Source organism: Tyto alba, unplaced genomic scaffold (assembly GCF_018691265.1).
Source record: "Tyto alba isolate M040663 unplaced genomic scaffold, T.alba_DEE_v4.0 Super-Scaffold_2, whole genome shotgun sequence".
NCBI classification, from domain to species: Eukaryota; Metazoa; Chordata; class Aves; order Strigiformes; family Tytonidae; genus Tyto; species Tyto alba.
The window spans coordinates 47,392,690-47,453,637 of record NW_024881282.1 but is presented as its reverse complement, the minus strand read 5'-3'; the positions used below and the strand labels follow the sequence as shown (position 1 = coordinate 47,453,637).

The 60,948-nt window shown below is 39.0% G+C and overlaps 2 long non-coding RNA genes across 2 annotated transcripts; both read right to left on the bottom strand.

Moving 5' to 3' along the window:
* Nucleotides 1-1,992: 1,992 nt before the first annotated feature.
* Nucleotides 1,993-8,577, bottom strand: LOC116963369. Its single transcript, XR_004408123.2, has 4 exons — nt 8,482-8,577; nt 7,678-7,731; nt 3,455-3,613; nt 1,993-2,891 (listed from the first exon to the last, which is right to left on the bottom strand). It is a non-coding gene; the product is annotated as an uncharacterized LOC116963369 (long non-coding RNA).
* A 2,274-nt stretch (nt 8,578-10,851) lies between these two features.
* On the bottom strand, nt 10,852-41,612 carry LOC116963370. The gene is made up of 5 exons (XR_004408124.2): nt 41,346-41,612; nt 40,752-40,930; nt 33,009-33,156; nt 15,078-15,124; nt 10,852-11,028 (listed from the first exon to the last, which is right to left on the bottom strand). It is a non-coding gene; the product is annotated as an uncharacterized LOC116963370 (long non-coding RNA).
* Between the last annotated feature and the right edge of the window lie 19,336 nt (nt 41,613-60,948).

The following is a 60,948-nucleotide window of genomic DNA, read 5'->3' as shown; positions in this document are numbered from 1 at the left end:
AAGTCAGCTCCACTTCTGTTTGGGAAATTGAGCCAATCGGCTGCACCTCTGCGATAACGTATTTAAGAAGGGACGTGGTGATGGGCAGTCGGACTTGTGAGGAGGAGTTGCTGCAGCTGCGTGAACACCAAGGTCAGTGGAGGAACGGAGGAAGAAAGGAGGGGGGAGGTGTGCCGGAGCAGAGACCCCCCTGTATCCTGTGGTGAGACGGCAGGGTGGCCCCCCCCTGCCACCCATGGAGATCTACGGTGGAGCAGACATTGATTTGTGGCCTGTTGCTCCTGCGCGGATGATCAAGGTTCTTTGCCCGAAGAAGGCCGGGGTCTCGTGGGAAAAGGTAGCCCCGCTGCTGTAATTCAGTGCTGGGAGGATTGCAGCATGCAGGGGAGTCCCACGCCAGAGCAGCTCGGGAAGGGCTGCAGCCGTGGGAGGGAATCCAGTCGGAGAAAGTTGGTGACCCATGACGGAGTAGTGTGGGGAACGCTGTGGCCCATGGGAGGAACTCATGTTGGAGAAAGTTTGTGGAGGACTGTCTCCTGTGAGAGGGGGACCACGATGGAGCAGGAGGAACAAGTTTCAGACACTCCCCTCACCGAAGATGAAGGAAGTGGCAGCGCTGACTGCACCCCCCATTCCCTACCCCTGTGCCACTGGGGGAGGAGGTAGAGATACCGGGAGCAGAGCTGAGCCCAGGAAGAAGGGAGGGGTGGGGGGAAGGTGTTCTCAAGATGTGGCAATGCTTCTCACTGTCCTACTCTGTTATGTGTTGTTAGTGTCTGTAATAAATGTATGTTTTTTTCCTTCCCCTAACGAGTCTGCCTTTTGCTCATGATCATAAAGGGGAATTTTTCCCCATCCGAGTCCTATCTCGAACCCCAAGCCTGGCTCTCTGTCCCTTCTCATTGCTGGAGGGGAAGGGAGAGAGAGCTGCTGCATTGTGGTTGGCTGCCAACCAGGTCTAAGTCACTGATTTCCAGCTTGAAAAGTTTTCAGAAACTAAACTGATTCCTTTTCTGAGCTCTGCAGAAGGAGATTTCTTTCCTTAGATATTTTTAGGAAAGTAAGGCCATACATACTTTTTCACTAAAATCAATTATTCTGCTTCAAGCTACGTGAAGTGTTCACTTCTAGAAATTTAGTATGAGTATACATCTATATGTTTAAGCATTTAAAAAATTGACTTTTTTTCTCTAGCATTAGGCCAATATTTCATTTACATTTCTAGTCAGTAATTCTTTTTTTTTCTCTAAGATTCCCTCAATCTCTAAGGATATGTCTAGAAATATCAGCCAATTTTTACCTATTGAATGCATTTTGTAATATCATATCATAGGAAAGACAAAAATATAAAATAAAACCCCATACAACCCTAAAATAGAACGGCCAGATCCTGAGTATCCTTACAGGGGATAAATTTTTGCTCTTAAAGGAAGGAAAAATTTCCTGTCTTACTTCTGGAAATTGTGGTACATTTTCACCTTACATTTGATCTAGTTCTAGTACCTTATAGCAGTAGGTCCTAATCCATGTACAAAATGGGAAGAGGAAGAAAGTCTGGTAAGGAACAGACTTGGTGAAGTATGTTAAGAAACGTTTTGAAGTTCCCCTGGATAAAGAATTACTCTGAGTACTCTGAGTTTTCAAATCATTTGGATTCTATTTCCAATTTCAACTATGGCACAGTTGGAAAAAGATTTTGTATTTCTTGTATTCTTTCAGGCAGTCTAAAATGTCCCTAGGAGGATTAAATCTCTATTTCAGATGTAATTCACCAAGATAGATAAATTTCCATTTATTTATTTATTTATTTATTTATTTATTTATTTATTTATTTATTTATTTATTTCCTAGATCACTCAAATCTGTGTGGACATAAATGCTTTGAAATCATGCTTGAATGATAACCATAATAATTAACATGCTGTATTATCTAGCTGCAACAGTGGGATTATAACAAAAAACACTGATAAATGATGTTAGGGCAGACTTTATTATTGGAAGAACCAGGAATAGAATAATTAATGGCTGTTTTTAATAATGATAATAATAAAAAAATTATCCTTTCAAAGTTCTGTTAATAATGATAATAATAAAAGATCATCCCCTCAGAAGTTCTATGCTACTTTCTTTGGTGTCAGTGTGCTTATCAAGTATCAACCCATAGATGACTTTCAAAGTGTGCTTTGTGTATGGAAACATAGACCAATTTGTCTGCTAAATGTTTTGTGCAGCAATTTGCCTTCCATTTAGATGCTATAAATTCTGAAATTGCTCACAAAAGTTTACACAGTGACAATTCATCAGCTGTTTGAGAGATAGGCCATGCATATACTCAGAAATATCCTGGGTTGCATGTTAGAGTCTAGTGACTGATGACGACCTGCACTAGTTCTGCTTCCAATATACACACTTGGGCACATGAGGGTTTGATCAACAAACAAATGAAGATCACACACACTTATCAAAAGGCAAACATCATTTGGAGCCATCAGAGCAAATTCTATCATGGTTAGGTTTTCTCTTATCTTCCTGATTCTAGCCTTTTATCAGACCATCCCAGTGTAAAAATAATGCTTCTGGTCTTTCAGGCTTTATTATTTAGCAAAGGTTTAAGAGGAAATCAGAATCTCACCTAGTTAGTGCCCCTTCAAAAGCATTTTGTCTCAGTATTTAGGAGATTTACATTAGTCAATATACAGACAAATGAAAAAACAGGTGATTTCAATAACTTTTCCCTGACCTTCAAAAACAGATGGGTTCTTCTGTAAGGCTTTAGAATATCCAGTTGTCGCCAAGAAGTCACATGAAGGCTCAGGTCAAATTCCAACATAACTGCAAGTATATATGTCAAGACCAAACCGCTGTTGGCTCAGTGATACAAATATTAAAGCCTATGTGAAAGAAAAATCTGTGTTAAAAAAAAAAAAAAAAAAAGTGTTCAGAAAAAGTTTTGGGCTGATAAAATTATAAAATTCCTCTACAGCCAACTGAATCCTTAACTATTGATTTTTCCAGAGCCAAAAATTTCCAAAGATTATGTTTCCTTTAGATCATTACAAGCATATATCTGCCTTTCAGCCCTTTTTGAAAGACTTGTGAGCTATAAAGCAGCTTCCCTAGTGAGAGACTGTCTTCTCTCACTCTCCAGGACCTCTGCCTAATGGAGGTATTTGTCTTCCTCCGAGGAGAGAATACCATCACTCTGTTAGAAGTGAAGTCAAACAATTGATACAGTCTTGGCATTTTAGAGTGTGAGTAATGCTTATGACAAAGGTTGCACATTTAGGCTGTTACTAACATTTCCTGAGGCAGTAACCCTACTGGATATGGGAAATTCTCCAGAAGTATGTTCTCCCCCTTTAATTGTAAAACAAACATTGAATTAAACTGTTCCATGCTGCGTACTGAAATTGTGGGAACTGTACTGTTAAGTCATAAAAATCTTAAATCTTACTTTCAGCAGGGAACAGGGTGCAGTTGTATGCTGCTGAAGAGCTGAATTGCTGGCAGATGAGGCTGCTGATGGGTTCCAGGAGCTGGACTCACAGGAGATCTGCCTTAAGGTTTCGTTCTGAAGTGTGTGGGCATTGGCAGCACTTTGCTGGACCTCCTTCTGTAACGACAATTTTAAAGTGACATCAGGGATGAATAAACAAGTAGACCTAACAGAGTGAAGTCTTGTCATTACTTTATTTAACAAGAAAGTCTGCATGTGAACTACCTGCATATGTCTAACCAGGAAATCTTTTTCTCCTTCTCATCAGAAGGAAACTCAGCTCTAGAGCAGAGGAAGCAATGCAAGTTGTGGCACCCAACCCCTATTTGTTTCCTCTTCCCTTTTTTTCTTTTTTTTTTTTTTTTTTCTCTTCAGGCCAAAGAATGGATAAATGGATGTACCTTAAACACAGCACATTTATAGAACAGTGACCTTAAGAGTTTTAAATGACTACATTGTTTAATGTGAAGGAAACGAATACCACAGATCAGTGGAAATGTCAGCAGTATTTTTAATGAATCAAGTTTGTTTTAATCGATATTCAAGTCTTCTTTTCATTGCCCTGAGACTCTTGTGCTTTGCAGAGAGATAATAGTAAATGTCATGCTCTGAAAAAGTGGTGGCTTTGTTGCTATAAATCAATGGAAGCTTTGTTCTACTAGATGTGACACATGAATGACAGAAATGCTCTTTCCAAGAAATCACTATTTCTATATCCCATTTAGAAATGGGTACTGGGGAGTATTGCTTAGACCCTCAGCACTCTGCTCTCAGATAGACTCTGCAAAGGCTGAGAAAAACATAGGAAAACACATGCAGGACCCCCAAGACTGAATCAGAGTGGAGAACTACTTGAACCACTCCAGCAGATGTACAGTTCTTTTTGTTTGTAGCTCTGTACTGTGAGTTTTGCAGTCCAGCTGAGAGTTTAGCTCACACAACAGTTGAGAAAAAAGCTCACTCCTTTTCTACAGTTAGGTGAAATCTGAAACTGCAGAACCTTATCACAGGGTTTTCCTGTATAAAAAGTTGAAGATTATCTCTAAGAGAAAGTCTCTGCATTTCCAGGTTTTCTTTTTTTTTTCTTTTTTTTTTTTCTCCCTAGCCTTTACAAGAATGGCTATAACTAGTTTGTTTGTTTGTTTGTTCTATACATCATCCTGTTGTGCTTTTCTGGGGTATAGTTAGGAGTAAGAGGCTGTAAATTTAATAGCCGAGCATAAAGATGTCTGACTTCATGAATTCAATATAGCTCTGACCCTGCCACTGAAGTAGGTGACAGAAGTCAACTGTCACCTAGTTCAACACAACATTAAGTAACAAGAATTCATTACTTTAGTACCCAAAGCAGGTATAAATATACTAAAGTATAAACTAAAATATATTCCATTTGTTCTGGACCTTGAGATTCAAGCAGTTTTGATTTTGCATTTCCTTTCTCAATTTCTTCTTTATACCTCTGCGATTTATGCAGTAGTGTGCAATTTGAATGGGCAGTGCATGTCTAGGTTTGCTCTCTGGAAGGTTTATCAGCTTTATGAGCCCTCAGTGTGAGCTCTTCTCAATGTCATAACCATGTCCTTTGATTAACACCCTACAGGCAAGTTGCTGTGTACCACTGGACTGTCCAGGAGGTAAGAAACTGGTTGCCGTTGGCTGCCACTCTCTGCTTCCACTAATTGTAACAGCTCTTCTTCCACTTTCTCCTTGTGCTCAGGACACTGCCCCAGCAGAATTACCCCTTACCCACCTCTCTCTTGTCCGAGGCCTTTCTAAGAACCCTTTACCTTTACTGTCATATATTTGTGAAACCAACATCCTCTCTGCTTGGTAACTCAACTCTTTGTCCCTGAATTTACACCAATGCTATTCATGCAAAAAAAAAAAAAAAAATTCCATCAGAAGTCAAAACTTACAGATGGATGGAAAAGTCTAGAGCACAGTAATGGAAACTAGTATCTGTATGACCTGGACGGTTGCTATTCCCTAAGAAACAGGCCTGTTGTTTGAACTTCTTGACAACTTCTTCAAATTTCTCTGCCTATGCCTGTGTTTATCTGTAATGGTCTGTACTGACACCGATACCAAAAGTCCCAGAGTAGGGGAGAGGCTGGGACAGAGAGGTCAGCTGCGAGTCAGCTTCTTGTCTGTTGTACCAAGATCTGTAGTGTTAGCTTTTAAATTTAGATCTATTAGAACAGAATTTTCTGTCTTTTTCATCTTTTGAAGATAGCTTCTGTTCTACTGCAGCAGAAGAATAATAAGGACCCCAGGCAATGCATCTCTTGCTGACCTATTTCTTTAAGTGTAGGACTGGGATCAATTCCGGGATGGGATGGGAAAACATTCCTTTAAAATTCTTCTGAAAACATCCAGGCTCCACTACAGACTGTACAGACTGCATGTTTTGCATCTTTCTTTGCGAAGAGAGAGATACTACTGAAATGGTTGGTACCTATCAAAAGAAAGCACTGAAAATGTAGTTTTCTGATTTGTAAGCATTGTAATAAATAGCATGAGTTTGGGGAGCTTATTACATGGATGAATTTCTAAGACTCTAAAAGGAATAAAAAAAAGCAGAATCATATGACTATATTGTGAGATTGAAAAACTTAATACCTACATCTTATTCAGAGACTACAGAATTTGAAGAGACAAAACTTCAGTAGTTTGAATCTCACTGGAAAATGTACAGAATCTCTTGACTGAATGAATAGAGCTTTCCTATTTGATCTTGCATTATGAAGGCTGTTAAGCTAAGAGGCATCTTTGAGCTATGAGGATAACTCTACCTGACCTCTCCTTCTGCATTGCTTTGAATGTTCTGATTGAACAAGCACTCTGGTGTGGTACCTAAGGCTTGGTTCTCTGAGGGAGTGGAGGTGAAGCATTCCTGTTCATACACCTTCTTGGTCTCCATAACCCCAAAGTGGCTTATAGACATATTTTCCTGCCAGCTCCATCACTCGGGAGAGCCAGGCTTGTGCTGTCATACTTCATTTCAGGTGTGGCTGAATTCCACTGTATTCCTGCAGAGTTCTTGTTCTGATGCATCCTAACGCCATGCGTCCAGGGTAATTGCTAATAAAGAATTTAAAACTTCTTTGAATAACTTGTTCCAGTCATGAAAGAAAAATACATTTATGGTAGAACAAGCATGACTGGCCTGCATTTTATTGTGTAAGTAAAGTATAAGTACTACCTTGTGTGTCTGTAAGTTGAATCCCTTTTTCTGGTGCACCCATACATAGGCTCTGATAATGACTGAAATGAAGGATTTTAGGAAAGGCTATGTCTAATATTTTTTACATTTAATATGAATTATATATGCCACATAATAAAAATTTGTCTTGTCCTTTCACACTTGCAAAGAACTGTTAAACTACTGAAGTAGAAAAAACAGATTACTAGCACTCCATGAAAGGATAAACATGCTGAGGTGCCCTCTGTGATATAATTCCTTTTGGATGTGTTAGATGTTTTGCTGCATGCATTTGCTCTGAGCATGCCCTCTGAATAGCTTTTCTGTCAGCAAGTGCCATCATGTTTATAGGAAGCTCTATTAAGGGTTCTGGGAAACCAAAGAAATGTATTTGCTTCAAGCATAATGCAGGGGGCCTTGTTAAAGCAAAGTAATTCCCATGCTACTGCAGTATACAGAACTGGACCACAAGTTTACAATTGGGTTAACATTCTGAAATTAAATAGTTGACAGAGGAAGAGAAAAATTCAGCTTTTTGGACATTAGTAAATTAGCAATTGTAGTGAAAGATAGGAGGGGCATGTAGCATTCAGAGTCAACTTGTTAGGAAGGGGGCTATTTTTCTCAGGCAGTTATGTACTCATCTATGTCAGTGCCTTGCTATCCAGCCCTAGATGATCAGTTCAGTCTTAGATCAGGAAAAATAATGATTTGCTAGATATTAAGCACTATATAACAAGGAGTTTTCTAGGATGCTTTCCAGCTGACCACCAAGAGCTAAATGATGTTTCTGGAGGAGATGGGCTGCTGTTACCAGTCCACAGGGAAACCTGGCAAAGCATCATCAGTAACCTTGACTCAGTTTCCCCTAATTTAGACAACCATGATGACTCATTCTGTGATCAGCAGTTTTTATAGTTTGTCCTAATCATTTGTGACCAAGCCTTGTGCTCTTCACCTAGCTACAGAAGCTCCTTACCTCCTTCTTGCAACTGTTTCATACAAGCTTCACAGGATTATTCACAAAGTAGCTCTGTGTTAAGAGAAGGGAAGGAATATGCTGAAATAGAGTCTGGTTTAACAAGGCATGAAAATCCTTTATCAATCCCCCCTCCACCCAGAAAAAAAAAAAAAAAAAAAAATCTAACCAAACCTCCCCACTCTTAAGAATATTTGTGTGCTTGTAAACTTGCAGATACATACCGATTCTCAAGGAAGTAGGGTAGGAAAGGCAGAATACCCACAGAGGCAAGGTTAGCATTGCATCTGGCTTCAATACATGGCTTCTACTGATTTACAATCAGTAAAGAAAAAAATCACTGACATTGGAATTGTGATGTCTGAACAACGCAGGACTGCAGAAGAGGTGTTTTGCCTATACACCAATGTGGATACAGCTCCTGGCAACAGTTATAAGGGGAAACCGTGCCAGTGGAACTCTTTAATGTTGTTAATATTGCTTAAAACCATTGGAAGAATTGGCTTTTACTGCTGTTTGGATTCTTTTATACCCTTGGATTGTGACTGTGTCACTGGGTATGCTCACAAGAATGTAGGATGCAATCATACAGTGGATGGTATTGAAATAAAGGACCCTTTACATGGAGCAGATATAATAAACTGCAAAACCATATGCAGAGATATTTAGGAATATAGTCATCTTTACATCATGCAAATTCTATAGAATAATACTAGAGTTTGGCACGACATAAATTTGAAAATGTTCTTGAGGCAAGCTTCTAGTTTGATCTCACGATGTCATTATTTTTCATCTCTGTATTACCATGTGTCTCAGCTGCTGTAGACTTCATATGCAGGTCAATTAAATGTGCCCAGAAACATTCGCGGGCCCAGAGGCACTGGCACAGCATGCCCATCCCCAGACCTGGGAAAAGAAATTTCTGTGAGCCTGCAGCCTGTGGGACCATTCTCTGGAGCACATGTTATCTAAGCCAGGCTTGGGAATTGCTAGGGATAGTGCTAATTGATACACATCAAAATAGTGCAAGAAAGCATTATAGCAGTTTATTAATGTAACCAACCAAATTTCTGCATATTCCTGAATACTTCTGATCTACTAGTATACCTTCTGCTGTGTTTTACTGTGAGGCTTAACTTTGCTTTTCACACATCATAAAGATAGTTGATAATCTTTAGCTCTTTAGCAGAGGCAGTTGGATACTGTATATGAATACACCACTCACTTCTTCACATTAATTCAGCAATTCACCTCAAATTTAGAGATAATTTCTTGAATTTGCCAGACTCATTATCATGTTTATTACCTTTTCAGTTATATGTCATGTTTAATGATAGAAAAAATTAAGAATCAAATGTTTCTTATGTTTTCTTCTCCACTACTCCTCTTCAATACAGAAAAATCTGTGTTGCCTCAAAAAGAGCTTGTCTGTCCCTTATCTGGTAGAGAGATTGAAGTTTACATGTACACAAATATACCTATATCACTCTGCCGAATAAAATACTAAGCTATTTACAATAATCACATGTAGGATTTTGAAGTAGGACCAACAGGGATAAAACCAGCCAGTTAATCCTCTTAGCTGGTGCAGTGACACCAGATCATGATATATTTGCCCAAGTTCATTATCTCACTGATGGTAACCTAACGAAGAATCTCATATTCATTTTCCTGTTTGGCAAATGGCTAATCACAAAAATTTTATGAGATACAGACTACATTGTTGTGATGGCTCTCAAAATAATTATATGATTTTTTATGCTGCATGGGGTGGAGGGAAAGCAAAGAAAAATTATTATTTTGTTAGAAGAGACAACAGGAGAGCAGTCCTGCTCATGTCAGAACTAGCTGGCTGCTTTGCTTCCAGCAGTGCTCCAACGGCTGCCTGCCCTTGGAGACCTTGCAGGGACCTTTGTTGTGCTTCAGCCTCAGTGTGAGCAGTGTTGATAGTATCCTCTGCAAAACTGAGGATGTATTTGCTTATATTTTTCAAGAATAAAGCATCTACGTTTTTATTATATATAAATACATATTAAGCACTCAATCAGAAGTGCAAAGTTGCTCCAAAATTGTGAATAGAAGAGATTCTGTCTGTCCATTTTCTTGCCAGAGGTGTTGTCATCTTTATTGTACCTGGGGCTTAGAGGACTGAATCTTTGCAGACAGTAAGGAATCCAGTAAGATGCACACCTCCTTCCCTTCTGTTATACTATGAAATCTAGGAAGAAAAAAAATCCCCACCAAATAATCAAACCAAGAACTTTCACAACATGGGGATATCCTGATACAAGCATAAGCCCATCCCTTTCCAAACATAATTGCTACGTTAAATGTGTTGTATGCCAAATACACTACACTTAGTAATTAGTACTATAGCACTCAGGAATAGACAGGGTGATATATGCTGAAAATGTATCATATTTTCATTGGTCACAGAACCATAATTCTACATTAAACAGAACCTGATCTCTGGTGTAGATTTACATAATTCTATAGCACTAAGGTATATGTTAATTAAATATCCAGTACAGTATTTGTACTTATAGAAAGATTAATTTTGTTGAGAGCAGAATCTACTATATTTCTGACATTTTACCCTTCATAAGAGTGCCTTTGAAAGAATTAATAAGCACCATCTCTCTAAAAATTAAATACATCGAAATGCAGCAGGGTGTTTTCCAAGTAACCTAAATACTACAGCAATATAATCAAATTTATAAAACACATGATCCATAATGATGGGCAACACCTGTTTTGAGGAGAATCACCGACTCTGGCAACTCTAGAAGAGTCAGAAATTGAAATCCCTTTATTGCCAATACAAGTGCGTTTATAAATCTTCCTAGTAACTGATCACACATAAACAAAAGTCTTGATTGGTTACATGCATTCTTCACACACCGTTCACACGCCTAAGACTAACATTTGATTGGTTATTACCTCCTGTCCATAATACACCAGACAATTCATTGGCTACAAGTTAGTTACTGCTCTCCTAATGCCTATTGGTTAATTAAATCTTACAAGCACAAACACAACGTTCTATACACTTTTAGCTCAAGGTAGAAAACTTTCCACTGTTTAAGAAGCAACCAGATGTTTCCCATCAACTGTAGCCTGGCTTGTTTTCTTCAGGCAGATCTCAGCATCCTTATCTTGTTTTTCTACATTCCCACTTGCTACTTCCAAGGCTTCTGGCCGATGAAGGTCAAGATGTTCTCAGCATTCACCAGCTGTATAGCGCTCCCAGTTCTTCCTCCTCTTTTCACATCCCTTCTGCGATGCAGCCAAAGTCTTGCTTTTGTCTAACGTGGCCATTGTCCTCCAAAAACGATCCCACACTGTTTCATGCTGTCATGGCAACGGGAAATCTTAGTGTTGAAAATCCATAATTTAAAAATATTATCTTGAGAGTGCAAAGGGTTATTATACCACAGCTGCATCTGTAGTATTCACAGTTGCTGGCTACTTCACAACCTGTATATATATTTTTTTTTAAGTTTGTCCTGCTTTTCATGGTTTTTTAAGCATCATTCATGTGTGATGTTCTTTTCTTTAAGGATTTATTTGTCTTTCATTTCACTGTGAATTTTTTATTAATCTGATTTCATGCTAGTTTATTATATGCTTTTATGAGATGTCTGGGGGTGTGGCCAGCTATTTATTTTGTAATAACAAATTCAACTCTTCTTAAAAGTATGTTGTTTTGTGTCAAGGCGATTTTTTGGGTTTAATGTTATCACTGCGTATTATCTTAGAATGATGGGTATCTAGACACTGTTCCCTTGAGTGAAATATCCTTTACCCCAAGCACTGTTGATAGCTATATAACTACGGGTGATTTTCTTTTTTTCTTAATCCCCAAAGCCTGGTAAAAAGTAAGCAAGGAAAAACAAGAAGTAAGAAGGAGTAGAGAGGTTTTCATGTTTTTTTTTCTCTAACAATTACCCCTGTGATTTCAGAAGGCTTGACTTTTCTAGTGTTTGTCTTTATTTAATGTTGAGTAGCCACAGCATTAGCCATGCAACACGTGGATTGTAATACATAAAAATACAGTTGCCTTTTACTGGGATCAGTGACGAAATTCCTATAACTTTCTGGGGAGCCAAGATTTTAAAGTAAAAGGATGTTCTGTTCTGAGCAAAGGAGGCATGAACAAATTATGTAATGTTCTCTCTTGATCTAAGATGCAAGATTGCTCTGCTAGTCACATAGAAGAGAATGTCTTCCCATCCTAAATTTATCCTTAGATAGCAATCATGGAGGAGGAACATTGTCTGAGTAGATGTGTCTTGTTAACACGTTTCATAAGACTGAAGGGAACTCCTGGATACATGCCATCACCAGAAATTGTGTCATAAAGTTAATAAAGCTTTATCTTAAAGCTACACAAGTTCTTTGCTTCTTCATTACTCATACTGAAAGGCTAATCCTGTAAATATTCTTCCAACTTCCAGCTTAAACTGAGTCATACCACATACTCATTTGTTCTTGTGTTAGTGTTGTTCTTCAGTTTTAATAGGTCTTCTCTCTTCCTGCTGTCACCCTTTAATGTATTTAGAAAGAAAAATTATATCTTCTTTCAACCTCCACGTTGAGAGCTAAGCTCCTAGTCTCTAGAACCTACCTTTTCTTAATTGATCTAGCAGCTCTTTTCTGCACTTCTTCACATTTGAATTCATCTGTCCTGAGCAAGAGGGAAGGTGGATCAATACATTGCACAGGGTAACTGGTGCCCCATTGGGTCTACATGGCAGAACTTGCATAAGATCCATAGTGCCAGATCCACTCTGTTCCCAAATATGCTTTTGTTATATACATCACAAACTGGAATTAACTTCTACAATTACATCTTCACTGCCTCCTAGGATTTTGTTTCTTACGTCATAGTGTCACTATGTGTAGAAATAAAAGCAAATCAATATTACCAAGAACAAAACTGCTGACACATGTGAACAGACATTGTGGCCTCATGTTAGTCAATAGAAACTAATGAGCAAATCCTTATACAGTCTATACAGTGCATCATATAAGGTGTCAATAATATGAAATGTTCAGTCCTCTTGAAATCCCAGTAAGGCATGGTATGGATCTTAAACTGTAAGTGAGGCTTGTTGGATGAATATTCTGACATGGCTGAAAATAAACCTCTGCATATTTCTGGATTATAGGTCATTCAAAATATGAATAAAATTCATTTGTGGCTTTGTTCAAACTGGATCTGAAGAGATCATATCTTCATAGAATCATGGTACCTAAAAGAACTGTGTACATTATATAATAATAATTTTATATTTTTGAAAGGTAAGACTGAGTTAGAAGGCTATAGCTAGATTTGCAAAGCTAGAAGTCTTAGCAAGGACTCACAGCAAAGCTCTGAAGTAATAAATATTGCCATAAGATCATTACTGACTAGAGGATAGATAGGGCTTTATCTTTTTAAGTTCTTATCTGGAATAACACATACAGAATACAGAATAGACACAGCCTGAGTTTATCTTACACATATTATTTCACAGTGCTGTGAAGAGTTATAAATTAGTTCTTGAGACTTCAGGGATTTTCCAGAGCAAGACTGAGATTTGCATTAGGGCACACATCCTGAGGCTTTGCTCCCTTGGTCTAGCTTTAGTTGTAAGATCCACACAGAATCATAAACTCATTTGGGCTGAAAAGGATACTGGAGGTCTCCTAGCCAAACTTCCTGGGTGAAGCAGTGTCAACACTGAATTCAGAGCAGGTTGCCCAGGACTTTTTCCACAACCCCCTGGGCAACTTGTTCCAATGCTTAGTTTCCCTTAGATTGTTATTTCTTTTTGAAGTCAGAAACTCCCATTTTAACTTATCATTCTGTCATGCATGCCCATAGAGGCTTTGGTTCCATCTTCCAGGTAACCACCTCTTAGGGGGAGTGCTATCAGGTCCCCCTGAATCCATCTTTTCTCCCAGCTGAACAAGTTCCCTTCCTTCAGCTGCTCCTCACAGAGCAAGTGCTCCAGTCACCAACCATCTTGGTAGCCCTGATGATCAGATAAAAAGACTGGTTAAAAATTGCTCTATTTCTAAACAAGGGGTTATTATAAGAACTACAGAATGTCTGTGTTATCATGATTGCTGAGGAACTTGACACTGACTAATAATTAAAAATACTGATACGTACTGAATGCCAAAGTGATGCTGAGATGAAGGGGACTGGGATGATTTCACTTTGGAGCCCATAATGACTTCAGCGGACTGAACAATGCTGGTACATTGGTTAAGAAGAGCAGTCTATTGGTAACTCACTTCTGAATCATGTTTGGGAAAAAAACCGCATGGATACATCGCAGCAAATCTTAAGACACCCGTCTCTGGCTAAGCATCCTACCTGCCATAGGGGATACCTGGTCATTCCCCCCTCTCTGAAGAGAAGTCTGGTGCAAGCTCTAAGCGGAAGTGCACCAAGGATCCCAGGACTGGACCAAGACCCCAACCCTGCATCTTATTCCCTGAAGAAAACCAAGGGACTTTATAACAGTAATGCTGGTTCTGACGTCAGACTCGAGTTTCCCCTTCGCTTGTCCTTTCTTGCTGCTTAGTGTTTCAAGGCTGTGTGAAATCAGCTGCTTGTCTCTTCTGTTTCTTCAAAGCCCTGCTCCTGTGGCTGCTCAGTTCTGCACACGGAAGAAAAGCTTTGAAATCGATGCTGTGTGACCACAGCATTCAAGTAATGAGTATTTAAAAAGAAGATATGTTAGCACTGGGGAAAAGGAAGAGAGAATGGGCTGAGGAAAATGCTCATCTTTTTAAAATGTCAAGGCTTAAAATACTGCTCCCCAGGAATTTCAGGGAGCTTTGAGCCCAGTCAGGAGCTGCCTGCTTGTCCCACTTCAGGCATTTTGTCTTCAGAGAGCTATGGCCTGCTTAGAATAAGGACGTTTTTTCCTCTCATTCTGGATTTGCATGCTCTTTAACACTGCTTGTTTGGAAATTCTGATTTATTTCTTTTAAATAATGAAAATATTAATACAATAGTATACAATCCTGAGTGTACATTTGTCAAGTTGGACCTAAACTTACAGTCTGTTGAAGGCATAAGGTGTTTACACGTTTAATGGGTACACATAGACCTTAATCCATTGAATAATTGTCTTCCCACTGGCTATAACACAGTCTTGATGTCCCTTCCATACCCCCCCCTGATTTACTGATGAATGTATTGTGTATTATTCCTTATGGTTTGTAACGTTCATATTACTGCTATTTAATTAAAACAATTAATATTCATGTAGTAATAAATGGTAGCAGCAATTTTGTGAACAAAATGGTTTTGAAAGTACCCTATGTGCATATAAATAGTTTAATTTAAATAAATATTATAATTAACATCTTATTTAAAACATAAATCAGGAAATGCTTACCGAGCTCTGTGTTGTGTAGCACTTTTGAAAGACAAAGCTCCAGGCATCTGCAAGCATGCAAAGAAACAGGGTGAGGGGAAGAACAATACAGCCACTGTATTGTTTTCTACCATTTAATCTTCCAAGATACATATAGTCGTAAAATAAAAAGCAAGACACAGGATCAAATGAAAGGAAGGTAAAGATGGAAAACTGAAAGACAGAAATCACACTGCTGTGACAAAAAAGATTAAACTGAAATTACTGTGAGGAGATGCTGAGTTTGAATCCTCTCACTTGTCACCATTTCATTCCATTATTTTTAGTGGGAAGCTCAATATGAAGCCATTGCTGGATGACAAAAGTCACCATCTTCCTGCAGATCTATAATTCTAAGCTATCAGGTGTGGAAAAACAACCCATATGCACAAGAACATCCTGACACTGCTTCAGGGTGGGAGAGCACTTTAAATACTAGTGCTGTGCCCTGGATTCCCAGTAAAGATCTTGTTGGTAACATCGTGATTATCTGTATTTATCTAAAGATTTATCTACAATATTTTGTTGTTTGAGAGCACTGCTCTGCATTGGAAATATTAGTAAGTAGAGCTGGGACCTGGGAGGAGGGGGTGAACCTTTTTCTGGAGCATTCCCTCCTGCTTGCTTTTAATAACAAGGCTTTCTGCCGATCTGATTTCCCATCTGAGCAGAGATGGTCTTCGGAGATGATTCTCTTTGCTCTGTGCTGATTTCCACTAGAGTAAATGGATCCCTCCTGTGTGGGAGGGATCTTTCAATATCCCTCAAGATGGACTTTCCAGTTGTCTCCTATTCACTTTCCACTTTCTTCCCTCCCCTGCCCATTTGCTTATTTCTCTCTCACACATCACACCTAGACTTTCAGAGAGAACTGTATGGGATCCCACCCCATATGTTTACACTGTTTCTCTAGGAACATTTAGAGACCATACCAAATAAAGAAGGAATACCTGCTCTTTTTCTAAGTAGATATTTCAGCTACATCAAAATAATTCCTGAAAGGTCACAGTTGAAGTTACACACTTAGTAAATACTATTATACTTCATGGATCTACAACTGATCCCTTTTTCCTATGAATCTGAAACACCGGTGCCCTGCCCAAATCCTGATCATTCCCAGCTTATTGTCCAAAGTAACAAGCAGCACAGACATAGGGCATTTTCTCTTACTGTTATGTGTATTATTCTATGGACAGAGGCTACAGAATACCGGGATAGAGGAATTATCTTCCTGTCATGTTGAAACCCATATTAGGATTGTGTTACTCTTCAAGCAAGCTTGAAAATTCTAAGAATCAAGATACAAACAAATAAAAGCCAGTCTAATCTGCAGCCTAACAATGAGGATATTCATATTGAGAAAAGGCTAGGATTCTGCTCCTTCCCCTCTGGCCTTTATCTAATACTAGATGAATATTTTTGTTAGAAGACAGAAGCCCTGACTAGCTCACAGTCTCTACATCATTTGAGGAGAGGTAGCAGTTATGTCTGAGTTTTTTGCAACTGAGCAAATCAAAGGAGACTGATAGTGATATGCTCAGAAGTTTACATAAAAATAGCTACACATCAGCCTGCAAGATGGAATTTCAAGAAGCTGTTATTTTGCTGGAAGGGTCACTGTGTTGAATGTGGCTGTATCCTTATTTAGCTTCATTATTATTATTTAGATGGAAAATCTGTTTTCCTGTGTGGAAAATGGATATTTTCTAAATATGCAACAAGAAAACAGTCTGTATTCCTTGCAGATGGGAAAGGATTGTAGATGATCCCTTCCTGCAGATGCAGAAGGGATTATAGAAGAGATACCCCCATAACAGCGCATAGATGAAATGAAAAGGCATCCAAATAAATATTGTCTTATTATAAAATATATTTGATACACTATTTATTCATCTTTCAGGGAGGCTTATTTGCTTTGGGTCTGGTTTGAAGTTATTAGTGTTATTTTTTGTTTAATTTGTTGTCTACTGGTTCTATGCCTTGTTAAGAAGCAGTTCTTGACTTGTAAAACACTTCCCGGTTTTCAAGTTAGTACCCTTGTACAATGACAAATGTATTGTCAGGCCTGGGGACTTTGGGGGGAATACTTTAGAGAATTGGAGTACAGTCACAGAAGCAGAGAAAGTATAAAAGAATGCTGTGGCAGACAGAAGAAACCTTTGGCATTAGCACAGAAAGGATGTTGGATAGGATTCATTTCCCAAGAAGCCTCTCATCAGGAAGCCTGTGTGTTTTTAACGCTTGAACTGTTGTGAAGCAATTTGTAGGTTGTGGTTCCTCCCTCAAGGCAAGGCTTATGTTTAAAGCATCGGTATGATATTATAAATAGATTTCATTTAGAAGGAAGGCAAAATGAAATCATGTCTATTTCTTTCAGGAAATTCTGATGCATCTCTTCATTTATATCTTGTCTCATCAGGAAATTTATTGGCCCAAGGAGAACTGCAAAGTTTTCATTTGGGTGAATTCTTCTTTTTTTTTTTCTTCAGTAAAATGGATTCACAAAACCCAATAAATTGCTATCTAATTTTGTTTCTTTATCCCTTTGCAGTATGCAGTTTTCAGTTATATTTCTGGAAAGTGTTACTTCAGGATAGCAATAGATTTCTGTCGTGGCTGTGGTGCAGGTTTAACTTGAATTACATTGCCTCTTCAGTACCAAAGGGACCTCTATTAATGATCTTGTAACAGCATAAAAAGAGCTTGACAAGAGAAAGAAAGCAATTCCTATGATCACCATACAAAAGTGATGATGTTGATGTCCTGGAAACCTGTTTTGGCTGTATATCAAATCATTAGTCATCTGAATGAGTAGTCTGACTTCCATACTCCAGTAAACTGTACCATCCACAGTAGCATCTACTTCAAATAAGTTGTTTGATTTTTGTCCAAACTAGCAGAGAAATATATCACTAAATCTGCAAATCTGTTGTATACAAATCAAAGTGGAGGAGTGCATGGCCCTGCGATAAGGTAATCAGTCAGCTAACAGGCAGCTTATTCAAAACATTTCTCTTGCAGAGTGGATGTAAGAGACAAATTAAAAATTAAGTCAAACACATTTGCTTCATTTTTAAGAATTTGAGCAGCACAGGAAGGTAAAATCCAACCAAAAGTGTCTGAGTGAAGAAGGATGAGCACTTCAGCACTGTCCTTTGAGAGGACAGTCAATGGTACTATCTGAGAAGCCATTAACCAAAGAGGAGGAAAAAGGCTGCAAAGCTATAACACATACAGGCAAAATCGTTAAGGTGTTCCCCACAGATCAGATAAACCAAGTTTATCTCATTGGCCCCCTTTTTATGCACTAGTAGTGGTGGAGGCCCTGGAAATGAGAATAAAAGTTAACATTTCCATAAAGGTACAGCACTGAACCTCTGCCTACCCAGAAGAGGGGGCTTAATGTGGCCTGACGCAGTCTTATTAACCTCTGAATTGCAGCGTAACACATTCTAGGCCTTTGCCTCAGCTACAACATCTTCGTTCTTTGTTCTAGAAATTCCCTTCAGTGGTACCCTCACTTCCCTCCCCACCACTAGCCTCAAGGGCAAATTTACCAGCGGCTGAGGGACACTTTCAGCTCAGCTCCCATTGGAGTCAACAGTTTCTTATACCCTTTCTTCATTCATCAACTATGTAATATTGTTTACTACACTAGGCACACTGACATTTTCCCCTATGGTCTGCTTATCAATCTTTCAGGAATTCTTTCCTGAAGGAAGGGCTGAAAAGGAGAAGACCAGCCTGTGTTTTGTTTAAAACCTAGCCATCTCATCTGCCATTCTGCTCTGGGTCTTGCAATGCTTCTGTTTTAAAGTCTTTTTCTTTTTTGCATACCTTTCACACTTAGTAAGTAGCACCAAGTGTTGAATTTCCCTGTTCTTAAATACTGTGTTGTGTAGGAGCCCTTTAGTTCCCTGAAGATCATGATGACAATGTCATGCTTCTTTCAAGAGAGGGTGGGAGTTTCCATTAATATTACCTGATTTTCTTAATTCCAGGATATTCCATTTGCTATAGACTCACAGTTTTATTTATTAATGATAGATACAACTGTTGCATCAGTTGTTCCACTAATATATTAGCAAAAATGGTCTGGTGAACATTGAGATTATAATACATTGAGAAGGTAATAACAAAAGTTGTCAAAACACTTAAACTAAGCACTATGAAAATAATATAGACATTATGGATAAAGTGATTGTTTTTCTTGTTATGATATTTTGTTAGGCTCTAATATGCCTCCTAGGATTTGATGGAGCTTGTTCAAAACCTCATCTTACACAGTTACCAGCTTTTTACATCAAGCAGCATTAATGGATTCTCAATATAGTTTAAAATAGTTTGAGTATTGCAGTTATACCTGTATAATTGTGTAATGTACTATATAACGCAAACAATTACTTGAATGTGCAGAACAAGATAAGACAATTGGTTTTCTAAAGACAATTAGAGTCATTGACTGGATTTCAGTGGTACTTAAGTATATAATTTCTGTTTGAAATCAACAATGCTCCATTAGTTCTTGGTGGACTCTACACTTATAGAAGAGGTAAACCCCATTTATTTTAGAGGGCAGAGAATGTATCAACTCACAGTGGCTCTCAGAGTTTTGCATGTTATGCCCAGGTGTGTACACTGCCTCTCTATTTCATTAGGACCTCTGTTACGTGAAGAGAAGGTTGTGTGAAACAGTCTGGGCATATCAAGAGAAGATTCTTCCTACAAGTCCTTTCCTACAACAGATGTTTCATAATTGAAATCTAGTGACAAGGCAAGGGATGAGGAATGGCATCAAGAAATGGGTTAATGTCTTTGTGTGTGTGCATGCATAAGCTAATAGGTAACTGTGTCAATAAAGTATGAAGTACTTAAGGCAAACCCCTGCCTGGTTTTATCCTAGCAATATGGGACATCAGTCCATCAGAGCAGTAAGAGCAAGTAAGAATTTTTTTGTTACCAAAAGGTTCCCTGTGGTATCCCATGCTGTGCTTCATAATGGGAAAAGGGGGGAAGAAAAAAAAAAAAAAAAAAGAAAGGAGCAACTTTATTGTTATTTATTACTTATCTAGGGACAATGATCCCTACAACAAGGCAATAATCCCACACATCTTGAAAGTATGTTTTATCCCTTCTTCATCAAACAATGTAATTTATCTCCCCCTGAAACACCGTGTTACTATTCAGAAAATAAGAAGCAAATGAAATTGTTGATCTTTCATAGATGCTCATTAGATCTCTGTCTTTAATGTCACATATACCAATTGTGAGCTATGGAAAATTAAAAGATAAGAGAGGAAAGTGACTATTAGCATGACATTTGCATTTTAATTAGTGTCCTTTAGTGTTCCTATTATTGTCATTTAGAAAATAACTTACAGGTGATAATTAAAGAAAATGTGTTTATTAAATTTTTACCTAGGACTCTAGAAAAAAAATCAAAGGGATTTTTATAGCAAAAAGTGAACTAGAAGGAATCTTTAATATCGAGTTTATTCTCCTCTCATCACTGCCATGTTCAATCCCATTCATTAAACAACAGCTCTTAAACTCTCCCTTAAACACTAGTTAAATTTCTGACCTCTTTTTTTATTATAAAGCCGATTCATTCATGTGATGGTTAGAAACCTTATTTCCAGCCTAAATGTATTCATGCCTGCTTTATACTTATTTATTCTTGTGCTAGTACTGCCTTTGAGTTTAAAAAGTTCCTGTGTCTCTGCATTTATTCTTTCTTCCCCCACCCTGTGTATTAATAGATAGGAGTCTTATCCACCCTCATCCTTCATACAGTTTAGCTTAACAAGCCAAGTTCTGCTAGTCTCTTCCAATAGCTCAAGTTTTCGATGCCTCTGGCAGTCTAGGAAAAGTATACTGCATCTGCTCAGTCTTCAGCATTTCCATTGTGAGTCAGGTATTTTGAACATATGGAAATAAAACTGTCTGTCTTGCAGATGAGGTCCTGGTAGGAAAATGTATGTGAAGCATAAAGAAAAATTAAAATGTATAACTTATCTCTGTCCTGCTGTTTTTTACCATGATATCTTCTTGGGTCTTATCTGTGTAAATTATAGGTTATAATTTTCTTACATAATTCTTCTTACATTTCTCTAGTTCCAGAGACACTGGAACACTCCTTGAGGACCAGCACACCATCTTGTTGATGTGAGATCTTGTGTCATGTTTGTCCTTTTTTGCCTTGTTTGCAACTCATCATTGCAGAATGATTAATTCAGGTACCTTGCTTCTACCTCAGATCTGATACCTGCACTTCCATGCCCTTCAGATCCTAGCCATTTAGGAGCTTGTGAGAGTTTCTCCTAGGGGGAAAAAAAAAAAAAATGCTTCAAAATAATTTTCTGATTGAAATGGTGGTGACTCAAACAAAAGTCTGCTTTGTCTGTGTTAATCTTTGTTTTACCTCATGTCTCATTAAATCATTAATGCAGGTTATATGAGCAACTTCACCCCAATTTCTTCATTTCTTAAAGAAAGTGTCTCCATTGGCACAACCCTTTCTCTTCCACCAAGTTTTATTAATCTGTGCAACATTATTTTTTTTATTCTAAATCAGTGGCTAGAGTTGCTCCTTACAATAGTGTCCTAGGAGCCCTCCCAGACCCAGTTTCCCTGAAGGATTAGATGTAGCAATTTAATTTACACCACCATCTATCTGGCTACTGCTCTCACCCATATGGGTACCTTCTGCTCTTTTCAGCAGGTTTCTGTTCTTCTCTCATTAGAAGCCTGAATCAAAACCCAGGACTCCTCCTTTCCCAGCTGAAGGGAGTGATAACAACAGTGACATAAAATGAGAACTAGGTACAAGCACAGATGGAAATTTTCTGTTAGAATAACAATTGTGATTAATCTGCATTTCAAAATTTCTGTCCCCCCATCCCCTGTCATTTCCCCCACCCTATGACAAAGTCATCAGGAGGTTGCTACAGCTCCATGCTACTGTTTTGCTGTTCTACACCTTTAAACTATTGTAATAAAAAGAGTGATCAGTAGCTCAGTTACAAAAGAATTGGGAGGGGAGGAGAGGGTTTACCTGCTTGTGAGCCAGGCAGCTCATCTCATGCAATGAGGCTGAACAACTTCTGTTTCACAATCGTCACGGTTGGGTGAAGTGGAGCAGAGAAGGAATAAATGTCTTTCAAATTAGATTGCAAAACTACAGGGGGAAATGCTGCCTTGAATTTTTAACCAACCACAGATCTGGTTAACTAGAACCATGTCTTTATTTAATTTGATAGCTACTTTCTTAATTTAGATTTAAATTATTACAGTTCAGCCCTTTTCAAGAGGGGCTTGTTCTGAGGCTGGTTTTGCCTGCACAACCCTCGACAGGTACCGTTAAGGGCAGCTTTTCCTGCCCTTTCTTCCCACACAGCTCTCAGTGAGCAGTTATCTCTTTGCAGGCTCTCTGGGAGTCTCTTGTGACATCAGAAGTCAGCTCATGACATCCTAAGCCACCTAAGACCAAGATACTCTCAAGTATCTGGGGTGTCAGATGCTTCAAAGAGGGCAAATTCACAGTCAGGACAGACTGCACCTCATCTTGAGAGTCAAGCAGAGGGGACTCTCAAAGGCCAGGGTAGAGGTAACCATTGAATTTGAATGGAAAGGATGCCTTACTGGGTTATGGATTGTCAGCTAAAGACTTTACGAGAATTCTGTTTGCTTTAGCAAAGTATAAAAATGCACTTGAATTCATTGTTGAACCAGGACCTCTCAGATTCAGACAATAAAACTCAATAAGCAGAATACAAGGTGAATCTCATATGAACTTTGCTTCCAACTAAAACACTTCTTATTGAGAATGAGAAATCCTATTTCTCAGGTGGTAGCAGTCAGTTAATTTGCTTCTGTTGATGTTCTAACAAATTAATTACAAATGTGTTTGCTTTTCACAGTAACTTTAGGTTATGCTGGATACATCACGTTCACTTTTGATTGAGCAAAGTGGATGCCATGTTGCCAGTCATTCTGTTTACACTAAGCTTTTCATCATCAGGATTTATACTGTGCTCTCTATTGGCAATGGTTTAAGAGTGATACATGGAAATACTCACATGATAGAAGCCAAGCAACTCTTCAGAGTGGCAGCGAAACCTTTTCTCTAGAATCTTGGGTGAAATTGTGACTGAGCTGATTTACACCAACTAACAATCTGGCCCTCCACTATTAGCCCACAGGGACAAAAATTTTCTTTGGAATAACTGTAATTCAGCAGTAATGTCCCCATCTTCCTGATGCTACCCTCCAAAGGAGAGCTATTTACTTATATTTGTTGTGGTTTCTCTGTCAGGAAAAAGAAACCCAAGTAAATGGGGCTGCTTCTGCCATCAGTGATAGGTGTCAGGAGCAGTGTAATGGGACAACAGACAACCTGTTATGACACTCCCAGGGACCTGGAGGAAATCAGTTCAGCTCCTACAACTGGAAAGAGATTTAGGGTAAAAGAATCAATTTACCCCACACAACTTAGGCTTCAAATGAGTAAAGCTGTCCTTTCCGAGTCCCTATCTGATTGTAGTGGACAGGAGAAATGAGGTGTCACTAATCCTCTTGCTGCTTTCACTGGCCATTTGAGGAGCACAGATCTCTTTTTAAAGGCCTCCTGCTGACAAGTCTGTCACAGGTGAGTCTGTCTGTGGTGACAGTGGGGCTCTGCACTGGTACCTACGTAATGAGGCAGAGTTGTCCTCTTCAGGGTCTGAAAAGTTTAGGCTTTGGAAAGAAAACATCCTTTCGGGATAAAAGTCTCTAGGTGCCTTGTTTAGTAGGGTTAGGGTTTTAAATTATTTTAAGTGGAACAGATAATCTTACTTAATCACTAAAAAGGAGGAGGCCAATCCCATGAGGGACTAAATCTTTTTCCTGAGAGTACATTTGCTTCAAGTTTCAGCTTTGCTGTAGCCAGTACAATTAGCACTAGATTTCATAATGGGACCATGAATTTTATTCCTCATTTCTTCCACTGCTTTTGTAAACTTCATAGTCTAAGGAAGGCTTAGTATTTAGCTTATGATTTGCAGACTTGTGTGTTGGACTATTTTTTGTTGTTGTTTTGGGATCAAACTACCATGATGCAACTGGCAATTACTAGCACAGCATAAGCTAGGAGAGTTTTAAAAATAGTAACTGCAGCATGGGTATCTGCAAGATCCCTCGCTGGTCAGAGTGGCTGGGATGAACTGACCTGGCTCTGCACCGAGGATGATGGGCATCCCTGCACGCAGGGTCTGTGCCCTGCCTCATGCCTTGTCTCACATTCTGAAATCTGTCTTTAAGAGGTATCTTGTCTGGAATTTTTTCTGCTGGACCAGCCACAAAACAATTGAGCCGCTGGGAGTAGGATGTGGAGGGGTGATGTGCATATGAGCAGGACTGAACTCTGCAGAGATGGCATCCGGCATTTTAACAAAGCTAGGCCATTTCTTTCCTGCAGGCTCCCATCGTGGAGCAAGTTCATGACCCTTGTTCTTTCTCAAGCAGACATATTTTCAATTAAAGCTGCCTCCTTAGCAAAAAAGAATACATATTAGAAAGGACAGGCTGGGACATGTGATGGCTCCTGCAGGCCCTTTCCCTGCAGTGTGACTAGAAGAATGGCCTCGGGCAAGGCTGCTTATGACAAGGGGAAAAAAAGTTCCTCTTGCTGCCTTTCAAGATAAGGCAAAGGTAAAGGACATTTTTTCCTCTGTGAGTTGGGTTTTTTCCTCTATGTGGCTATCCCCTCTTATAGTTCAGGCAACATTAGTGCATCCATTATAAACCTGTTTGTGTGAAACATCCCATCTATTTTATATGGTATGTTAAGAGGAAACAACATATAATTTATGAATGTGTGGATGAGAAAACTTTTGGTTTGGAAAAAAAAAAAAAAAAAAAAAAACACAGAACCCCCCCCCCCAAAAAAATCTGTAATGTTTCCTTCCTCATGGTGTCCAACTGATATCAGTTGCATTTCCCCTACTGACCAGATTATTGGGTCACCACTGTTCTGGCCTCATCAGCTCTTGAGTCTTTCTTGGTCTGAACAGTCTTCAGGGCTGTCTCCTTTCATGGCCCCACTGTCAGACTTCCTGGGACAGACCTGAGGGTAGCCCTCAATAAATCTTTTATAAGAAAACCCTTCCACTTGGGTGTCCTTGTTCCTCAGGAATTTCACCTCCATTTCATATTTTGATTAAGTCCCAAATTACTCAGAGCACTGACACCTCTGAGTTCTTTAAAGACCCACCAAAGCAGAAGTAAATAGATGCACAGATTCATCCTCTTTGCTCTCACTAACCAGTACAAGTAGGCAGATCTTGGCACAACAGTAAATGACAAAAGAGCAGCTGTAGAGGGTCAGGCCAGGCTAAAGGCCTGTCAAAGCCCATATTCTGACCCTGACAGTTCAGTGGCCAGTCGGATGCTGATACACGTCTATACAGTCTACACCTCTACACTCTCCATCCATTTCCTCACCACTCTCAGGACAGAGCCAGAAGTCCCACTTTCTTCCTCTATCACTCCTCCTTCAGTTGGCTACTTCTCTGGAGGCTTTTTTTGCTGCTCCAGGATACTTTCTGCTTCTGTTTCCCCAAATCCTTTAGCAGCTCCTTTACTGCAGTTTTGTAAATTTGACAATGCTTTGAACCTAGATCCTTGAGAGTTCTTTATAGGTGCAGCTGTTTATAGGTGTGGCTTGGTTTCACTACTTCCACTGAAAATTTTGAGCCTATTCTACAACCATTCAGCTTCCTCAAGAAGGATACACCATGAGACGGTCTCTCCATTTAACTCTGCAGGATCACCCTGCACATACCCCTTTTATAGTTTCCCAATAAAGGGTTCAATGTTGCATGAAACACTGCACCCTGCCTGTGGTTTTCCACCTTCACAAATGCAGCTCCCAGAAAGAAGACATCACTTCAAAGACCCTGGAAGCCACTGTGTCCTACAGGTTGCTGTCTGCCAAGGCTGGGACTCAGATGCAAAAGCAGAGGACCAGAGCATGTGGAGAATAAACAGAACCAATAGATTACAAATGCTTTGACCCCAGGACAAAACAGAACCTTTCAGAAATGTAATACATAAATTTTCTTTCAAATAGATAGCTTCCTCTGGCTGTGATTTTTGAGTCCAGCAGTATTCTATATTATGGAGCAAAGGGGAAAAACAACAGGTCCTCTGCTATAAAACAATAAGCAAGTAGACATCTAACAAATCCTTGAGATACAATCCTTGAGTCATAACTCAAGTTATTCTTTTATACTGGTTATAAGGGAGCAACAGTTGTATGGAGTATGTATGCACCCAGAGTTTGTTTCTGGTCTCCAGCAGGAAATGCTCTTCCAGTCTGCATATCTGCAGTGGCTCAAGAGCTGTGCTATCGCTGACTGTCTGCAACCCTTTATTCTGGTCAAAGGTCCAGAATGTTGTCAAATGAAAATGAATCCCATCACAAACAAATTTAATGTCTGTGTTTACATCAATCTGTCCTTCCAATGCTGATGAAGATATGGCTCCATCTGTCTCTGGCTGGTCACTCCTCCATATTTTGCAGAAAGCCTGTGTAATTTAAAGGAAAACCTAGATTTTAAAACAACTACAATTTCCTCCTTGTCCTGCTTTTTCTTTGTCTATCTGCAGTATTTCTATTCCTTTTGAATCCCGGATTTCCACAAAGCAGAGAACAGGACTTTTCAGTAAAATAAAACAGGCTGTTTTATTTTACTGAATAGGTAGTTGTTGCATACATTTTAAAATTATCTGAGGTTCTTGGTTTTGGTTTTTTTTTTGGTTTGTTGTTTTTTTTTTTTTTATTATTTATTTCTTCTCCTCAGCTGTTAAAAGCCTTCATATACATTGGCTTGTAGTCCATCCTAAAGTGATTCCAGAGTGGAGCTTTCATAATAAATTGCACTTACTGGGTCGAAATAATAACTTAAAACTGGGGAAAAATATATATAATCTCTTTCTATTTGGATTCCTTTCAGTAGATAATGATGGTTAGATTTGTTTTAAAGCATGACTATTAAACCCAGATATGGATGAACCACTTCCACAGATGCTACTGCAGTAGCAAAATAACTTCAGCAGACAGGAAGGAATTGGCTTAGAGAGGACACAAGAAAACTAAAAAATATATGGATTTGTGCCCCCATGCTCTTAGGTTTTTGCTAAATGTATAACAGGTAATATTGAAATATGCACCTGTATTATTCTTTTGTACATCCAGTAATGTTAATTGTTCTTGTGCACAGCACTGTTTTCTTTGTGAAGCTCTTCACAGCAGCTCTTAGCTCCCAGTTCTGTGCTTTAATAACAATACCATCTGGCTGAGGTTTTCAGACTTGCCTCTGGGGGTTGAAAGCCCATTTTTCCATTATAATTAATGAGATTTGGGTGTCCAAAGCCCCTGGGCATCTTTGAATGCATCACCTGCATCTTCCTGGGTTCATAAATGCTCTGAGACTTTCAGAAGAAAAAGTCATTAAGCTGGCCTGAGATAATAGGATGTTATGCAGTTTTGATGCTTGACACACTAGTTTCTGTGTGTGACCAAAGCTTGCTTTATAGTATCTGAAAGGGAATGTTGTTGACTTGGTTAAGAATGAACAAACTTCTTGAGGACATTATCGAGTATATTTAAATTTTATTCCTAAAATAGTTGACTAGAAAGCCAGAATGCTATTTTTTGTTGTTCAGTATAAATGCAATGTCTTACATTAGAGCAAAATTTCTTACTCATAAAAGTACATAAAATTCTGGCAGCTGTCAGTAGCAGCAGTTATCTGTGGCATGACAAATATGCAATAATTTGCTTCAAGATGTTATGGATCAAGGGTGGCTAGCCTCAATGTCAGGTTCTAAAATTTTCATGTGATCTCAATCAATAAAACCCCTTCCATATTCACAGAAGAGATGAGAAAAGAGGGCAGGCAGTTGCTCCTAGTCATCTTGCAGAATGGATTTCAGCTGTGAGGGCAGTCCTTAGCTTTTCAGGATGGATTTCAGCTGTGGGGGCAGTCCTTAGCTTTGCAGGATGGATTTCAGCTGTGAGGGCAGTCCTTAGCTGTCCCTCATGCATCATTTATTCTGCCAGCTGAGAGCTTGGAGGCTTCAACAGCTGGAACAACTGGACCCAGCTGTGCTGGGGATTCACACTTGAATAACACATGGCTCAAGAGCCACCCTCTGGTCACTTTGTTCTTAAGCAAACTGCCAAACAGCTCAAGAGCAGAAATGCTACACCAAAACATTTCTATCCTGTGGGTAAGTAATGCCTGTCTGATGACAGATGTATTTCATGAACATCTGCATAAGAGGGTCTTCAGCATTTATTATGAAGCTTTGCTCCATGAAAATTGTGTAAAAATGGAGGTTTCTAAGACAGAATTAAAAACGCTTTCTATACACCGCAGGAGAATCCTTTCAGCAGAGGTAGGATAGATGGGCTCACTAAAATAGTAAGTGATATAAAAAGAAAGTGGCTTCATGCAGAGGACAGTCATTTGCAGTTAAATGGTAAATAGAAAATAAGTAATGAGTCAGTTCAAATAATATTGTTTGGGGTAATCCATTTGGGTATGCTTATATAATCTATTTATATAAGAATCTACATTAAAATCTCGGCACTAAGTCTTAAGAGTTTTGTTCAGTTTTATGTTGTTTTGGACTACTGACAAAGATTCTTTCTGTATGCTTTACAGACAAAATATGAGTTTGTTCTTTTAGAAAACTCATGGACTATCAGAATTTTCATGCAATAATCTTCTGGATTTAAGCATGCTACCTCAAATATGACTCAGTTATTAGATATGTAAACCATATATAGGATGATGTGGTTTCATGCTCAGTGTAAGCAGATACATATCTTATACCACCTCTCAAAATAGCAATTTTAACTGCAGGATCTCAGCTTTCCCTTGTGCCACTGTTAACAGGGAACAGCTATGGATAAAGGCTAACTTTCATTTGGGAAAATTAAAAACAGAAAAAACCCACAAAGTTTTCAGCAAGGTCAATTTGCTTGTCTGAGCCAACACAATGAAAGGATGGAAGCACAAGGCTGAGGGCAGAGCGGGAGTGGGAATCACACTTCGGGCCTCTGTGTGGTCTCAGGTCAGCTTATGCTCCTTGTGTCATCACACTCGATATGAACATGCTTATGCAGAAAACATACAGGCAATTTAGGACATCAGAAGCAGATGGCTACATGTCAACATATCATAATTGTTGATGAATCATGTTGCTGGCTTTTGGGTTTGTTTTTTTTGGTGTGTTTTTGAGGTGGTGGTGGGTTTTTTTAAGACTGCTAGCTCTATATTCTACAAAGGCTTTAGGCTAAATCAGAGAAATAATTAGGTATGCAACTATGCACAGCAATTTCTCTATCAGTGAAACAGAAGAAAACCCTGACAGACCTAGATGAGAGGGAAGAAAGGACAACAGTTTTCCCAGGAATAAGACACATGTTTCAAAATAAATGCTGTGGGTAAAGAATATGACAGTAGGATCAGTAGGATGTCAAAAGATATGGATATGGTAATGTCTGCATTATTATTTGTTGCAAATTTCAAAGATTGTAGGCTAGCCTCTAGAACAGTTTACTAGCTGGGCTCAGTAAATCATTTCTGCCCTTGTTTACTGGTGTAAGTGAGCAAAAAGGGAATTATACTGTAATTCAAGGAATTACAGGGAATTCATTACAGAGTGTTTGCACCATGTAGCCAGTTGTTAAATGATATAAACATTAAAAAGGCAAGACCCCACTTATGCTTCTAGAAAGGGTAAAACGTTTGTATTAAAGAGAAAAATAATGTTACCCAATTCGAGACCAATAATCCAAGAGGGGATTGTTGATTCATGTTTACTGTAAGAAAATCATTGTGAGCTACTGCAGGCTTCTATTTATTTTTCCATGTTTCCACCACCACCCCCCAACAGAGTAGCTGAACTGTGACTGAAATATTGTTTTTCCATCCCCCAGATGGCAGTGCTGCCTTCCAGGATAATAACACTCAGTAGCTCAGGGAGAGAAATGCGTGCCCGTCTCTGGCTGGCTTATGTGCCATGTTTCTTTGTTTCAGGGGAAATATGCTACAAATTCTCACGTAACAAGACTAGGGTAATCAGGATGGGTTTGCTCATCCAAGTCTAACACAGCAGCCATCTTCTGTTAGAGGCACCCACCAGATCATAGACCATTCATAAGAAATGACATCCGCGAATGCGAGTTGGAATTTCTACCGAACTTTACATAAAACGTGCAGTTTCTTATTTCTTCTAGGTGGACTAGAGAAGAAATAAGTGAGATTGGCACTCTGGCTTTTAAAAGAGTTGCAAAATCAGACCATGTGTACTAATCTTGGTCCACAAGCCTTTGGCCTCGGGCTTAGTCCTGTTTCAATTTTCCTTACGAGCACAACCCTTGTGGTCCTCAGCAGAGTAGGTGCTGAGTGGCATTGTAGATACTTCATTAGGCTGTTTAATCTCACACTGGCTTTCAGGGTGAGGTACTCACTTGATCCCCCTGCACCTTACTCTGTGCACTTGCATGGTCCCTTCAGATACCTGAGTAAGAACCAAGCTCATTTATTCCACCCTGGGCTGCCCTCACTGAGGCATAATAATGCACTTTTAGTGGGCAATCTTTAATGTTAATTAACTAATCCTAGACATAAAATAAAAGAAACCTGGTGCATGAAGATGGCTGCCAGCTCTAGTGGCACACTGAAGAGGGAACGAGGAGCTCTCAGACCCTTGAGGGGACCCAGGAGAGTCAGCCCAGTTGTCTCAGAAATTGAAGATTTTTAGTGATTGAAAATCCAACTGAATGGTCTAGCATGTTCCCTTGTATTTTGGAAACTATGAGAAAGGTCCTTCTGGGTTGGGAGGCTATGATCTTTTTCAAGGATCTTCTCTATCATTACAGCTTTTTTTGTGTCTAGCAGGCAAGAAGCAGAAAATTGACTTTGTGGGAGTGTTTGCATCTTGTTCCTTTTCTTCACTGGAGATATTTGTATGTGTTGAACCAGTTCCAGAAATTTCTGCCTCTTTTTGAAGATCCTAAATCACAGGTGGCAAAAGAATACTCTTAAATGTAAACCTCTGATCCTTTCCCCTGACCACCAGTTTTGTGGTTTACAATTCAGTGAGGAGAGGCTTTTTCCCACCTTTCCTGTCCACAAGATCACAGAGCCGGTGAGGAAAGATTAAACACAAGCAGAGCTGGGCTGTGCATGGCCCTTCCCCTGGCAGGCCCAGGGGATGAAAGGGCCCATGGCAGGGGGGACAAGGGGGCTCACCGGGTCAGAGGTGGGCAGGGAGGAAGGAGGGTAGGGCAGCAGAAACCACATGGAGAGTCTGCGGCAAAGGCTTCATCCCCGCTCTTTTCTGGAGGTGGTGCTGCTCTGTGCTGCTCTTTACTTGGAGCGAGCAGTAACTATAGCCTGGCCTTCCTATTTAATAGGATAAGAGAAATGCAGATTTGGATCGAAGCAGATACTGTGTTGCTAATGGTGCTTGAGTCACAGGTTCCATCCTCAAACCCTCTGTTACCCTCCTTTATTCCCTTTGATTTTCTACCAAAAAAAAAAAAAAAAATCCTTTTTTCAGGAGGGAAATGTTTATTTTCCCTTTTCAGGTTTCTTTAATACCCCACCGCCTCCTCACCTCAAACTCCTGTCATGTCCAGATTCAGGATTTCCAACCCCTCACCTTCATGACCACCTCTTCAGCTGACCTTAAAAATTACTAACCCACCCTACCTAAAATGAAGAGTTATCAAACAAAAATTGTACATTCTCAGCTCTGCTACAGCTGGAATTTCTCTTCTCTGCCAGCTGTAGAGAAGCTTCTGGAAAAAAATCTGGAAAACTTAAAACTAAAAAACATAAAATCAAATTCATAAGCAATAATTCTTTTATTTTTCTTTTCCTAGCAGGACCACTCAGACCTCTAGTCTATTGACAAGTCCAGGACCTCCTTATCACTCCAACACACACAGCCTAACAAATAAATATATTTGTAAATAAAAAGCAATAGAGATGGTATTTGAAACAGAGGAGAAGAAGCTGTCCTTCAAAATGGGGTCTGAATTTCACACTGTTTTCTCAATCAAAAGCCCTCTCCTTCTCAAACACATTAGCAAAGATGAAAAAGACAGTTTAAAAAAGATGGTTTAAAAGCTGTATTATCAATCCCCTAAAATATTTTTTTTTCCCTTAAATCTGCATACACAGGAAAGAGGGAGGAGGAACTCAGCCATTTAAAAACACATCTGCTCATCCCCAGAATTTGATTTCAGCTGTCACCAACTCACCTGAAATGATTATATGGGAAGCCAAGCTTATCAACACCAGTTTCCCATTTCCAGTGACTACAGCTCTTTGCAATTCTGATATATTTTGCCTGCAGAATATGGCAGGCTGAAATATAATCTTGGGTTATTTTTTAAATAACCAGATTGCTCAGTTCAAAAAAAACCCAACACAAAATAAAAACAATATTTCTGCTGCTTCAGAATAAAGATTCTTCCATCTTTTAAAATAAGTTTGCTGCCAAACTAGTGATTTTTCCATGGCTAGAACATATTTTTCATTTAAATGTGAAATATGTAAAGTTTACTGAAAACAAAGATATTTTATCTGAAAATAAAAAAAAAAAAAGCAGAACAGTCTTTTTCTCTTTAAATAGAAGAGAAAGTTTCTAACTGCTTTTTGTGATTTCTTTTATATCCATACTTAAGAATTATGTTTGACACAACTTGGAAATAGGATCTCCCTCATATTTCCAATGTATTAAATTGGAAGACAGTAGCAAAACTTGTTGCTATCATTGGATTAAACCATCCTGACATTAATATTACAAAACCTTCATTATTAATAGATAATGTAAGAAAAAAATAACCTTTGGTATCTTCTACTCAAGACCAAGGTAGTACAACACCTTCTGGGATACAGTTGTCCCTGGAATACTTGCAGGACACATGTGGATAAAGAGATATGGTTAAGGATTTCTTCTTCTTTTGTAGGGAAATATATGTATTTCTCTGTCTCTGTGTGAAAAAAAAAAAAAAAATAGGCAGCAATAACATTAGAGATTTTAAGAAAAATAAGTAGAAGAAAAGTAAAGATTAAGTATTTTAGAAGCGAGGACTAAATAAAAAGGGGCTGTGAACTTCCTCATGCCCAAGTTTTATTCTTGTTTTGCCAGGGAACGTTAGTTGGAAATACACAGGTTGCATAGGAGAGATGTCTGTCTAATCTTATATTTTCCTTTGAACCTAAAATCCTCTGTCTAACTGCTTGGGTCAAAAAGGGCAGCTGTGTTTTACAGCTTAGATGGCAGAACTTAGTTAAATGTCTGTCTCCTGACAAATCAGTAATTTTGAAAACAGAGGTGACTCAGAGACACGTGGGGCAGGAAGGTTGTTCACATCAACAACTGGCAGCTGCTTTACTCCAAATCTTCCCAGGGAAATTAAACTTATAAGGAATGTTTGTTTTGATTCAGTGGCATGTATTGTAAATATGCATACGATAAGGACAAAGGGCAATAGCAGATACTCCTTATCCGATTTTCCCGGTTTGAGTAAATGGGAATTTGTTGCAGGTCTTCCATAGCTGGGCATAACTGGGAGCCCTCCCACTCCTGGTTTTGTCTTTCTGCTGTTGACTACTATGCAGCTGGAGGATAGGTTTTATTCCAGCAACTTTAATTGCAGTGTTCATCAAGACAGCTAACAAACACAAACCACCGAGGTGGCACTCTGTGTTTCAGAAAGATCTTATTCTGTCTTGTATAGTGACAGTTGTTTTCTTCACTCATGTGAAAAATACCTGATTCAGCCAATGAGAAACTGCACTGATTTTGCTGGGTGAGCTGGGGGGTGCCATCCCTCAGCACTCGCAAGAATGATCCAGCCTGGACCCCCCATGATCCCTACGAAGGAGCGGGATCACACTTGGATCCAGATTGCATTTCAACCAGATATTGTCAATTCCCATTAACTGTAATTTTTTATTTATTTATTCACAATTTCTATTCAGAATATTCAACCTGGACCAGATTCCAACATTTTGAAGGCTTAATTACTAGTCTAACAGGGAAGCCTACATTAATTGTCAATAAGATAGTGTGACTATTATCAAAGTAACTGCTGGCAACATACCCAAATGCCTGTTATCAGCAAGGGAGAAAGTCTGCCAGCTTTATGCTGAAGAGAGTTTTTACTCAGAGTGGGTTTTTGATTCTGGAAGTTAAATCAAAATGCAGAGGGTATTTCCAAAATGAATTATTATGAAGAGATATTGAAAAGGAAGGTGAAGAAGGGAGAATGAGAAAGAAAAAGCTACATGGGAAATTTTTCCCTGAATGCATAATTTGGTTGGAAGGAAACAGGGGATGGGGAACAGAGAAAAGAAGCTGTCTTTTGTTTTGACACACTGGAGACTGAAAACAGGTTATTGGGAGTGGTACAAGAGTCTTCCTACAGATTCTGAAATTTCTTAGGGGGGTTGATTAGCTTGCTCAGGTTTAAAGAGACTGACTCATTTGTGGGAAGGAAAGCATATTTCCATAGGGCAGATACTTGAGACCCATGTTAGTTCTATTTTTCTTAGCCAGTTTCATGGGGCATTACCACAGATGATATCGGAATTCAACTTCGCAAATTTCTTCCTATTGCAGAGACCCTTGATCTCTTCTGCTCTGTTTTTGTGACCCATTGTAATAATGTGCTTTTACTGTTCAACAGCACACTGAGGGTATTCAGGGGTATTTGGTATAGATGTTTATGTAGTCTCATAGACCTTTCTGAACTAGATTTTTATTGTGTTTGACTATGTCAGTGAGGGAGATAAACCCACTGGAGGAAAGAACCACTTAAAGGCACCTAATACCATCACACAGAGAAAAGTGTGCCATGAAATCACATGCCAGCTTGTAGCCTGCTCCCTGTGAAGCACTGGGCATGAGGAGTTCTCGGGCAGAACTCCTACCCCCAGGGCTTTGTACCATACAACTATGGCAAGTATTTATCTCCATTTTTTAAGTTCTAGATGCAAGTAAGTAGGCTTAACCAGATCGCATCCGGTGTAGTTACTTCATTAAGAGTTAAAGTTCAGCCATCTTTTCTTACACTGATCTAGTCCAAATAGAAAGAAAGCCAGGATAACTTGAAAGATGATCACATTTTGGTACTGGCTACCAAATTTCTGTTGGGCTATGAGCTACATAATAGCTGTTCCTCAGAAATGATCTAATAAACCACCACCAAACAATATGGAAAAGTCAAATATATAGATTGCTCTGGAAAGTAATCAGTCACCTAATTTCTGTCATCTTTGAAATGTTTCTTTCTGGAGTAGGTGCCAGAGGGATTTCTTTGTGGCACTGGATATTTCCACTCACTGAGGCCAGCTCAGTTGTTTGAAGATGCTTAGTTCACTGGGAAAATTCTTTTGATGTACACTCCATGAAGCTTTATTCCATTCTGGTAAGAAGATCTTAGCATAGACTTAGTAGAAGATAGTAAAAATGTTTCCCACAGAAAGTGATAAAACTTCTTTTTAGACACCCATGCTTTTTTCCCATCTTGGGAAAGATTTAAATATATAGACAGTGGTTAGCAAATCAAATTGAAAACAAAACAAAACAAAACAACAATTTATAGTTCAGATTCATGGGAGCAGCTGCAATGGGATGTAAGTGCTGAGTTTGGATTACAGGTATTGACCATGCAAGATGACAGTATTGATGTCAGACTTAAGTGCTTTTCCTTGGGATTTTCTATATGGGAATCTATATGACCCTATCTTTGAAACTCTAGTCATACCACCAGGAATTCCTCAGTAAGCACCTTCTTTTCTTATAGAAACAAAACCATCTGATCCTTTTCGTATTTTTCTTGTAACGAAGGATGTAATTGTCTTTTTCCTCATTATTCAGGGTCTTGTCTATTAAAAATTCAAGAGCTAGTACAACTCCATTCTGTTTCCCTAAGTGTTACAGCTTGAGTTTCCCAAAGGTAGTTTTAACTTTCTTGATTGCCTTCCCTGGTCTACAGTCTAACACTGAAGTATGATTGCAACTATCAGTTGACCCACTTCTGTGCTCCTAATCTGAAAAATAATCCTAATTTAATTTATAAAAGAATGTTTACTAATTTTTCCTGGCACAGGAGATTTGGATTGAGAATTAAGGATTTTCTGGTGTTGAATTTCACAGTATTTTTTCAGTCATGTTTTGTAATACATTTCTTCTGTTTTCCATAGTGACTAAGTTAAACACAAACAGTTTATTGTGGTAAAGTGATAGTGCAGTTTCCAGAACATTTTCACTTTCTGTGTCTGCTGGGGGATCTTTCTTAATGCTAATTATGGGCCTATACCAAACCCTAACAAACTAAAAGGAAATGTTCCCTTTGGAGGAATCTGACTTTGGATCAGACTCCAAAATAATGTCAAACAAATGTCTGGGTTTAAATGGCTTCACCTTTCTCAACCCTCTTACATCTTTGCAATGCATTGAGGGAAGAAGGAAATCTAACGGTCCTATAATATCATTTGCTTATTTAAAAGCAATGCTTTTAAAATGAAATAAATATGATATTCTGTACCCACTTACAGTAGCTATGGGTAAAATTATGCTACATTGGTTATTGCTCTTTACATATATTGCCCATTGAAAAGGAAATTAAATTTGAATTAATTGATCCATTTCTACAAATATGATTGTTAATATTAACATGCCGGGTAAGTCAGTTGGCAAGAACAGAAATAAACTAGTGGGTCTCCTGAACACAGTATTTACTGGAGGCTAACGTCACAGATGCTGAAAATACAATCCTGTAGATAAACCAGTGTGTAAGGAGACTTCTCTTAGAGTTCAAGGGAAATATCGAAGATCAGATTCCCTGCAGTATATTCATATTGTCCAAAAGTCTATATGCGCTGCTGGGAGATTATTAGTGTTTACTGAGAAAAAGCACTCTGAGAGAGAAGGAGCTGGTGGAGGTAACAACCTTCCCCATTTCCTTCCACGGCTGCCAGGCTCACACTGCAGCTGCAGGATATTCTAGATGGATTTTTCTGTTGAAAAAATAGCCATGGGGAGTTTGTTTTTTGTAGGCTCAGTCAGAATTGTTAAAACTCAGTTTTTGAGCCCTGCCTGTCTGGGTAGGACTCAGGTTGACTTCCACGTGCCACCATAAGGTCAGACATCACAAGCAGAAAATCTGCAGGTACATTTATTACCCTCAGATGTGCAGGCTCACAGGACAAACCCTGTACCTAGTTAAAAGTTAAAGCTTTGGAGAGCTTGCTGGGAATCTCATTAGTAGGTTAGAAATTTTGCTAGTTGATTATTCATGTTTTTAAAGTATTTCTCTAAAGACATTCAATTCATGATCTTTCATTATGATGCTGAAATTTATATTTTCGTGCATGAAGTCCAAATTTCTCTTAATAATTAATTTTCTCCTGGAAAATGAGCTTTTTGGAAAAAGGAAGCCACCCACCATAACTACACATCTTTGTTTGTAATCTAATTCATTATCTCTGATTCTTTCAAAAAAAAATAAGTATAGCAGTTTTCCTGGCCCATTTCAGAGACAAATTTAAATTACCTTACAGAGACAAAGCTGTCAATCTCTTAACCTTAAGAAACTTTTCAGATCAATCAAAAACTGTCTTTTTATAATAAGGAAGGCCAAATTTCCTGAAATCAAAGAATTCTCCTGGAAATGGTCTTTCTTTTTTTCTGTGTAATTCTTCACTTTTTCTTTCATTTTAACCATTCATCAAGCTTTTCAAATGTAACACTGGAATAAAAATGTTAGGAAAAAACAAGAAAATCACTAAAATGTTATATTCTGCATCTGAATGATAAGAATCCCATTAAGCTTCAACATTAAAGCATTGTTTGCTGGGAGAAAAAATGATCATGGCTTTGATAAAGAAAAACAAAAACACCCTTGGCTTTTCCAGCTTTAATCAAGTAATTTGTGACCCAGTAAGAGCTCTGTACTGCTGAATTATTTTCGGAGCACTTATCACAGGTGTTTCACATGTGTTCAGCACATCCTGATTCTAATCCTCTTAATATGCTTAACAATAGTAGGGCAGCTTTTGAGAACAAGCGAACTGGCTCTCCTGGCTATTTTGAACTGTGTTCTTACACAAGCGTTATTTATTTGGGATTTGAATTCCTTTTCCAGCCTTCATTTAATCTAAAAATCAGCTCTATCTGTGTAGGGGGGCTTCTTATACTACAACATTAAGCAAAACAATTCCTGTTGTATGAAGACAGACATTTATTGTCAAATCTAAGACTTAGGGCAGTTCCTTTCATGTTTGTACAATGTTCAGTGTGCTGGACACCAATCATTTGAAGGAACTTTCCTCTTCTGGGTGCCCACCTTTTGGGATCTTCTCATCCAGTTGACTGTCACCTGGACCATATTGTGGGCTTAAATCATGATGCCATGCAAACAGGAGGAGAAATAACCCATAGTTCTCTAATTAACCTTATTAATTCATTACTTGTGAGAGCTCCTAACTTCATTGGTCAAATGATGAATTGCAACAAATGCAATGTGTGTCCAAAGCCAAAGGCAAGGGCAGATAAGAGAGCAACATCAGTGAGATGATCTTCAGATCCAACAGCAAATATTTCTGTTTAAGTATTTAATTATTTTTTTTAAATAGTCCAGATCATTTTTCTTCAAATGATTATGCTTTTACTAAGTGACAAATAAGACCGTGCCTGAAGATACCAGAGGGCACGTGGCACCAGAATAATATCTCTGCAACATATTTTGAGTGGTGATCACACCATTTCTAGCTCACCATATGGCTTAGTGCAGATGTCCTAGCATTAAAATGACCTTCTTCATTATGTAAAGGTCACAGATGAAGAATTCAACATTTTGTAACCTTTGGCAGGGGTACAGGCTATGCAGGGAGTACACCTGTTGCCTTGACCGCAGTTCAGAACACTGTCACTCAATAATTGACTGAAATACAGGGATTGAAATATAGCTTGTATGGATGTTGGTAACATCAGTTAATAAATTTAGATGTTATTAAACTGTTCAATGTGCTGAGATTAACAAATAAAAATGCTAACAAACTAAAATCAACTTCTACATAGGTTTTACTTTGGTAGCCCTAGTAACAAGAAGAATCACATCCTTCTTTTCTGAATCTCTGTCAATGGTCGCTTTCTCTCTTTAAGAAAAATAAAAATAGAAAGTAAGTTAAGGCAATAATCACGGGGTTTTATACATAAAATACTTAAAATTTTAATCCACAGGCTTTTTCTGCATTTTAATACTGGAGTGGGCAGACTGCCCAAATTTAACCAGTTCCCCCTGCCTTGTCCCACAGAAGCTGTTCTGTTGCTGAAGGGCTGAGCTGGATTTCCCTGCCCTTCTCTCCAGACTTTGCACTACCTTCTGTTTCTGACAGAAAAACCTTGGGGTGTTCCTCAGCATGTTTCTCCTGCTGATCCGCACTGCTTCAGTCAGGCAGTATGTTGAACAAGATGGAGTACTTGGCCTCTTGATTTAATCAGGACTGTGAAGGCCAGTAAAGGGCACAGGTAACCACCGAAACTCACTTCTCTCATAGGAATTTTCAACAGTATGTTTTTTTTGCTGGTTATCGCTAGAAAAAGTTGTAGTTTACATGCAGCACTGAATAATTGTTACATAAGTTGCTTTAAACAGCATATTCTGAAGTTAGAATAGAATAAAATAGAATAGAACTATTTCAGTTGAAAGGGACCTACAATGGTCATCTAATCCAACTGCCTGACCACTTCAGGCCTTACCAAAAGTTAAAGCATGCTATTAAGATCATTGTTCAAATGCCTCTTAAACACTGACAGGCTTGGGGCATCAACCACCTCTCTAGGAAACCTGTTCCAGTGTTTGACCACCCTCTCAAAAAAGGAATGCTTCCTAAGCTGTGCTTGACATCATTTTTTTTCAGCTGACCATACAAAAATACTTTTACATAGCCACTGCAAACGCAGTAGTCCTTCTCATCAGTACAATGCTAATATATTCAGGAACATCTCAAAATCATGTTCCCTCAACCAGTCTCAGAGAAACCTATCATGCGTAGGTTCTGCCTGCTCTGTGCATCTTCCTTAGCAGTGAGCTTTCATGAAAACTACTGATTTAGTTTGTTTAGAATATAACCAAAACATGCTCCCTGACAACCTAATTGAACTAGGAACACCTGACATGGGAACATTTCATTAAAAAAAGATACCAACCACTGATCTGATCTGTGACCTTTTTTTAGTTATTAATAAAAAAATCCTAAGGCAACCAAAAAAAAAAACCCCAAGACTGTATTTTATTCCCACAGGCAAAGGGACAAAAAGAAGTGAAAAGGCACAGAAGGTAAGGTACATGATGCTCAGTGAGATTGGCACAGCATTATGAAGCATCTAATTTCAGCTGCCAAAGAGGCTCATATCGATTTTTTTTTTTCCATTCTCTGTGTGTGCTTTTATAGAGACTTGAAATAGAGTCTCCGTTTTGCTCTTATGAAAACTACGTTTCTTAGAGGACAATGTGGGGGAGGGGAAAGAATAGCGCTTTCTGCTTGGAAAAATAGCAGCCTACTTAGCACTTACCAGAGGATTATACACCTTAATGTTCTGAGAGGCACCTGTTCAGGTACATTGAAGGGAGCTGGATGCCTTAGGAATATTTAGAAGAGTGATTTAAATCCATGCAGGCTGCTGTGTGTTTTCCCATTTTGCACTGTGAGAGAGAGCTCCAGATTCCAGACATCCCTTTTGGAGGTATAAAGCTTAAATTAAGGGCAAAGAACACAGAGCAATTAAGAAATACCTTCATTTGTAGATCATAATTGAAGTTATTGAATACATTATTAGAAGGAAAATACTCCTTCTTCAGGGCTGCCCCAGCAGTTACAGTCTGACTCCTTGATGTTCAGACAGGGAATATGGAAAACTCCAATCACGGCCCTAGTCTAATTGGTCAAAAGATCAACTCTTCATATAGTCAGTCATTTCTAACAGTTCAGAAAATTCTAGCTCTTTGCAAGATCAAAGGAAGATTTATTAGCAGCACAAATACCTGAATTTTTTCCTTTTTTTCAGAGAGGTTGTTATTCTTAACTGAAAGATGCGAAAGGTCTAAGAGGTGTGTAACACTTATTAACAATACATTATACTGCAGCATGAGGAAGAGAGAGAACTCACCTTTCCTTACTTTTTCTTAGCTGGTCGTTGTGGAGAGGCTTTCACCAGAGTCCCTTCAAACTTACATCTCCAGCGTGCCTTTCTAACAGCTGGAGAAGTGTCCAGCTTTCTGCAGGCACACACTTGTTTGCAGTTGTTCCCTGCACTGTGGCCCTCAGCTTTAAAACGGCCAGAGGTGGATGTATGGCTTACACTGGAGCTGTGATGCAGGAGACTTGTTCCATTGCTTTTTAGGATAATGTTTTAAAAAAAAAAAAAAAAAAAAAAAAAAAAGTCTGTTAGAATTCCAGCAGAGGAAAAGTAAATATACTGTAACTAGTTTGAATCTATTGATACAAATGTTAGCTGCCTTTCTCTGGCACTGTAACAGACCAAAATTTGAGCCATTCCAAATCACAGTTTTAGAGAAGGGGGAAGGAAGGGAAGACAACAAAAAAATTCTCATGACTCGAACATCTTTCCTTTTCCCTCCATGTTATCTGGCAGAATTAAAAACCCAGCAGGAAATTAAACACACACCTGACAAAGAACTGCTTAGAAGATATGATGTGTGATTATAGATGACTCATTCTCATTCTGGAAGACTGGTCTCCTTTAAATATTCTAGCAAGATCTGTTCTCTTTTTTTTTTTTTTTTTTCCAAAAGACATTTTACAATTCCGTTTTCTAAATATGATTTATAGTTTTTGTTTATTGCATATAAAATAGGAAATGTAACAAGCTTCTTTTAATGCTGCTTTCTAGCTAGTCAAGCAATTATGAATTTATATGCCAGGTTCACAAATGAAAATATTTTAGCACCCTGTTTTCCCAGCCCATGGAAAAATTCAAAAATTCCTTTCTAGGTGCCTGTGAACTGTATTTTTAAACTAGCTAGCTAGAGACTCTACTGAAAAAAAAAAAAAAAAAAAAAAAAAAAAGCAACAATGTAATAATAACATTGCAAGCAATGCAATAATACTTAACACTTACATGTCACCTCTTACATAAAAGTCTGCAGTGCCTTCACAATGACCGAAATAATTATTTTTCATAACACTCCTTAGACACAGAGAACAAATATGTGATGAGTAGTTGGTAAAGGATGGAATCACCAGAGGTTATTACTTCTGGTGTAGATGACAAGCACTGTTTAAAGACTTCATCAATAATAAACAGTTTAAACAGTAACTTGGTTTCTATCACTGAAACTATCTGGGGACTTGAGCTTTCAGCATGTTGTTCCTGAGCTGGAATTTGTCCAAGATATCCAGGTTAAGAAGCAAACTGTGGCTTTCAGAAAAATTGCTATGAGTGTTAAATGATCAAAAAGGGGTCACATCCCAACAGTAGGCCCCATCAAAGGATTAGACCTGCATCATCATAGTGCTCTTTAATAAACCCCTATCAGAGTATTGGCTCAAAACAGACTTAAAAGGGAGACTGCAGTCTAGTGAATCACCAGCACTGTTTAGTGCAGACTGAGTGCAATGTCACTTAACTTGAAGGATTTGACATGATGAGAACACAGAGTGGTGAGATGTACAGCCTACAACCACCGAGGACTTGTGCTTTCAGAAAACGCATTTGAAATATTGTACTAAATTTACAAGGACTATATTCAACTCCCTTCTATACCAGGCAATCATTATCACTGTAAGAGGTTCACCTATATGACTAAAGCCTGGCATGCTGTACTGTGAGATGCTGTTATTAACTGCCTATAATATCTAACAACTTGAATGGTTCAGAATAGTGTTTTTCCTGCTCAGATACATCATCTAATTGTTTGTGAAATTTTAAGGTGTTTCCAGAACTGAGATTGCTAATAAGAAATCTTTTCCCGTGTTAAAAATGTAAAATACTAGCAGCTGTTTGACTGAGAAACTCTACTGTTTCCAAACCTTGAAGTAAAAATTTGGCATGTGAGTCATGAACTTTCTATAATGGAGTTTTGGAATGGGAGGCACACCTTTGAGGAAAAAATGATGTTGATTTCCAGGGACGCTTTTCTGGAAGGCTACGAACCACTTCCCTGACTCTCAACATTAGAGCTGGACCTGACACCACTGCATGAAAGCTGCACAACCCTTGCATGCACTACTCAGAACATACTGAAGTAGGATCCTTAGTTTAATTCTTTGACCAAACAAGAGGCATAAACTAGTCTACTTTGTTAAAACCCTCTTAAACCTGCAGTAGCTTCACTTGCAGACAACTGAGGAGGTTTACAGATGTGTACAAAAAACAACATCTGACAGCAAACTCCTCCCTCTTGTATCATCACCATTGCTGGGATGCCTTTCAGCATCCTTAGGGAGAGCGTGTCTTTCCAGTCCTTCACTTGCTCAGCTCAGCCCTCTGATGTGGTTGGTGATTCGTCTTTTTGTTCTTCTTGAAGAGCCTGTCTCTTTGATGACAGTCTTTGATGTTCCTGTTTCAGATTCAAAGATACTGCCTTTTCTACCATAAAAAGAAGGTTTTAAAGCAAACCAAAGGTCATAGCAATAAATAGAGTTCATAAAATCAAACAAAATGAATTAAGATTGCATAGACAGATTCCTCAGAGTCTCTAGTACAGTGGAAAACCACTGATAGTTTAGGGATTTTTATGTGTATGTTTTTGAATTGAAGGAGGAGATTTTTTTGGCTACTACTACATGTTTATACAAATCAGATAAAATTTAAACTACTACAGTTTCTATTAATCATTTCAGATGGTATTTACTGCTTTATTACAGTCATTATGACCATAGCTCAGTCTCTGACTGATGTAGCTTACCTTATTGAAAGACATAATTACTGCTGTTGACAGTATTTGTTTAGAGGGAGGAGAGGTCTCCTAATAATGTCCCACAACTTTTTTCTCCTTGGGAAACCCTCCAAATCATTTGTCTTTGGTGCCTGGAAGATTTCTTCAAACCCTGCAGTAGCATAATAGTGGCAAAATGAATGCTGATCATAGCATCTAGATACTTCCAGAATCTGTCATTTCTTTTATTGTCAGTTATGGACTAGAAAAAGTCTTCTCCTTCTAAAGCACTGTACTTTCAGCTGTGGCAGTGGTTTCAGCTGTAGGAAATTACAGTACTCAAGGTTGAAACTGGGCTCTGTGAAAAACTGTGTCATTCACTTTCTTAGCTGCTGGGATTATTCCCCTTCTGTTGTTCTCAAATGGTGTCATATATTGTCCTTTTTGAATTGTAAAGCAATAAAAGATACCATTAATATAATAGACCTCTTGACTTGCTTGAATTTGAATGATCAGAAAATTCATTCCCCAGTAGGGATTTTTAAATCGTAATGAAGAATTTAAAGACCTAGCTTCATGCCAAGGAACATGCCAGATTTTCTTCAGATCTTTCAGCTATAAGGTAGGAAAGGGAAAAGAGTCCATCTGTTAATGGAAATAGTGGATGAGAGCTAGAACATTGTTCAGTAGAACTGTCTGGGCTCTACACAGGCCAGTGAACTGTAAACAATGAAATAAAATGCATGCTTGGAGAGAGCTATACATGCATTATGTCATTGTAGATGTTTTCCACAGAAACCACCAAATTAAGATTTCAACCATTCTGGCCAGTATTATGACATTTTAGAGGATGAGTTAGGGGAGGATGCTGGTGCAATAGGCAGAAAAATTTAGTTGTCTATAGAAAGTTCATGGTTAGAGTGACTAACAGTAAATTTAGGATTGTAATTTCTATGGTAAAATAAAACCCAGCTCCTTCAAAACACATCAAAAAGTGGAAATCGTATTCCTGAGGAGTCTGACACAATTGTGTGGGGTGTTGAGAACATATTAGCTATTAGCCATAGTTCTATTCAGAGCCTCATACTAAAAATGATATTACAACAGCTTTGTTCAGGAGAAAAGAAAGTGAAGATTTATAATTCCTACTGTAGGATTCACTGAAGAGAGTGGAACTTAACAATCAAGACTCAGCTTGCCTTTTACTTGGGGAAATGAAGTATCTATTTAAGCCAAATGCTTTGAGGGATGTAAATGTTAAAGTTCAGACTGGTTCTCTAACAATATGAATTGCAGTATGTATAAATAACTGGCAACAGTTATACTGTGATATTAACTTTCATGAGACTGTTATCCTAGTGATGCCTCTGCTTGTCAACTTTCAGTATCTTGATTCAGGCTGGGAATTCCAACCATGGAGGGCACAAGACAAGTCCTGTATCTTCCCCAGCTCAGCAAGATTGTAAGGGTGGTCTGATGTCTTCCAGATCATCAGGGTAGATAAAGGGGACCACAGAGATTCAGCTGAGTAGTGGGAATAAACCTAAACCTCTTTACCTGTTCATCAGTTAAAGCAGAGTATAGAGGATGTGGGAAACAGGGTAAACTGAGATCTGAGGAAATGTCAGTGGCATACGGTGGAAGAGGCAGAGATGGACAGGTGACTGTTCCTCTGCCTGTGCCTTGACTGGTGATCAGTAGTGCAGCTACCACCACTCACAGTCCAGGGAGTGAGCCCAAACCAGTGACACTTGGGAAGTGGCTTTAGATGAGCCATAATACAAAACTACCAGCTAGTAACAGTCAGTTGCATATAACTTCTACACGTGTTGATAGTTTAGACAAATATTCCCTGCTACATGACACGGGCAAATAGATTAACAAAGAAGGTGGTCTAGGGGAGCGAACTGGAGATGGGAACAGCAGTCTAGAGATGGAGATGAGGAGATAGGACCTGGGAGAAGAAAGAGGAAAAGAAATAGGCAGACTGGGCTAGTGCTTGTGGCCTTTCTAACCCCTCAGCTCTCACTCTTGCCTTTACTGCATGCACACAGAGCATGATAAACTCTGTAGTTAAATTATCAGTGCTGTTTTCCTCTAACTTTGTCATGTCTTTCATTGCAGCCTGAATAGGTACTTTTACAATGACCTCTGCAACACCAAGAGAAATTGTATGAGGCAAGTTGCAAAGGACCTGGGTGAACACTCACAGGAATGCAGGCAGTTAATTTCCCAGTTATCTCAGATGCAGGTTTAAAGAGCGAGAATAATAAAGCAGAATGGGTGAAGGCTCACTAAATAAAAGAAAAGCAAACAAATCCGTAAGTCAAGCTTCCTGGCAGCTTAGAAATACAGTTTTTAACATGCTACAATAATTAAAGCATATTTTCTCTTTGACTGTATTTCTGTTATTTTTTTGCCAAAATCTTCAATTTTTCTGGCATCAACACAAAAAGGGAGCACCTGCTTCTAATTAAAAAAAAAAAAAGTAAATTCTTGTCTTAAAAATAAAACCTTCTGAGTAACGCATTTTTCTATCACGTGTTATTTACATTTATCTAGTTTACAACCTGAATCAGGAAAGGATTTTTTAGTAAAGTTATGTTTAGGATTTCCGGTATTTTCCTCCTGTTTCATTTTTGTTGTTGTTTTCAGGTTTTGTTTGTTTGGGGATTTTTTGGTTTTGTTTTGTTTGTTTGTTTTCTTTTGTTTGTTGTTTTTGTTGTTGTTGCTTTTTTCCCAGGAGCTTTTAGAACTGCAAAGTAGGAAATCCTTAGGTAGGGATATATTTTATTATTGATGAGTGAAATTGCATTCAGTTTTGGCTGAAGTAAGAATTATTTGAAATAACTAATTGCCTTCAGTAATGTGTGTTGATTGGGAAGATTCTTCAGTGTGTTAAAATTAATGAATGTCTAGAAATGTTCTGCAGGGGCTGGCTCACTAGCTTGATCAGTGTCTCTAGCACCAGCTGCATCACCAGTGCCTGACTGCTTCTGCTCTACTATGGAAGGTATTATGACAGAAATAAACCTGCTATGTCCTGCCATCTCTCTGGACTTAAAATATATTGGTAATGCCACTATCTTATCTCATCTGGGTCACCCCTTGCACTACCTCATGTTCTGGTGGGTGAAGAAAAATGTCTGGAATTACAGTTGAGACTAGCCTCACTGATGATGAGATGATGGAGAAAGTCATCATGGGGAGATTTCCACATTCCTCACTTCTTTTCTATGTATGAGTGTTAAGTGTGGAAGAAGCCAAAAATTACCGTTTTCTGGACTTGATTCTTCTGTACCATCCTTTGGAGCAAGTCTTCTCCTTTATCAGATGCTTATGAGCAAGTATGCTGCAAGATGTCTATTGTGGAGGTATGTAGTTCAAACACTCCAGACAGATAGCAAATGCTGGGTTTGTTATAGAAGGTATACCATACTTAAGTTGAAAGGCCAAACTTCTGAAATATATAATGTTCCAGTAATTAGGCTGTCTGTGTAATCTTAATTCGCATACAAATTTGCATGGACAGCTGCAGTTCATAATGCTTTCACCACAGGAGACAGGTCTTGGTAATATATACATTCTGCATGCAAAGGAGACAGAGCTAAGGATTCCTAGACAACCATGGAGAAGGTATTTTCCAAGCTATTAATCTTCTAATCCTGTGGAGCAGCCAGAATTATGGTATAGTATCAGAAATCCCTAGACAGTGTAGAGTAATGGAGGGTAAACATAAAACTGCTCATCACAGAAGGCTTTCAAAAGACCTTTGGAGGTCATTTAGTCCAACTTCTTCCCCAAAAAGGCAGGGCTGTTGCCACCACTAGGTCAAGTCAGCTGTGGCTTTGTGTAACTGTGCCTTGAAAACCTCCAAAAATTGAGATTTCAGAGTTCACATGCACAGCTTGACACAGGGCTGCATTGAAATTATTTTCTTCCTAGTGAAAAGTTTTTCCTAATGACCTCCTTAATCTCCCTAAATCCTTTTATAAGCTACCCTTCAAGTAGTTGTTGCCTGCTGTTAGACGAACCCTTAGACTCTTCAGCAGACTAAGGACTTCTCAACATTTCCTTGTGGCCCAGGACTATGAACCTCTCAAGGAGGTGGTGCAGAACTCAATTCACTTTTCCACATACAGCTTCATGACCTCCAGGCGGAGAGGAATCACAACTTCCCCATATTTTCTGGGCAACTTCTCACAACACAGCCCAATCTACAATTTACCTTATTCACAGTGAGGGAGCATATTCAGCTTAGAGTCCATCATTACTCTTCTTCTCAGCAGGACCAGTACTCATCTTTTAATCATATATGAGATTACACTGTTGCAAGAACAGAAGTTTATTTTTGTCATGGTTTGAGCCTGGTCAGCAGGCAAGCACCACGCAGCCGCTCTGTCCTCCGTTCTCTTCCAGTTATGAGAAGGGACAAATGAGCCAGGCTTGGGATTTGAGATAGAACCGGGTGGGGCATATCACTCATTCTGGTCACAGGCCAAAGGCAGACTCATTAGGGGAAGGAAAAAAAGAGCATAGATACATTACAGATACTGACAACAACACTTAACTGTAGGACAGTCAGAAGCATTGCTACATCTTGAGAACACCTTCCCCCCACCTCTTCCTTCTTCCCAGGCTCAGTTCTGCTCTCAATATCTCTACCTCCTCCCCTCAGCGGCACAGGGGCAGGGAATGGGGGGGTTCAGTCAGTGCTGATCCTTCTTCTGTCTTTGGTGGGGGGAACTTCTGGAACTTCTTCCCCCTGCTCCATCGTGGTCCCCCTCTCACAGCAGGCAGTCATCCACAAACCCTCTCCAACGTGAGTCCCTCTCATGGGCTGCAGCATTTCCTTACGCTGCTTCAGTGTGGGACACCAACTTTCTCCAACTGGATTCCCTCCCACGGCTGCAGCCCTTCCCGAGCTGCTCCAACGTGGGACACCCCCGCATGCTGCAATCCTCCCAGCGCTGAGTTACAGCAGCGGGGCTGCTTTTTCCCACAAGACCCTGGCCTTCTTTGGTCACAACACCTTGATCACCCAGACAAAACACAGGCCATAAATCAATGTCTGCTCCACCGTAGATCTTCATGGGTGGCGGGGGGGGGGGCCACCCTGCCGTCTCCCCACAGGATACAGGGGGGTCTCTGCTCCTGCACACCTCCCCCCCTCCTTTCTTCCTTCATTCCGCCACTGACCTTGGTGTTCACACAGCTGCAGCAACTCCTCCTCACAAGTCCCACTGCTCGTCACCACATCCCTTCTTAAATACGTTATCGCAGAGGCGCAGCCGATTGGCTCAGTTTTGGTGCAGAGGTGGAGCTGACTTTGAGCAGGAGGATCCTCAAGAAGCTTCTCACAGGGGGCCGCCCCTATAGCTCCCTCCCCTGCTACCAAAAAAACCCCACCACTCTCTCAAACCCAGGACAGTTTTTCTCCTTGTTGGACATCACAAGGTTTCTATTGGCCCAGTTCTCAAGTTTATCAAATTCCCTGTGGATTCAAGTTCTGCCATTCATTGTGCAAGTATCTCCCTGTATTTTAGAATCATTGATAAATTTGTAGATGATATATCTTAGGTCATCACTTAGGTCATTGATTAAGACATCAAAAAATATGAGCAAGATTTCAGACCTTGGCATACTCTGATTTTGCTGGCCATGAAGTGGATGCTGAGCCACTCATTGCCACTCTCTGAGCCCAGAGGTACAGGCAATTTTCATTCCATCTAACCATCATTTCTTCCAGTGATCAATTCCTCAGATGACAAAGGAAAATGCTGTGGGGTATGGAGTCAAAACTTTCCTAAGGATGTGAAATTCATCCAGGGAAAGCAGGTGGGAGCCGGGGAAATATGTGTTTTCTCTGTGAAGGGTAAGGTATCCTGGAACATGTTTTCCCTGACAGAAGGTTCTGAGCCTGGGAAAGTGCCAGGGTCCTGGCAGCATCCAGTGAGCTCTTGCTGGCCCTTGGAAATCTGGAGGACATAGTGTAAATCTCATGCCAGGCCATGCCCATATGTGCACAGGTATTTATCGCAGCTGACTGTGTCATTTTTGTGCCGTCATACTAGCTTTAGGCTTCTCGATTAAACATCTGAATTAACAGGACAGGTCACCACATACATAATAATTCCTCCAGTAAATAATCCACAACTCACAGTTTAATCAACATTTTAGCTCAACTTCACTCTCAGTCTTTTGCCCTCTTGGGGGATTATTGGTTATAAGGGAATCTGTCTCAGTCCCCTGAGTTAAGGAATGACTCCCTTAGGCACCGTGATTCGTCCTACTGAGTTCAACTGGAAATTTATTTTGTTGCATAAAGCAGCAAAATGTGATTCATATACTGTTAATACTCAGCTGCATGTTTGCAATTTGAACACTTAATGAATTTCAGTTCAACAAATTAATTGCCAGTTTAGCCTGAAAATGTTTCAGAGATCCCTGGGAATAAGAAAGAACACAATTCTGTTTCCTCGTCTGTGTGGAGCAGCACATGACCTCTGCATCAAAGACTGCATTAAGAAAAAATGTTTTGTTTATTTAGAAGAGCAATCACCAAGTTATCAAAACCATTCCACAGGTGAATCACATGTTAAGCATGCTTTTGTTAATTATTGCTGGATATTAATGCAAAGAAGATAATTAAAATCACAGCCAAAGCAATCAACTCTCAATTTGAAAACAGTCACAGATCCATAAAGTTCTGAAACTACAAGAGCCTTTTAAAAGACTTTTATAGGAAAATATTTTGAAGATTGTTTTGTTTAGAGGTAATTGTGTTTGGAAGCACCTCAACAAGCGTGGTCTTTAGTTTTGCAGCTAGTACTCTGAAAAACTTCTCACCCACCAGAGGATTCCTGCAAGGCAGGCAGTGAACTGCTCATCCTTGATCCTTCAGCTTCAGTGGCAGTATGGGGAATAGCCAAACAGAGCAGGTTGTGTTGTGAAAAAGCTACATTTCAAACCTGTGAATGTTGAGAGAACAAACTCAGGAATCCCCCCAGATTTGGTTGCTTCTAAAAAGCAACCTTAAAAACTTCTTTCTGTCTCTTGGACGATATCGCTACAAGAGATAACAAACATGAATTGCTAATAGAGATTTTTGGAGAGTGTCACTGAAAGGCCAAAGGAAAGCAGTGGGGGAAGCAGTGTGTGGATTTGTACATCCCGAGTTTGTGACTCTGCATCCCGTTAAGAGAAACACAGGGAGAAATCCATCCTAACATGGGTGTCACTGGAATGGTGTTAACTGAGGGCATGGATTGTGAAAAATATTGCCAGCTCAGTCACTCCTTACAAGTTGTTGATTTATATGGGAAATGAGAACTACAAAGGTGTGTTTGCAGATAAGCATTCATGTTTCTCTCTTGGTATAAAGGGCTGAGAATAGAGGTGAAAAAGCCAAACAATGAGAAGAATACAAAAGATACTCATACATGTAGTGAATATTATCTTGTTCAGTAAGTGACATGCTAATTTCTTCTTTGAGCACTACATATTGTGCCCCTGTTAAAGTTTATTATCAAATAAACTGAAGTGGAACTTGCAACCTTTGATGTATATGTCAGTCCATGGAATATTTGCATTTCATTATTATTAAAAATAAACCAAACAAAAAAAAAAAACACAACAAAACAACAACCAAAAAAAAAAAAAAAGAAAAAACAAACAAGCAAACAAAAAAATCCAACAACAACAGCAACAACAACAACAACAAAAAAAAAACAAAACAAAACAAAAAAAAAAAAACAGAAAGGAGAATTTATTTACAAAGAAATAGTCAAGTGGAATGATGCATGCTATTTATGCCATATTTTATGTGCTTTATCATGCAATTACATGTCTTTACATGAAATTGTTCGAAGTTAAGGCAAATTAATAAGAAATTCATAAAAAATTCCAATTTCTGAAAAGCTTGTCACTTTCACTGAACATCAACAGGTTCTTTAAATAAAGTGAAGTGATAGATGCAGGAAGAATTATGTTAACTTTGTCCCTTGTCTCTGAGCTATTCCTGAAAATAAAGTTCTGCTTTACTTACTGTGCTGATTTCAAAGAAATACAGCGCTGTGTTCATAGAAACATGATCTAAACCTTTACCTTTCATGTATGAGACTTCAGTAGAGAGTAAGAAAGTATGTGCCTCCAATGCTAAAAGAAAATAGTTTGGTCAATGAGAGTTCATGGTCTTTATAGAGAAGAGCTTCGTATACATCCTATAACTAGAAAACCAAAAGACCTATACAAGAGTTTTCAAAACAGCAATTGTAGTTGTTCCCTTTTTTGCAGCCTGGCTGCAAGTCATGTGCTATTGTCTTGGTAATTTGCCTCTATATTTCTCAGAGTTCCTCCAGCAATTATATTTTTATGAATTTATTTGGATTTCATTTGAGTAGGTAGGGTAATGTGTTCTAGGGTTGGCAGTAGAGTGTTTGGCATAGAGGAGATGTCAGTTATCTACCTGTTGTGATATTCAGTCTCCCTTATTCTGTATAAATCTGCCATCAGCAGGTTATAATGAATTTGATTCCCTAGAATCTGTAAAAACTCAGTAATTCCTTAAAATCAAATTGTTTTGTAGACTCCCAGAATGTTTCTTATCTGTTCAATAGGCTATGCAAGAGAATTTCTCTCCAAAACTGATTTAAATAGTCCTGGAAAACATAACACTGAATAGTTTAGCCTGTGTCCAGTAGTGGTTTTAGGTTTGGGGGAGTGGGGTTTTTTTCCAAAAATGTAATATTTCATAAGAAATAATGAAATTGCTTACTGCTGCCACTCCTGAACTAACTGATGGCTCTGTGTGGGCATTCCTTATTGTGATTATGCAAAAGAAATCACAGGACATGAGCAAATGCAAGAAGGCAGTTATTGTAGGCACTGCCACCAAACTGGGGAGTGGCAGAGTGCTGCAGCAGTGGGGGAGAGCGACAGTTCTCTGACATTTTGGCTACTTGCTCTTCCTGCAGTCTTGCATTTGCCATGTAACTTAAATGATGAAGAGAATGTCTACAAATTAGAAAGAGGAACTGGGACTGGACTAGGAGAAAATATAAAAATGAAATGGATTAGGTAAAATGAAGAAACAGAAACTGAGGAGCATGCTGATAATGGTAAGAAAATTATAGTGATGTTTGATTAGGGACCAGTTTATAACAACCCCCAAACCTAGCGTATGATTTACCCACCTGTAGCAGCTGTGATGAAGGATAATGTTTTCCCACCTCCTTTTCATTGAAGTGTGACAAACAGGATCAGCAGCAAAGCTGTCTTTGGAAGAAGTTTCTCATTCCACTAATCCATCAGCATTATCTCCTGAGCTGCTTCCTCCTACTGTGAGCCTGCAGCAGATGTAGTTATGTTGCAAAAAAGCACAGAAATCACTTTGCAAGTCATTTCTATCAGTACCATCAGCTCACTTAAGAAATGCTACCTTGACCACTTGCACTGAGTCTGAGGCAGCGTCTCCCTCCATCCTAACTCATGATCAGTGAGGCATCAGCAATGACAGGCATAAACACAAGACAGACAAAAATTGTCAAAACCCAGGACAAATTAAAAAATGAGCAGCCAGCTGGATGCTATCAAAATAAAAAGCAATAGGGTTAAAACAGGAAACAGGAGCACATGAATCTTGTGGTCATAGAGATTTATGGGGAAAAAAATCAGTGACCAAGAAAATAATTATTACTCTCCCTGCTGTTGAATGAATATGTTAAATAAATAAATAAACAAACAGGAGATTTGATAGTGCTACGATTTTGGTGAGGAGTTTAACTGATGCAAATATGACTGTCCTAGGAAGTGTGAAGATCCTGGCCATTATGATAGGATACAGCTGTGTCAGTCCTCTGTTTCTCAGTTAATATACCAAAGAACTGTTCTGTCCTTCAAACCGGGTTTACTGCAACATTTCTGATCATGCTGTGGAATAAAAGGTAATGATTACAGTGTGTGGGTTGCTCAGGTCCAGGCCTGGGTACCAGCAATCCAGAAATCTAACAGAAGCAATGACACTGATTCATTACAGTACCTTAAAGTAATCAGTCACTTTCTGGATGCTGGTTCCTATCTCTGTTTGTGGCGAGGATTCATCAATAGTTATGTTTATCTCTCTGCAAATCATCTGATAGCATTGACTGGGAATGGTGATGCTACCTGTTATTACTAATAAATATGAAGGTGTCATTTTTTTGTCACTGCAAGAAATACAAGTTCCCCTGGATAGAATTATATCAGGTTTTGTTTTCAAACTCATCATGGGCTTTTTATTTATTACAAAAGCCGAATTCACAGATCTATCTAGCAAAAGTTTAGTTAAAAAAAAAAAAATGGTTCAAAACTCATTTGAATGAAGAGCTGTGGCAAATAATCCCAAGTCTAAACTCTTCCCTCAGTGCCGCTTGTGGTTAGCTCCTGCTCCAGGCAATAACTAATAGCTTGCAGTTTGGCCTTGACTTTCTGGGATAGTGGAACAGTGCTTAAAGCACATTTGAAGTAGAAGGACGAGGCATTAAGACATTGAAGGATTTCGCTGAATTTCAGGTAACAAATGCCAGCCTATGTCTGTGAAACACATTAAAGTAGCTTCAGGGCTGCTGTCGCTCATGCTGTCTGCCTGCTCCAGAAGTACCATTAGGGCTGTTGGGGGGAAGAAGAATGGAGTGACTCTTCAGCAATTTCTGGTGGCTTAGTGTTGGAGTGGAGGCATGGCACAGGCGTAGCCACAGCTCTTTTATGTGGTGGTGACAAGTTGGTTGCTTATTAAGCCAGTAAAAACTGGAAACAGAGGTTTGTCATCTGACTGTCAGAGTCTGAATGCACTCACTGGGTTTTAATTTAACAAAAGGGGCAGCATCCACAAACTTTCACGATTTGAATATTCCTGAAAAACAAAGCGCATGCTTTTCCCTTATCCCTCAGTGAAATGACAGTATAGCTGCCAAATTTAGCTCTCTTTTGCGATGAAATATGTGCCACCAACATTCACTCTGTCACTATAATATTCAGATTTGTTAATCAATGCCCCTCGGGGCGGTTAGGTGAGGGGCTGACGGTCAGAGTCGGAATTCTTTCCACAACACTTTGTTCAGAGGAGGAATCAAGGAGATCAACCTGTGTCGTGTATAATATTCTCCAAGAGCAACTTACAGTTCAAAATACATTAGTCTTGCAATTTTCTGACAGCACTTTTCTTTATGAAATTATACTCCTAATTGCTGCCAAAAGCAGAGGTCTGCTATTAACAGAAGGTTGGTGCAGAGCCCAGAAGGCAGGGTACTCTGCACGCTTTGGGCAGCCTCGTTTTCTATTCTGCAATGTTTGCTTTAATCTTCCATGCCTGTGCAAAGCCAGGTTTTCTCTTTTACTGCAAATGGAATGTATATACATCATTTTGAGATATGTGCTAGAAAAATTGAAGCACTTTAATGCCTACATCCACCAGACTAATTTTTATGGCACAGCAATGTCTGACAGATAGAAAAGTTGGGTTTTTTTTGTTAAGAACTTAAGAAGTGAAAGGAAGTAAGTTTACAACAAACCTTCTCTCTGAAGCTGTAGGCTGCTTGTGAGATTGACAACATAAAACGTGCTCTACACTGGAAGACTGTAAATTCGGGGGAAACAGGTATATGAAACTCAATAAGGAATAAAGGCAAAACTAATGCAGCATTTCAGTCTATTTTTTCAGTCCATAAGTGTTCTCATTTATGTTCTCATTTATGTAGGTGGTGATCATCTATAGTTTTCACAAGTTGACGTACAGCATATTACTGTGCAGATGGGACAAATAACCACAGTAAGTAGCAACAGAAGTGACTAAAAGCCTTAAACATCACAGGACAAAGAATATTATCTCCATCTTTGCGTATATCTGGGCATTATATAGGTACGCATGCTGTTAGCAAAGACTATCATGTGACCTCCCATAGCCCTATATTACAGCTATGTAATTTCTGCATGCAAGTTTCACCACACAGCTTGCACTATGACTTGTTTCTACATCTCCTTAGGCTGTATTTCTATCATTCCAAATGTGCAGTAGCAGACAGAATCCAAATCTGCCAAGTTTTTTTTTTTTTATTTGCTTTCTCATCTGTGAATTAACATTCCAGGCAACTGTCACAAAGAGAAAATGGAAGAAAAGGTAACCTGTCTGTGGGTAAATCCAATTCTATTCTCTTGGTTAAAAAGAAAAAAATAAGTTTTTTACTTTTTCTTACTATTTCTCAATGATATTTAAAAAGCAGAGTGATAATCCATCCATGATGGATTGCAACGTGTCTCTGTTCCCAGAATTATAAATAGAATTGTATAATGGAAAAGTTGTTATAGTTATCTCAGACACATGGTCCTAATCAACAATGCATTAATTAGCAGTACTGAAAAATGCATCAGAAGAAATGTCTTTATTTTTTCACAAAATTTTACTCTTGATGTCCCTGAAGTCACTCAATTGCATCAACAGCAAAGCAAAGAGTAACCCAAATTTCATGGCTGTGTGATCCATAGTGGCCATTTTTCTGAAAAATAATTAATTAAATGTTACATAAGCCATTAATTTTCAGGGAAGGGGGGGTTGTTTCTCATTAAAAAAGGCTTAAAAATCTCATATTTCCTTCTTGAGAGTGTAATCCTCCATGTTATTAGTTGCTAGAAAGACTGGGGTGGGGAGGCCTAACATGACTGGTGAGCAGCGTTGTACAAACCACATCCGAAGCATCCACCCTCTCTGGGGAGCTGCTGTGCTGTCTGAACAGTACCCTTCTGCTTGAGAGGTTGGGTTTTGACATAATAAATGGGGCTCATTTTTTCAGCCATCGTCTTTCAGTCTCCAGAGTTAAAAACAAGCCCTTGCAGGCATATTTGTAGGAAACCAGGGCATTTGAAGCCAGGCTTTGTTCATTTGAAAATGAAATGAATTAGGCAATGTGCTCTAGATGTTTGTCCCAAAGGCTAGTATTATTGTTCTTTAACCAATGGCTGTCATTTACTGAAATAACAAAGCACATATTTAATTTTAATGTTACTGTCACATCTGAATTGATAAGTTAGGTATGTAAATTTGATTTCAAATGAGAAATTAAATGGCTAATCAGCTGATCATTACATTCATAGTATGTCATTAACATTTTAGGTCTTAAGTTATTATATCTCTTTGACTACTGGGTAGTTTTACTCTCACAGCATGTTACTTAACCTAATTGCTATTTTTCTTGTTATATCTAATTAAAACTTGTAAAAAAAAACAAAAAACAAACAAAAAAAATTTACAAGGGAAATAGGAAACAACCAAAATTGCTGTTTTAAAATATCCTGGTGTATCCCTTACAAAAATGTTAGATAAACATGTCTGTGGATGTAAGATGTCACGCATACTGCCTTCTGCACACAGTTCATTTTACTCAAGTAGAACTTTCATATCTGCTGTTGCTTGTGTGCTATATTTACATGAATGGAATAAAGCAAATCAAAGACAATAATGACTTGATTTTTACTTTTCCGGTGTTTGTGCTTTGGGTTGCTTTCCATTGTTTTGAATGTTTGTCATACTCCCATGCTACTGGTTGGTCCATTGAAAGGTAAGAGGTTAGTCCTGCAGCACATTAGGGAAGGTTTTTCTTATACCCAGTTCTCTGGTTTGATGAGCATCTTCAGATGATTCCTCTCTGTGGGAGGTTGTTGAGGCTTTTTCTCTTTAACTTATTTTTTCTACTGTGGATGAGTTTAATGGAATGCTGAGAAGACTGTTTAAGGCTCTTATAAACCAATAACTTATTTTTTCAAAATGGAGATCAGTGTAAAGGAAGTTTGGAGAGAATATACATTATCAGAACTATCTCTTTGCTTAGAAACTCAGCAGTTCCTGGCTTGGACTTGGATTTGGCATTTAGTGAGGAGTAACTTCTTTATACGTGAAAACCCCCACACACTTGATAAGTCAATGTAGACAGCTCACACGTCTTGAAATTCCAGCATATAAATGCCCTGAAAGTGTCATTTTCTCTGAATGTGGAGCAGAGCAGGATTTCTTCTTGTCATTGCAGCTCTGGGCTGCTGTGACTGTGCACGGTCTACACGCCCACACTGGATGAGTTGTGTGTTTCTCCAGTTCTCTTCTTGCCCCTTGATCCAGCAGTTTGCAAGACTAAGCTAACCAGTCAGATACACAGGGGACAAGGCAGATCTGAGACAGAGACACTGGAAAGGTGGATGGCAGAGTGAGGAACTTAGATTGTGAGTCAGACTGGGGAGCAAAATCAGGAGTTTGGCATGGAGCTCCTGTCAGAGGCACTTGAATATCTTCAGGCAAGACCAGGAACCCCTGAGAGCAGTCGGTGTCCTTGGTCTCCCAAGCAGCTTGGAGAGAGATCTAGGAACAGGTGAAATTGGAAAAAAAAGGAGAAATGGGTCTGGAAAGAAGCTTTAGTGCCAGTGGGAGGGCAGCAACTACTCAGACAGCAAGAGTTCAGAGTAGGGATGTAGAAGATAACTGTAACATACACAGAGTTTAGAAGACAACTGGAAACTTAGGGTGGAAGAAAAAGAAAATATAATTGAGCCACCAGAAAAGGAAAATGAAACTAGCTAAGACTACTGGATGAGGGAGGAAAAGATGTGGCCATGGGCAGCAGTGCAGAAGTGTAGAGGAGGGTTGGCTATGAAAAAGGACCAGCAGTAGGATGAGAAATTAGAGCACTTCTGGGACTAGGAATGTGAGGAGATATGCCTTAGGACCAACCTGGCAAAGGGAAAAGGCAGGTTGAGGGGGATGGGCACACTGAATCAAGCTTGGAATGGGTGTGGAACAAAGTATCAAAGTCTGTTCCCATTAAAGCACACTCTTCTATAGACCCTGGCACTGGACCTGAGATCCTAGGGCCTCTCTCTGTAATTTTACTTCCAGTGATGGCCAGGCATACAGGAAGGGCCCAATTCATACTAAGACCTCTGACACCAGATATGCATTAGGGCTAAATAAATGTTTATATGTTACAACATATTACAGTGTATAAATATACTGTGGTGGTGTACCACACTGATACCTGGATGATACACACGGATTTTGCTGTCTCTGATATACAGTCACAGTTGTCAGGCCAAAAATGGTCATATCTACGTCAGAAGCCAAAAGTCTGATCCAGTTCTGACCTGGATGAGAGTTCTCACATATGCAGTTGGCGCTGTTCGATTCCAAGGAAACAGGGAGCAACAACACAGACATACACAAAAATGTATTGCTTACACTGAACCATTAACACAGTGTTGTTCAATAGCTCTAACTATGTTGGGACAGGCTAATGTCAACCTGAATATCATGTTGAACTTTGCCTCTTTTCCACATCTTTAGTGGAGGACTTGAGTGGGGGACCTCACCCTTAGTCCCTATACTTATGCCTGTGCCAGTAATTTTCCTACTCTAGCTAAGTCTTGTAAGTCTTGACAGAGCTGAATAACTACCTATCTATCTTACAACTAAATGTTGTCAAGATTCACAAATTGCCATTCCTTTGCCTGTCTTTTTTGATTAGGTATCTGTTTCAGAGCCTACCTGTTAGATTAAGCCTTGCACAACACAGGGCACCACTGTCAAATGCAGTGCCCCAGTATTTTTCCAGAATTCCAGTCTCTAGAATATACATTTGGGTATGGGAAATTTGGCTTAAATTATTCAACCAGTTGCTGTACTCTAATGACTTTAATGAACAGCATTCTTTGGCTGAAAATGCTCAGTGGTTTCTGCTCCATTGGAGCTTCTTTTGCTCCACTTTGACTAAAATAGTTAAACCATTCATCTGAAGTAAGAATCAGAACTCAGCTCCCTTGGTTTTGCACCTATTACCCATAAGTGCATGCCCTGAATGCCCATCTGTTAAGTTTGAAACTTTTTCTGTTTCTCTATTTAAGCAAATACATATTTATTTCATGCAATAGAAAATAGGTTCAGCTGAGGGTTTGTGAATCAGCAAGTTTGTGAATCTTGCTCTTAGATATTGTACAGGGAGTATGAGGCTGTAGAAGCCTGTAAATGGACTGGGGACAGTCTGTGGAGTCTGGGGTGTTAGTGGCCTACCCAGCATTAAACCATTACTTTTCACTGATTGTCATTGCTTTCATCCCTTGATTTCTAGAGCCTGAGCTGGGACATGTGCTTTGATTTCCAGGAGTACTACACACACTTAACTGTAATTGATGCAGTAACAGCTACACTTGGGTGGATACAACTGTGCATAAGTCTGAATATTTTGAACATTTAGGCTCTGGGGGTTCAGACAGAGCACCCAAATGTTGTGAGGGCTCCACACCTGGGCTCTTTGGCTGTTAGATGGAATTAACATCACTCTTGGCAGCTCCCCAGGTTGCCCTGAGCATTGTGTGTGTGAAACATCCAAATGGTATTGTGAAGAGCACCAGAGAAAAGCCTTTAAGGAGATTAATCTTCAGAAGAGTTTGTTTTACTTCTGGTGCCTGAATCAAAATCCTGAAGAATAAGGAGAAGGCAAAACTGTCACAGTCAGCTCTTTAAGAGAATTCTGTCCATTCTGAATGAGGCAGGGTCAGGTGTGGGGGGGAAAAATATATATGTATGCATACATACATACATACATACTATATATGTATATATATAATTGTTTAACTGGAGAATATATCATCATGTAGATATACATAAGGTTGGGTACCCCAGCATTAATTTCAACATTTCTAAACTTTTGAGTGTTATACTCCATAACTTTTTAATATAGTTTTGTATGTAATTTTTAATATATGACTTTTAAAATCTGACAGATGGAAAGCTTTTGCAATTATTATCCCTTTATTTCCTCATAATGAGACCTAGTATATTGTAGAATAAATTCTTAAGGG